Here is a 60,948-nt window from a genome sequence, read left to right on the forward strand (position 1 = left end):
ATAGTAGGCAGTGATATCTAGGAAGTACAGTAATACTTAGGACAAAACTAAAGCATATTAACTATATGTGCACTGGTATGTAATTTAGCACATGTAACATGTTCACTGCTAGAAGTATGGCCCTACAGGTGCAAGCAGAATAACGCGTCTCATGAAAAACTAAATGATGCCCTAAAGAAATTCAAAGGTGCGGTGCTTATGCTAAGAAAGTGAATGTAGGCGCCGGCCGTTGGATAATAGTACCTGATTCTCGGCGGCGTATGGGTATCGTTGGCATACTTGATAGCTAAGGATCATCGATGGTGCTCGTGTTGCGGTTGAGTTTGGGCCGGCTGTCGCCGTTGCTGAAGCGGCTCCGGTGCTACGGTTGCGGTGCCTGTCGACATACAAAAAAGCTCATCTGTGGTAAGTGAACAGTTGCACTATAAAGAGAAAAACCGAAGGAGTACAGATCGAAATAACCTGATGAGGCTGCGGCGTCGGTAAAGCAGGGCCGGTGGAGTTGAATATGGCATCCGTGGAGCAGGTCCACTGCAGTGGACGAAGGCTTCCGCGGGCGCATTGTACAGTGCTTTCGGTGAGGCGAATCTGTTGCGGCGAACGAGGGCTTGTATGAAGGGCCAGCGAAGGGACGGACGAGGGAGTCAGTGAAGGGCCTACACTGTGGTGGACGAGGGCACCGGTTAAGCAGATCCGGTGTGGTGGACCATGATGGCGGTCAAGAAGATCTGGAGCGGCGTACAAGCCAGTCGCTGAAGCGGCTCCGGTGAAGTGGTGAGTTGGCAGTTGGGGGTTCCAAGGTGCGGAAGGTAGATCCGTCGGGGTGTGAGGTCCACCGCTGCGGCGGAGGACTAGATTCGGTGGCTTGCCGTGGTTGGGGGGCGGGGAGGGGAAGGGGAGGGGCTCTGGGGAAGAATGTTGGGGGCAAAGAGGGGAAAACAATGGAGTTACCAAAGCAGCCCTTTTCCGTTCATGTGGCAGGGGTAAAACAGGAATATCGCAGAGCTAAACTTTCGGGCACGTGATATTTCGATGTGAGCGGGAAGTTTGAAAGCTTTTGGCGCCTAAAATTATATTCTGCTCTTGTACGACTGACTATGATATTATGGCCGAGAATTTGTTTGCTTTGCACGCAAAAAAAAGTGCAAGTTTTGAAAATCAATGTCTCCAACTCGAAACTTAGATTGTCCATTCAATTCAAATATGGATCATTGAGCTACTACAAGCAAATACCATCATATGGTCCAATTCAAATGAAATTCCAAATGTGTTTATCCTAAATATGATGACAAAAGCAAAAATGTGTATGTGTATGAATAAAGTGGATGATTATAAAGTTTGAACATGCCTGTATGTGTATATCTCTAGGTTTGATATATGAATTTGAAATCACGAAATCCCGGCTTAAAAATGTACCTCCCTTTAAATGAATTACAAAAGCTAATGATGGAGTCGAATTCCAAAATTCCAATCTTAGGTTTGTACTTCTGGTACATCAAAGTATATCACGCATGTTGTCGGTGTCAAAACCGGCGGATCTCGGGTGGGGGTCCCGAACTGTGCGTCTAAGGCGGATGGTAACAGGAGGCGGGGGACACAATGTTTACCCAGGTTCGGGCCCTCTCGATGGAGGTAATACCCTACTTCCTGCTTGATTGATCTTGATGATATGAGTATTACAAGAGTTGATCTACCACGAGATCGTAGAGGCTAAACCCTAGAATCTAGCCTATGATTATGATTGTTGTTGTCCTACGGACTGAACCCTCCTGTTTATATAGACATCGGAGGGGGCTAGGGTTACACAGAGTCGGTTACAAGGGAGGAGATCTACATATCCGAATTGCCAAGCTTGCCTTCCACGCAAAGGAGAGTCCCATCCGGACACGGGGCAAACTCTTCAATCTTGTATCTTCATAGTCCAACAGTCCGGCTAAAGCATATAGTCCGGCTGTCCGAGGACCCCCTAATCCAGGACTCCCTCAGTAGCCCCTAAACCAGGCTTCAATGACGATGAGTCTGGTGCGCAGATTGTCTTCGGCATTGCAAGGCGGGTTCTTCCTCCGAATACTCCATAGAAGATTTCGAACACAAGGATAGTGTCCGGCTCTGCAAAACAAATTCCACATACCACCATAGAGAGTATAATATTCCCACAAATCTAATCTGCTGACAACTTTTCATAACGTGACATCACGCCATGGTCCGGTCATTATTTGAACCTTTTTTCTCAACCAGCTACTGCACATATTGCGAGGCGGTTTTCTTGGCACGTCTTGTCGAAGTAGAGATCGTGTCCCCTTATCACGGGATTCTCATCAATACGGGTGTGGGTAATCCAACCGCGCCATTAATCACGACGCTTGGGGAATAAACGAGTTTACCAGGCAGGTGAGGAGGCGCACAGTTTCCTCCGCCCTTATAAAGGGACAAGGACTAATCCTTTTTACCCACGCCTTCTTCTTCCCTGCCCATCCATTCTCGCGCACTCGAGCTCCAGCGCCCAAGTTCGCATTTTCTCCGCAAAACCACTCCAAACATGTCCGGAGTGGGAGGCAAGTGGATGGTCTCCTCCGTTACGGAGGAGAACATTACGAAGCTCCGAGAAGCCAGATACCTGGCCGCAGATATCGCACACCGGCTCCCAGACGCGGGGCAGATCATCCCCACCCCCGAACCCCATGAAAGGGCTGTATTTCTACCCATTTCGTCCGCGGGCTGGGATTTCCCCTCCACCCATTCGTCCGCGGGCTCATGTTCTACTACGGACTTCCATGATCTGGCCCCTAATTTCATCCTCGACATCTCGGCGTTTATCGTCGTGTGTGAGGCCTTCCTCTGCATCAAGCCCCACTTCGGCCTATGGCTGAAGACCTTCAAGGTTAAACCAAAGGTGGTGGTCGGCCAGCAAGCGGAGTGTGGAGGCGCCATGGTGGGAAAAATGCCCAACGTCACCTGGCTCAAAGGCTCCTATGTGGGGACCGTAAAGGGGTGGCAATCGGGGTGGTTCTACATCACCGAGCCGCGCGACACCAACTGGGTGGCGGCCCCCGAATTTCGATCCGGCATCCCCATGCGGCTCACCTCCTGGAAAGAGAAGGGCCTATCCTGGGGTTCATCGGTGGAGCTGACCGGACTCCAGAACTGCATCCAAAACATGATAAGAAAGAAAATCAAGCTTGTCAACATGGTCCAAGTCATGTTCTTCCGCCGGATCCTCCCGTGTCAAATACGGGCATTCAATTTGTGGGAGTTCGACTCGGCTAAGCACCAGACGCTGCGAGAGCTCTTCGACACGACTCATCAAGACATCTGGAAGGTGTTGTTCAAGTCTGCCGAGGTACCTCCTCCCCTTACTGAAGATCGCGCACTCAGCGCGAAGCACCATGCCAATCCGGTAAGCTCCTTGCATCTCATGAGATGTTCCTTTCCCCAGTATAATCATATGAGGGATCTAAGCCTCCATGCCATTTAACAGGACTGGGTCGCGACAGCAGAGCAGATCGATTGTCCGGCCCCACTGCCCGGAGATCCAGCAAGGGCTCTCCTAACGGATATGCTGGTTCCGGCACCCTATGAGGCACCGGAGAAGAAGGCCACAGGGACCAGGAAAGGTCTCCGGCGCAAGGTCATATCGGACTCATCGTCCGATAACACTGAGGCGCCCTCCTCCCACGAAAAGGAGGAGGAGGAAGAGGAAAGCCCCCCCCCCAGCTGGGGGAGACAAGAAAAGGAAGGCTGCCCCGTCAGGGGAGGCCGAAGGGTCCAAGAAGGGAAGGACTCATCTTCCGGACTGCTCCACGACGGCCGCTTTTAGCGACGAGGAGTGGTTACCCAGGGACAAGCCCCTGGCGAAGTCGTAAGTATCCGGACACCATAATAGCTCTTGGTATGTTTTATTTTATTGCTTCTTATCATGCCGAACTTGATCTTGCAGTCCATCCAAAGCCCATATCGACGTATCCTCTTCGGAGGAGTCTTTGGGCCCGTTGGAGATGAGCAGCGATTCACTCTCGACCGCCTCCCCCTCGCCCTACGGACGATGCTGAGGTGTTGTCTCAAAGGGCACTGAACCAAGGGGAGACCGTTCCGGAGGCGCCCCAAGGTGACATCCCAGGCGTTGGGCGCACGAGGGGCAAAACTCCCATGGGCCCTAACGCCGGGGGCAGTAAGTCTAGCCCCCAGCCGAATACTGCGCAGGAACCTCCAGTGGTACCGGATTCTATCAGGCGACCCCTCGCCAAGGGGGGCAAGCCGTCTGTGCCGATGGCCTCTGTCCATCCAGAGGCATCGGACAATTTGCTGGAAGCGCTTCGCGGCGCTTTCATTGATGAAGAGCACCGCACTATCATGAGTGCGGTGGTCGAGAAGGTTCGGTCCGCCAAAAGCAGACTGACTGAAGCCTGTGCCAGCCTCCTAACAGGCTTTGAGGTAAGTAATCAAATTATGAGAAAATGTTACATCATAGACAGTAGCCCCTGATGCTCTGCTTGGTGTTCGCGAAGAAAGGCCGAACAGAGGATCAAATAATAATCACACGAGTCTAATCAGAATATGTCTATGTGAATAAGCAGGCTTCGCTGCTGGCAGCTGCCGCTCACACGGCGGAGGTCGCCACACTGAAGCGGGACCTTAAGCGGTCCGAGGAAGAGCTCAGCCTTACCAAGAGGCAACTCGAAGAGAACAAAGGTAAGTAATACCCTGTCTGTTTATTGATAAAGAAGAAGTAAGGTGGTTGTTAGATCACAGGATTGTCATGAATTTTGCTAGGGGCCACGACCGAAGTGGCGGCCCTGAAGAAGGCGCTGTCCGAGGCCGAAGGCAAAGCGGCCAAGGAGCGCCCCGAGCGCGAGAAACAAGAGGCCCGAGTCGGCGAGGTGCAGCAAGAGCTCCAGGACTTTGTCAAGAAGTACGAGTCCTTGGAGCGTGACTCTAAGACGCAAGGGTCCGAGCTAGCGAAGGCCCTCGAGAACGCACAAAATGCCAAGGCCGAAGCCCAAAAGGCCCTCCAGGAAATTGAGGCGGTTAAGAAGATAGCGGCGGGTAAGGCATTCATTATGCAAAGCAAGCATGCGAAGGAAACTTTCCTTTTACTTACCCGAATTCGGAGCTCTCCAGGAGCGTTTGCAGATCTACCCAGCAGTGTGTCGGATGCCGCGGAGTTCTACCGGGCCGAGGAAGGGAGCTCGACGGAGAAGTTGTTCTGGTCTCAGTATACTGGGACCGAACATCTGATGCCCTTGAGCGACCAGTTGAAGCAACTGGTCGAGCTTCACAAGGCGGTCGAACTGGCCATGAAGGGTCTCATAGTCCGGATGTGGCCTGGCGAGCCCCTGCCTGGCACCTATTTCGGCCTGGTAAGGCGGCTTGTGAATGCCTGCCCACGGCTTGAAGTCATAAAGTGGTCCGTCTGCATTGAGGGTGCGCGCAGGGCTTTTGCCCGGGCGAAAGTGCACTGGGCGAAGATGGACGCCGAGAAGCTGGTGAAGGAGGGGCCGCCGGAGGGCAAGGAGCATCGCCACCCCGAAAAGTATTATGACAGTGTTCCTGAAGGGTTCTCGCCTTGTGGCAGAGGAATGTGCTAAGGATGTAATATTTGAATGAATGTACTCATGTGATCCTGTAATATGAAACGAGTTGATGTGCGCTATTTAACGCTTGCTAATTTAAAATATTACCTTCTGTGCGGCCGTTTATAAAATTTGAGAGTTGGCGAGTCGTCGGCTTCTGCCCCCGTGTAGTTAGTACTGAGGTGTTCGGGATAAACCTGATCACTCTTTCTCCCAGTTTTGGGTCCTTCGAAGGAGGTGTTCAGCACAACGAACCAGGCGATCGGACTATAAAGCTTTACCGCTCTCACTTACCCATAGAAGTCTACAATTTTAAATTTTGGCGAAGCCCCTAGTATTCGGAGGGCCGAACTTGGGGCGCTATGTACGCCTAAATCGGACAAGGACGACTCCTCGCTCGAAGCGGAAAAAATCTTTAAGGATTTGAGACCTCTCGAACAGCGACCAGCTCTAGCCGCATCATGGCAGTCAGTTTTCGGCTTTCTCTACTGAGGTGCTCGTCCGGAAGAACCGAGACACAATCGCAGTAGTTCTCCCAGTGCTACCTTAGCCGATATAGCGGAATGTAAGGTACCAAAACATGGGAGCCGGGCAAACCCAACTATTGACCCAAGACATGATTCGGAGTTGATGCATATAATGCTATAAGTTCGGGGTGCCGCACTGTCAAAAGTGTTCGTACTTTTCGTGCCATATTACGGGGTACACTGAAGCCCCTGGCGCACTGGACGTATCAGAATGTACGGGTGCAATTTGTCGTAAATAAGCAGACAGGAAAAAAAGATGAAGGAATGCAATAATGAGCTAATGTTGTACATTGTTATTTAAATGATACGTCAAAGCGTATGTATTGCAATCAGTAAAAAATAGGACTATTTGACATGTCCTATCCAAGGGCAAGCTGCGTGTGGGTATAAAAAACAGGTATATCGATCGTTATCAGAGACCACCTGGGGATTCCCTTGTACGTCAAAGCGTCTTGCTTCCTTGGTGTTTCCATCCTGTGACGGGTCCGATAATCAGACAATCGGGGAGGGCCTTCCGAGAATAGGGGCCTGAAAGGAAGAAAATGTTAAAGGTATATTGGTCCTGAAGCGGTTGAGCCGCATTGTGGGCCATGCCATGGCCATGCCTCCGCCTATGCCCATGGTATCTTGAGTGCGTAATTATGTACGCGCGGCGCAAATTTCGCCGCTTGACTGGGACTAGGACGGAGGCCGAATTGCTAGGCGAGCTCTAAACATGCCTGGTGATCCTCTTGCAGGGTACTCCGGACTTGCTTGAAGGTGTCCGGGGTCTTTTTCACCGAATTGGCGGTTTGCCTCATAAGGCTGCTTTGACCTTCTGCTGCAAGGGCCGCAGTGTGCTCCTCCGTGCAGAGCGAGCGTTCTGTGTTTCCATTAACTGTTATAACCCCGCGAAGTCCTGGCATTTTGAGCTTGAGGTATGCATAATGCGGGACCGCATTGAATCTGGCGAATGCGGTTCGCCCGAGCAGTGCGTGGTAGCCACTGCGGAAGGGGACGATATCGAAGATTAACTCCTCGCTTCGGAAGTTGTCTGGGGATCCGAAGACCACTTCCAATGTGATTGAGCCCGTGCAACAGGCCTCTACACCTGGGATGACACCTCTAAAGGTGGTTTTGGTGGGTTTGATCCTTGAGGGGTCTATACCCATTTTGCGCACTGTATCCTGATAGAGCAGGTTCAGGCTGCTGCCACCGTCCATGAGGACTCGAGTGAGGTGAAATCCGTCGATGATGGGGTCAAGGACCAAAGTGGCAGAACCGCCATGACGGATACTGGTGGGGTGGTCCCTGCGATCGAAAGTGATCGGACAGGAAGACCATGGGTTGAACTTTGGGGCGACTGACTCCATCGCATAGACGTCCCTCAGAGCACGCTTCCTTTCTCGCTTGGGAATATGGGTTGCGTATATCATGTTTACCATTTTCACTTGGGGAGGAAATTTCTTCTGTCCTCCTGTGTTCGGCGGCCAGGGCTCCTCCTCGTCGTCGCTATGCAGCCCCTTTTCCTTGTTCTCGGCATTTAACTTGCCAGCCTGTTTGAACACCCAGCATTCTCTGTTGGTGTGGTTGGCAGGTTTATCAGGGGTGCCGTGAATTTCACACAAGCGATCGAGTATGCGGTCCAAGCTGGACGGGCCCGGATTGCTTCTTTTGAACGGCTTTTTCGCTGACCGGATTTAGAGCCACTGAATCCGGCATTAACTGCCGTGTCTTCGGCGTTATCGCCGTTGTTGCGGCGCTTGTGTCTGTTGCGATGTGGCCTGCCATTGCTATCTTTGGCATCTGAATTGCCAGGGTTTCTTGATGTGCTGTTGCTGCGAGCCAGCCAGCTATCCTCGCCCGCACAAAAGCGGGTCATGAGTGTCGTGAGGGATGCCATGGACTTTGGCTTTTCTTGGCCGAGGTGTCGGACGAGCCACTTGTTGCGGATGTTATGCTTAAATGCCGCTAAGACCTCGGCATCCGGACAGTCGACAATTTGGTTCTTTTTAGTTAGGAACCGAGTCCAGAATTTCCTGGCTGATTCCCCTGGCTGTTGGGTTATGTGACTCAAGTCATCGGCATCCGGTGGTCGCACATAAGTACCCTGGAAGTTGTCAAGGAATGCGTCCTCCAAATTCTCCCAACTGCCAATGGAGTTTGCCGGCAGGCTATTGAGCCAATGCCGAGCAAGTCCTTTGAGTTTTAACGGGAGGTACTTGATGGCATGTAGATCGTCACCGCGGGCCATGTGGATGTGGATGAGGAAATCTTCAATCCATACCGCGGGGTCTGTTGTACCATCATATGATTCAATGTTCACGGGTTTAAAACCTTCCGGGAATTCATGATCCATTACTTCATCAGTGAAGCATAGGGGGGTGCGGCGCCTCTGTGCCGGGCTATATCACGACGCGGTTCATACGAGTCTTGTCTGCTGTGTTCGGCCCGGCCGGATTTGCTTTTAGTATATCCGGCGTGACGGTTGTCGTCACGCGTTGAGGCGCGTCCCCGTGATCCGTAGATCGATCTTGCCTGTCCTGCTTTGTTTTCCAATACGACTAGCAGGTCCTGCGTGTTACCCCAGGCCTTGGTATTTTTGTTTGACTGGTGGCGGGGTGCGGGCTGGACTTCGGCTTGATATGCCACTTTCTCTCGGCCACGAGGTGGCCGGTCAGCCGCATCATACGCTGGAAGCGTAGGCTTTAATGCTTCCTCCTCGAGTTGGGGTAGCAACCTGCGGTTTGGGTAACTTTTGGTTGGGCGCTCGAGTTCGTATTCCTCGGCTGCTAGGACCTCAGTCCATCTATCCGCTAGCAGATCCTGGTCAGCTTTAAGCTGATGTTGCTTTTTCTTCAGGCTTTTTTGCTATGGCTATAAGCCGGCGCTGAAAGCGCTCCTGTTCGACAGGATCCTCAGGCACGATAAATTCTTCATCGCCGAGGCTCACCTCGTCTTCGGAGAGAGGCATGTAATTGTCATCCTCTGATTCTCCGTCTGTTGCCTGTTCCTTAGGGCTAGCTTGCCCATCATCCTGCTCGAGGCCTGGCCGGAGGGGATTGTCTTCGTCTTCAGCACTATCCGCAGCGTTATTGTCTCTGGTGCCGGTATCACTGCTTTTGCTATGGCGGGGCTTAGAGCGGCGCCGATGACACCGGTGCTTAGATTGCTTCTCGAGGGGATTATCCTCTGTTGCCTTATTGCCATCGCTTTCTTTGGGGGTGTCCACCATGTATATATCATATGATGAGGTGGCAGTCCAGCGCCGTGTGGGTGGTGGTTCCTGTTCTTCTCCTGCATCATCGTCCATACCGTCGATGTCTTCGGAGCCGAAATCGAGCATGTCGGTTAAGTCGTCGACAGTGGCTATTAAGTGGGTGGTGGGTGGGGATCGAATTTCTTTGTCGTCCGCTTCCCACTCAAGCCGGACACAGTTCGGCCAAGTGCCTCCTGACAAGGAGAGAGACCTTAATGAATTTAGTACATCGCCCAGGGGCGAGTGCTGAAAGATATCCGCGGAGGAAAACTCCATGATCGGCGCCCAATCAGATTCGATGGGCACGGACGCAGGCGGTTCGGAGCCCATGGCCGGGGACAAATCCAAGGATCCGACAACACAGGTCTCGTGGGAGGTGAAGTCAGTATTCGGCTCTATCACCGCTGAGTGTGCGGCCTCCGTGGCGGGGCCCATCCACCCGTCCTCGGACGGCGCAATCTGCTCCGGATTGAGGGCCGGAGTAGCCACAGGTGTGATCTCCCGGACACCGTCCGACGACAGAGCTGAGTCATGCTCGTCGTGACTGTGCGGCGCACCTGACATAGGCTCGAATCCATCAAAGATCAAGTCTCCGCGGATGTCGGCACTATAGTTTAAGTTTCCAAACCTGAACTGACGGCCAGGGGCATAGCTCTTGATCTACTCTAGATGGCCAAGCAAGTTGGCCCGCAGTACGAAGCCGCCGAATACGAAGATCTGTCCGGGCAGAAAAATCTCACCCTGGACTGCATCGTTGTCGATGATCGAAGGAGCCATCAAGCCTTATGGTGACGGCACAGTGGAGCTCTCAATGAAAGCACCAACGTCGGTGTCAAAACCAGCGAATCTCGGGTAGGGGGTCATGAACTGTGCGTCTAAGGCGGATAGTAACAGGAGGCGGGGGACACAATGTTTACCCAGGTTCGGGCCCTCCCGATGGAGGTAATACCCTACTTCCTGCTTGATTGATCTTGATGATATGAGTATTACAAGAGTTGATCTACCACGAGATCGTAGAGGCTAAACCCTAGAATCTAGCCTATGATTATGATTGTTGTTGTCCTACGGAGTGAACCCTCCGGCTTATATAGATACCGGAGGGGGCTAGGGTTACACAGAGTCGGTTACAAGGGAGGAGATCTACATATCCGAATTGCCAAGCTTGCCTTCCACGCAAAGGAGAGTCCCATCCGGACACGGGGCGAAGTCTTCAATCTTGTATCTTCATAGTCCAACAGTCCGGCTAAAGCATATAGTCCGGCTGTCCGAGGACCCCCTAATCCAGGACTCCCTCACATGTTCAAAAGTATCGTTATCTCATAGTCCAAACCGTGAAACAAATTGATCAACCTTGAGTGCACACACTATTGACCATGTATATCTCAATTACGCTAAAGTCCCTCAAATATAGACACCTCACTCTTTATCTGAAGCAACCCCCCCCCTCGTCGCCCACCCCCCCCCCCACACACACACACAGAAGTCGTTCTCTCCCCCAAACACCAACACACGAGCACATTAACACCCCTCTCTCTTCTAAAGTCCGGACCCCAATATAGGTCTCTATCACTTTATCTCTTGGGCATGCACACATCTCTTCCCCCACTCTCTAGCTAGGTCTCCCGGCATCTCTGTTTCCCAAGCACACGCACTATGTAGAGTGTATCTTTTCCATACACACAAAATGTCACCCCCAAACGTCTATCTCCCTAGTTATGTGGTTCTCACACACTCACCTCACACACCACCCCCACTGCAAAACAAGCACACTTTGTCTCCTTGTGCACCACTCTCCTCTTTCTATCACTCCCACATGCGGACCCGCCCCAGCTCCTCCCTGTATACATATATGTCATGACTCTTTCCATAGCTCCCTAATATATCATCGTTCTCGATCTCGCACATTTTTCTCTACACCATCTATTCTAGATCTCTCATGAAGTCCCTATCACACACACGATGACTCGCTTCCCTTGCGTCTCCATACATAGGCCAATTTCAAACAACATCAACATTGTCTCCCTATCTATACGCCATTTATGGACACAAACACCCCTCTCTCGCCCTCTCTCTTCCTCTCTCTCTCTCTATCTCTCTCTCTCCGTCGCTAGCTCTCTCTCTCTCTCTCGCTCTCGCTCTCACACCCCTCTCCCACACACAATCGATGTCTCTTCCAAATAGTCTACTCCCCCCGCCCGCACCCATGCTATCCCGCTACTACACATGTCACACCATTCCCCCTTCCCTTATACTAGGTTTACATCATTAGTGGTCTCTCTACTCCACATACACACACTCCCTCTCACACACAAACGCGCGCACAAACACACACAGACACGCACAAACACCCATTAATCTAGATCCTAATCTCTCCCCATGTCCGCATGTGTATCTCACACACTCACTCTCTAATTATGTACATGTGTCTCCACGTCAACACAAAGCCCCATGTACATGTCTCTCTCTATCCTCCACACACATAGGCACAAAGAATCTGTTACCATTGCCTCAGTCTCTAGACATATCACACACGCACACTGTCTCTCTCTCTCTCGCAAACACGCTCAACAAGGGTTTCCCCGTGAATAACTTACCGTCTATTCATCAACAGTCGTGGCAGTACGGCGAACATGAGACATGAAAAAGAATAAATCTACACGTGTTTAGACCACCTAGTATGACTACTAGGACTAGAGCAAGCCAAAAAAGCGCCGCCGTCACCCCCTCCTTATCGGCGACGGGAAAGCCTTTGTTTTACACAGTCGAGAAGTCATTGTGCTAAGGCCTCACATGCTGAGGCATTGAATAGAATGTAGATGCTAGTTTACGGAAACAAGTATCGATAATACGTTTGTATCTCCATACTTATATTTCTTCTCTTATGAAAAACCGAGTTGGTGATAATGGTATGCGTGCCATCTTGCAATATAGACCGTCCGATCTATATCTGACTAATGGAAATTAAACTAAAAGATACTCGCACCCCTCTCCACATTTGCAGACAAGGCCTTCCCTCATTCATCCTTATCTCCAACAACCTCATTGTTGAGCAATTAAGAAAGGAAGCTTCTGGAACAAACTGGCCTGGTGGCCACTGCCGGCGTCATCAATCCCCATGCCTCCGCTCAGTCCGACCACCGATCACCACCACGCCCCACTCCTCTTCACCTTATCTCCTATTTCTCTAGATATCATTAGTTTTTACACATGGGATTACTCCCGCATGGGTCAATCACAATGAGTGTTTTTATATAAAAAATGCATCTTGATGTTCCGTGCAATGCACGGATCTTGCTAGTACTCCTACAGAAGACTAAGGATGTGATGATGGTGTGTCTGCCATCCGTCGTTTGTGACCATTAGATCTACATCTAACGACTGTGAGTTAAGTTGTTGCCTTTTCTCACAAACATCCCACTTGTCTACCAATTTGCAGAAAAACCCATAATTAGTATATCAAAACCAACCACATCCCTCCCTGACCTCACCAAAACAACCCAAGGAATATATTCTAATTGAAACATAATATATCTCTAGTGATATATGTATATCAAAATTAGAGTGTTTTGTATCAAGTTTGTGAATAAGTATTATTCTAATTATGATTCGTTGCAACGCAAATGAACATTGCTAGTATTTCCAACCATGCAAAAAAAATTCCTTAGTATTCCATATTTTCGAGTTTTCCATCAAGATATTAGTAACTCATGGTTGATATTTACTTTCAATCATGTACACATATGCACTATGTAACTAGCCTTGCTTATTGGGTTCCAAAGCTTAACTTTCACTCCTACTTACAATATGTAGAGTATTTAACAAAAAACTACCACTTTCAACCAGCCCTAGGAAGAATCTATTGTACAAAAAATAGCAAAAACATACCAAAAATTTCTTAATCCAAGCCAAAAACTACTACCTACCGATTAGGTTAGTTTAAACCCATTTATGACAGGGTTGGCCACACGTCCGTGCTGATGAGGCAACTTCAACCAACACATTTTGTTTGACCGTTGACACGAGGGACCCACATCTGACCTTCTATCCTGTTATTCCCCCTCAAATCATTATTTTTCCTGAACATTACTTCAAACAGTGCTGATGCATGTTCGTCGGTGGTGCCGGTGATGAGCGAGTTGGCCGCCGCTCCGCCGGACGGGCCGGACGCCGCGCTGGCCTCCACACGGGTTGGCAGGCTGGCCTGAGCGTGACTCACGAGCGAGCAAGCCGCCGCGCTGGCCTTCGCTCGAGCCAGATGGCTGGCCTTAGCGCGACGCGCGCGAGCAAGCCGCCGCGCCGCCGTGCCAATCTAGCTAGCAAACCTTGCAAACAAGCAGCTGGAGGGAGCTATCTTGGCGAGCTAGCGGCCGCGAGCGCCGGACGGAGCTGGCATCCGGGCTGCCACAAGATGGGCTCCGCACCGCTGGCGGTTTTGACCTCGCCTTCTGCCGGCGGCGGTAGCTGCGTCCCATGGCCGAGGATGACTAGGTGGACAGGCCGGAGGTAGGAGGTCACTCGGGGATCTTTGTGCAGACTGACATGTAGGTCCCACAAGTCATAACGCCCGGTCGAATAGAAGGCGTTGACTTAATGGGCGACACGGGCCCTGTTTGGATACTCTAAGTCAGAGGTTAGATTCTAACCCTGAACTAACTCTAACCAAAGTGGTGTTTGGATGGCAGGGTTAGATTGACAACAAATGTATCCAAACAGGGCCATGGGTTGAAACGTGCCTATAACGACACTTTGTAGAGTAGTCGTTTCTTGGTAGGGCTGGTTGGTAAGAGCATGTACAATGGTTGACAAGGTAGTATTATCTTAAGTCTGCCACGTATGCAAGTGGTAGTAGTTTCTTGGCATTATTAGTGGTTTCTTGCATTATTAGGGGTTTCTTGTAAGGAACAATGTACTACTAGCGAAAAAAGGCGATTCTAGGTTGCGTTGTACTCCAACGAGTACTACTAGTGGTCGCGGGAGTGTATACCTCGTTTTGTGGGTTTGATCCCGGCCGAACGCACAGCGGCCTTTTTTTAAATAGTAACTTTGCTGCGAGCCAATATTTTAAACGGGTAGTTTGAGTTTTGAAGTCAAACGGACGTGCGGCACCACAATCTCGGTGCACTGGATAGCCTAGCCACGTGAATGGTTTTCCTGCCCAGCATCTCGTGGCTCGCGTGCTCGCCCTAGCCGCACCTCGCTTGCAGCTTCCTCATCAGCTAGTAGCATATTTAAACTAGCGCCTCCCAATTAAGCCCGAGGAGCCGGAAAAGCCTGGCGGGGCATTGGGAACTGTGCAATATGGCTCTGTACGTAAAGTGCTCCACTACTACTCTGTAACTTGTGGCGTTGCACGCATGGACTTCACTCCATTATCGGCTCTACTATAAAAGAAATTCCTCTTGACGTGTTTTTTTTGAAACGGAGGCAAAAGCTTTGCTTCATCTCATTCATAAAGAAGGAACTACTAACAAAGTTCGACGAGATCCATTACACCTCCACAAATGGAAGCGAAAAGCCTAGTCTGGCTGTATCAAATAACTCAAATGTTCTGCCCCCGCAGTAACCGTCGCTGATAAACAGGCTGCTAGTGTGTGCGTGAGAGGAGCGGCTGAGTAGGCCAGCTACATGAGAGGGGCGGCTGAATAGAGCACCGAGAGTACCCACTAGGCCACTACGCAGGTGTACTTTCCCTGCATTGATAGTACAGCGATGGTTCTAGAGAACAGTAGTACCCTCCACTTCCAACTGTAGCTCCTTGGCCCTGAGATTCAAGAGTTCAAAACTGGTGCACTATACTAGAAGTACAGTACATAGCACTAGTAGTACCCTCGCACTACTAGTTGAGAAAGTAGTACTAGTACTGCTACACTACGAGTACGTACTCCTCCGTCACATAATTAAGACGTTTTTTGACACTAGTTGGCGTGTACAAAAAATAGCAAAAACATACCCAAAATTTCTTAATCCACGCCAAAAACTACTAGCTAGTGTGACCCCCGGATAATCAAGCTACAGTAAACCTTTGCTAATGATGCCACGTCACCTCGATTACTGTTGCTAATCTCGTGTTAGTTCGAAACCGATTATAATTCAAAATTCAAATTCAAGCAAACAATAAAAGTTTTCAAATATTAAAACTAAAAAGTTCAATAAATAGTAGATAAATCAGAGGCTATGATAAAATTGTAAACAACATTATTGAAATTTGATAAGTGACTTAAACAACCTCAAACAGTAACGAAAACTATTATTTAAATACTTTTAAATATTAAATAATTACGAAACTAATTTAGATTGGTTAGCAAGTTAGTGTGGCAATGGCATATTTGGTAACATCTAATTAGGTGCCATTTTGGTATTTTGCTAAAACAAAAATTAAAGAGAACTAAAAGAAACAGAAAGTAAAATAAATAAAAGCAGAAAAGGATAAAACAAAAAGAAAAGGAATAAAAAGCCCCCCCCGACCCAACTGGGCCACGGCCCATCTAGGTCGGCCCACCTACTGGCCTACTTAGGCCTCCCCACCACCAAACCCTACCCCACACCCCACTACCCCACGATCCCCACCCGCTCTCCAGTCCTACCACACCGCCGCCACCACGCACACACACACACATGCATCGTGCCTGGGGGGAGCGCCCCTGCTCGATCCCCACTCCCCCTCGCATGAACACCTCTCCCCTCGTCCCCCCACCACTCCCCTCCGACCGGATCTGGGCGAACGCCCGATCCCGCGCCCCCGACTACGCCCCCCCCCCCCCCCCCGCTCGATCTGGACGCCGCCGAGTGCTGCTCGACGCCGTCTGCCTCGCCATCCCCGGCGCCACCACGCCGGCGCCACCTTCCCGACGCTGCCGTCGCGCCGTCGCCTTCCCGACACCGAGTTGGCGCCCCATCCGCAACCGCGCCGTCGCCGGACCTCCCCCTCTGCGTCGCCGTCGTCCCCGTCTTCCTCCCCAACGGCTCCATCAAGCCTCGCCGCCCCCCTTATCACGACGAACGTGAGCACCTCCCCGTGCTCCCTCTCTACCCCCCCTGGTCACCGCACTCTCGCGAGCACTCTGCCACGTCGGGCCTCGCTCACGCGCGCGTGCGTGCCCTGGCTCGCTGCTGCTCGTGGACCTCGCCCGCTAGCCAACGTCGTCCGCCCGCGCCATCGCCCTGCTTGCGCCACGGCGCGCCCGCCTGCACCGCACCTCATGCGCCTCTTCCCCTTGCTCGCTGCTGCTCCGGCGCGGCTCTGGCCGCGCCACCGCGCAGCCGCCCGGTCCAGCCCCGACCGCGCACCCGCGTCCGACCACCCAACCACGGCGACCACCCCGCCTTGCGCCCCACCTCGTCATCTCGCCGCGCCACCACTTCCCGCGGCTGCTACTGTCCTGCAGCCGCGCGCCGTCGCTGTCCTGTCGCCGCTCCGGCCGCCTGGGCGGCGCCGTGGCCACCGGCCTCTTCTGCTCCGGCGCCCTGCCGGGTCCGCCCGCCCCTGGGCGTGCGCCCGCTCGGGCTGCGCCCCGCGCCCGAACCCACTAAGGCCCCTAGGGTCAATGACATGTGGGGCCTAGCCCCAGAACGATATTTAAAAAGAAATAAATAAAAATAAATAAATAAAACTAATTAATTAATCAATTAAGATAATTAATTAACTTAATTAATCCTGTTAATATTAACTAATTAAGATTAATTAGCCTAATAACTAATTAAACTAATTAACTGCTGTTAATTAACTAACAGTCACTGACAGGTGCGACCCACCTGTCAGGTTGACCAGGTCAACGATCAGCGTTGACTGCTGACGTCATGCTGATGCATTAATTAATTTTCGAATTAAATTAATTTATTAAATTCTAAAAATGATTTAAGTCTTTAAAAATTAATATAAAATAATCCGTACCTCGGATGGAAAAACTTTGTACATGAAAGTTGCTTAGAACGACGAGACGAATCCGAATACGCAGTCCGTTCGTCCGCCACGCGTCCCTAGCATAGTGAACCTGCAACATTTCACCTCCGGTTCGTCTGTCCGAAAACGTCAAACACCGGGAATACTTTCCCGGATGTTTTCCCCGTTCGCTGGTATTACCCATCCCTGCGTTAGATCACCTCTAGCACCGCGTAATGCCATGTTACACTTTGTGATGCTTTGATTGCTCTGTTATTTATTGTGTTCCCCCTTCGTTACTTCTTTCCGGTAGACCCTGAGACCGATGCCGGTACCCCTGTGATCGACTACATCGACGACGAACCCTTCTTGCCAGAGCAACCAGGCAAGCCCCCCTTGATCACCAGATATCGCCTATTCTTCTCTATACTGCTTGCATTAGAGTAGTGTAGCATGTTACTGCTTTCCGTTAATCCTATCCTGATGCATAGCCTGTCATTGTTGCTACAGTTGTTACCCTTACCTGCTATCCTACTTCTTAGTATAGGATGCTAGTGTTCCATCAGTGGCCCTACACTCTTGTCCGTCTGCCATGCTATACTACTGGACCGTGATCACTTTGGGAGGTGATCACGGGTATATACTATATACTTTATGTACATGACACATGTGGTGACTAAAGTCGGGTCGGCTCGTTGAGTACCCGCAAGTGATTCTGATGAGGGGGCTGAAAGGACAGGTGGCTCCACCCCGGTAGAGGTGGGCCTGGGTTCCTGACGGCCCCCGACTGTTAATTTATGGCGGAGCGACAGGGCGGGTTGAGACCACCTAGGAGAGAGGTGGGCCTGGCCCTGGTCGGCGTTCGCGGATACTTAACACGCTTAACGAGATCTTGGTATTTGATCCGAGTCTGGCCATTTGGTCTATACGCACTAACCAACTATGCGGGAACAGTTATGGGCACTCGACGTCGTGGTATCAGCCGAAGCCTTCGTGACGTCAGCGACTGAGTGGCGCGCGCCAGATTGGACTGGAACGCCACTAGGCTAGGTCTGCTTCCGGCCGCGTTCGCAACGTGCAGGTGTGCAATGGGCGATGGGCCCAGACCCCTGTGCCATATGATTTAGACCGGCGTGCTAACCTCTCTGTTGTGCCTAGGTGGGGCTGCGACGTGTTGATCTTCCGCGGCCAGGCATGACCCAGAAAAGTGTGTCCGGCCAAATGGGATCGAGCGTGTTGGGTTATGTGGTGTACCCCTGCAGGGAAGTTTATCTATTCGAATAGCCGTGTCCCTCGGTAAAAGGACGACCCGGAGTTGTACCTTGACCTTATGACAACTAGAACCGGATACTTAATAAAACACACCCTTCCAAGTACCAGATACAACCCAGTGATCGCTCTCTAACAGGGCGACGAGGAGGGGATCGCCGGGTAGGATTATGCCATGCGATGCTACTTGGTGAACTTACCATCTACTCTCTTCTACATGCTGCAAGATGGAGGTGGCCAGAAGCGTAGTCTTCGACAGGATTAGCTATCCCCCTCTTATTCTGGCATTCTGCAGTTCAGTCCACTGATATGACCCTTTACACATATACCCATGCTTGCGAGTACTTTGGATGAGTACTCACGGTTGCTTTTCTCCCTCTTTTCCCCTTTCTATACCTGGTTGTCGCAACCAGATGCTAGAGTCCAGGAGCTAGAGATCCCGAGGATGATTCTACATGGAGTTCAGCTTCGAGGAGTAGTTAGGAGGTCCCAGGCAGGAGGCCTTGCCTTTTCGATCGTTGCTACTTTTGTGCTAGCCTTCTTAAGGCAAACTTGTTTAACTTATGTCTGTACTCAGATATTGTTGCTTCCGCTGACTCGTCTATGATCAAGCACTTGTATTCGAGCCCTCGAGGCCCCTGGCTTGTATTATGATGCTTGTATGACTTATTTATGTTTTAGAGTTGTGTTGTGATATCTTCCCGTGAGTCCCTGATCTTGATCGTACACATTTGCGTGCATGATTAGTGTACGGTCAAATCGGGGGCATCACAGCTAGTGCCAAAAATTTCTTACTAGTGCTATTATTTACAGTATAATGCAATCCCATAATGTCCCATAATGCTAGTACTAGTAGTAAATAATAGCCTCACCCCTTCGCTACAGTTGGAAGGAACGATCTATAGTTGGAAGGGACGAGGCCCTGCGGTTACTACGCTCTTATCTCCTCCTCGCCAGTTCCCCTGCCCCCGAAGAGAAGGCAGTTCGTCGCTGCTCCCATGGATTCGCCAGGCGGTTCTCCTCCTCGTCGGGGCTGGGAGACCTTGGACGACGATCCTCTGGGAGAAATCACACGCCGCTCCGACGTCCTCACCGCCGCAAGACTCGGTGCTTCCTGCACCAACTATTTCAAGACGGTGCTTAAAATGGCTTGGGAAAAGGCCATGCTTGTTGGTCTTCCATGCGTCCTCGAGGAGAAGGTTCTTCTATGGGACAATCCTTCGAACAGTCCACCGCTCCCTGGCCATGGTTGCACGTTGACTCCGCTAGAGTTCCCGACGTTGAGAGGTAGTCGGATTTTGTCCGATGAGCAGGTCAGCAATGGAGTTTGATCAGGTAGTACTTAGTTATTCCATTTCCATCCCGTAATTTCTCCGCTGCCCACCGTCTTATATATAGGTCTGGGTCGGTGCCAACGAAGATTGGCTTGCATACCTCCGGCCGGATACCACCATCCTTTTTGCACAACATCCACAGCAGTGCGGCCGTTCCGGTAGACCCCTTCTCCACCATTGGGATCAGCCTTCCGGACTGGCTGGGCTTGAATACGTATGATGATGCCTACATGAGATTGAAGAAGATAGCAATTGCGGACCCACCGACAAAGCGATGCGGCTACGATGATTACTATCTCATCGCGGTGTTCGACATAAGGATTGCCATCAATGAAAGAGGCAGTAACGGCAGAGGCTGGCGCATGTTGGCGGCGGCAGATTTGTACCCCTACACGTTCGAAGACGTCATGCGCCATCTAGGCCGCATCTTCGCGGTGACAAGCCAGGGGACTTGTTTCATCTGGTTGCCATCCTATGGTACGGGAGATTACAAACGGAATACACAAACCATCATTTGCATCCCTAACGGTACTCCATTATTTTGCAGGGACCAGTCATCCCACGATCAAAATAAGATCGCCGATCCTGAATGTGCATTTGCATCCGCGATTCGGTCTAACCTGGAACCTTGTAGCTGACTTTGGCATATTGGGATCAACTATCTTAGCAGTCGTTACCCATGGTACCACTGGTGTGCAACATGGTCACACAATCTACCACGATCGGACCGTCACCATCTACCCAGGTATTCCATTTTTTAACCCTCTCGCCTTCTCTTTCATTGTTGTACTAGTACTCTACTTACGTACTACTCCCTTCTTTCCGGTTTATAGGGCTTATCTCAAAATTTTAGTTTTTCCATTTTATAAGGCTCAATTTGGTTGTTTCCCATAACATGTTCAGATTCCAAGGTGCATTAAATCATTGCATGCAAGTATTTAGAGAAAATTGACCTATGCATGCATGCATTGCAATTAATACATTGGTAAACATGCTTTTTTGAGGAAAACAAGAGCATTAGTTGGGTGCTTTTGCAAACTACAAAAAGTATTCCACCACTCACCATCTACCTTGGTTGGTGAGATTTTTCAATTGAGCCTTATAAACCGGAAAGGAGGGAGTAGTAGGAGTACTTTTTACCTTGGAGGATGCGTATAGCTAGCTAGGCCCTTGAAGACTTGAACCCACTAGCTGCCACCATTTTTGTTTTTCCATGTCTTACTATCTCATCCATGTAGCCAACAGTGGCTATATATAATAAGCCGGTTATTTTACTTCCTCTATACCGGAGTAGTACTATTTGCTACACAGTATTACTGACCGCCATATTTGAGCACAACATTATTATGCATGGACCTTGACTATGTATGTCACCATGTGTCCAGATATGAGATGCCGCGTGTACCAGATGAACGGCGCCGAGTTCGACCCCCGTGATGCTACGTGGGTGCCGAGGAACACTCTTGGAGAGTACTCGCTTTTCATTGGGGACATCTACCCCATTGTGAAGTGGATGCCACCTTCCGTGCACGACACGGAAGGCCTGCCGTTCATGAAGCATGGTTGTGTCTTCCGTGCGCACCGCCGGATGAACGACATGCTGGGACACGCTATCCCTGATTTATGCCGCTTCAGCTTGGATGAGTCTCCATCGAGTGGAACCGGACTAGAAAGCTGCGACAATGATTCCCGTTGCCCACCGTTATGGATCGTGCCATCCATGAAGAACACCTGGGACTGGAACCTGGAGGAGGACATGTAGCCCATCTATAACGTGTAAGTGGAGTACGGTAAATTGTGAACGGTAGCGCTGTGAATATATTTAGACTAGTCGTCCACAAATTTATCACATGAATTGGAGATGAACTTGTGTGGCATACTGGCATCTGTCCTTTAGAATTTATTACTAGTAAATGTGTTATGTGTACGTGCAACTTGTGTGGTTGTTGCACGGGCTCCAACACGCTCTTTGAGAAAAAAAGGTGGCACAGCTTTGGATATACGTGACGTGGCGGGATCATACAGTAGCATCGTTCGCTATAGTTGTAGTACGCTCCTACTAGGACGACAACTCCTATAAAACCTTGCGCTTGGCTCTTTGCCTCTTCGGGAGGTTCAACGGTTCGTACTCGTGTGAACCTTGCACTTGGCTCTTCACCTCTTCGGAAGGTCCAACAATGATGATACTACAGTACACATTATGCTTCTGGCAATCTGACACCGATTGATTTGCTGCACGTCCACCGCAAGGGCGAGGGAGAGGGAGAGGGCACGCTGTAGTCAAAACCCTCTCCTCGTCCTGCGAACCACCGCGCGCGTGGGCGAGGGAGAGGCGTAGTAGCAAGCTTCTCCTCGTTCGGCGAGTTGACGGGACACATCAAAGCAGTACTAGTACTAGTCCATACTGCGTCCTTCCGGTTAATATGGCTTAATTTGAAACGAGAAAAATACACTGGCGGTCAACGTATGTAACAATACGCTCTTTACGGTCACTATATATAGTTTTGCGGTGATTATATGATCACTAGCTCATAGTAGAGCACCGCATTGCACCCTACTGACCGGCCACATAGTCGACGTGGCACTTTGTTGACTGGTTAAATTGTCACCTTGTTTCTGGGTCCCACCTGTCAGTTGGCAGAGCAAAGAAATCAGCTAAAAAACAAATAGTGTAGTACATCTACACTTCCAATGCATTTAGCCTTTAATCTAAGTCGATATTGATTGACTAATGCACCAACTTGTGCTCTAGGTATAGGCTACATGTCTATCCTTAATTACAGCATGCAACAACCTTCATTTAATCTTCTTCTCTCAATGGTCGCATGCACACATAACTTTTGGGCGTTAATTATGCCCTGGTCAATGTGTAAATCTCTAAATGTACAGTCTTTCACGGACGTAGGGAGTTGGTTGAGCACTTGAGCGTGAGCGTGTGTGTTGCGCCGTGTGCTGTGTGCCGCATAGGTGCGTGAGTGTTGCGTGCGTCCATGTGTACGTGTGAGTGTTGCATGTTGCATGAATGCATGGGGCTTACTCCCTCCCATTGACATGTTCATATTTCAAGCTTCCTCTGTTCCCTCCATATGGTGATACTCCCTCTGTTCCCAAATATGGAGTAAAATCCTCCCTCTGTTCCCAAATACGGAGTAAAATCCTCCCTCTATTCCCAAATACGGAGTATTTGTCTTTCTAGAGATTTCAACAAGTGACTACGTACGGAGAGGCATAGGGATAATGTAGAAAGGAAGTCTTCGCGGTCCATTATTCCCCATCTCGGTCAGAGAGAACTATTCAACTAGTCTTCGCAGTGAAGTGACAATACACGCTGCAGCAGATGGGACACTTAATTAATAAGCCAAACCAGCGTGTTGGTGTTACTAAATCAGCCATACCCAGTACTGCCATCATGTTTGCCAGTAGAGCACGCTTCTGTCCTCCATTAACTAACATATGGTCCCTCTTGTGGTAGACCCACATGTCATCGGTGTAACTATTTACAATCCGAAGGACGGTATATCCTGGTAGTAGTAGTAGAATTGAGATTTAATGCACTTTCTTCCCCATCTTCCACTCTTCTTCCTCCTCTCTTCTTCTTCCTCCTCTGTTCCCCATCGTCGGCCGCACACCATTTCCCCCCGCTCATTGCTCGCCTGCCCACGCTATCTTCCTTGGTAGCTCACGCGTACCATATCCCCCCGCTCACTGCTTGGCCACACGAGGAGAAGCTTCTTCGCTCGCCCGCCCGAATCCACTTCCCCGCTGGCTCGCAGGCACCGAAAACCCCAATGGCAGAACCGACTGGCACGCAGAGCCGCGATTGGAATTCCCTCCCCGATGTTCTCCTGGAGGAGATCTGTAATCGTATGAACCTACTCAGCACCGTCCGTCTGGCCGCATGCTCGGTGTCTTTGTACCATCTACTCGTCTGCAACCGGCCGGCTCTTTTCAAGACACCCTGCTTGCTGATGCCCGATCCTCGCAGGTGGCCCAGACACCGACTTGACGATCCTACGGAGGTTGCCGTGGTGCCCCTCGACATGCTACCACTACCCGTCCACCTGCCCTTCATGCGCGGCCACTACTGGGTGGGCATGAAGGCCAACTGGATCGTCCTCATCCACCAATCCGGTAGTCCGTGGCGTCTCGTGGATATCTACACCCACCGAGAGATCACCCTTCCATCTTTGGATACCACCGCCATCGAGCCTCGCGGCCCGCCGGACACTCCTGCCTATTGCGCATGAGACACGTCGAGCTTTTGGCTCGACCCCTGTTTGCTGAAGGTTGTAATCTGCGAAGTGCCCACACCATCAGAAGACTACATGGATTACAAGCTCATTGCCGTGTTCAACATGGGATTAGTCTATCTGGAATCCGGTCGCCATACATGGTTATGGCTCATCGTCGATCCTCTTCACCCAACACTTTTGTCTGATGCTATAGTGCACGATGTCATCGTTTATGTGGTCGACGCACAGATTGGCTGCCTATACTGTTGGAATCTATCGTCGTGTAATTGTTCTATCTCATCTCATCTTTACCTTAAGAATACGACTGCATGTTCATTGTTACAAATTTAGAATATATAGTATGTCTATAACCACATCATTGCTATATGTTCCTCTCATTTCCTAGATTTTTATGACCACACATGTTATTGTTAGAGTTGATATGAGAACAATTGGTATCTAATGATTGTTAGAATAGATATTATGAGTATAACCTCATGATTGCTATATGTTACTCTCATTTCCAGGATTTTTATAACAACACATGTTATTGCTTAGAGTTGATATGATAACTGTAGTAAGTGTTATGGTAGAATATGAGTAGGCCCTGTCATATCTGTTTTCCTCTCATTGTTACATGATGTTTGAACCATGATATATTGCTAGAATATAAAAGCCATTGGCTTATTTTTTTAACTTGGGGTATGATTATGACCACGGCATTGCAATTCTCTGTCTGTGATATGTGTCACTGTTATAATAATCTTAATTCCACACATACTCTGAACATAATTGTTTATTTTTGTCCTTTTGGTCTCCAATTTGAATTGTTGCAGCAGACGCAAATGCGCTGGCCTTCATGATTCCAGGACCTAGAATCATACCAGCCGATGGGTGGTGGTTTATCGCTCGTTCAGCTGACGGTGGTTTTGATATAGCCACTATGCGGTTATGCCTCTCAGTCGTGCCCCGACACGTGGTTGAAGCACTTGTTAGCATAGTGACCTTTCTGCTGACATTTGTTGCAAGTCACCTCTGAGAGTGGACGATGATAAGGAGCATTGGACTTTGGAGCTTGATTCTGAGACTTGTTCTGATAGCCAGAGTTGGAAGAGTTGGAAGAACCATGGCCACCTTTGTTCTTCTGCTGATAAGGCTGACGAAACGGAGGAGGAGGAGGCAACCAGAACTTCTGTTGCTTAGCTGTCACAAGTGAGGAAGAAGAAGACTGAACTGCGTCCCTGACTCTCTTCGTAGAAGCCTCACACTTGAGCTAAGCAGCCTCTTGCTTCAGTGCCATATTGTAGAATTGATCAAACTGAGTAGGCTCAACAAGAACGAGAGCTAACTACATATCCTCTTTAAGGCCACCTCTGAAGTGATAGATCATACTCTTTTCATCAGGAACGTCTTGTTTAGCGAAGCGAGCAAGTTTCTGAAACTGGATGTTGTATTGATACACAGACATGTGCCGTGCTTGAGATTGCGGAACTCCTCACGCTTGCTCTCAACAACACTTTGTGGAATGTTGTGTGCTTTGAAATCCCGACAGAAGTCAGTCCAAGTGATCACACGACCTCCTCTGGAATCTTTATATTGCTGAAACCAATCAGCAGCTTGGTCCTTGAGCTGAAAAGAAACGAACTTGACATAGTCCTCAGGCCTGACATTGCTACATTCAAAATGCTTGTTGATGTCCACGAGCCAATCATCGGCATCCGTGGTCTCGACACAGTAGCTGAAAGACTTGGGCTGATTTGCGAGAAATTGGTTGAGTGTAGCGAAGTTAGGCTGATTGTTGCCTTGACCTTGATTGCCTTGATTGCCTTGCCCTTAGGTGTGTTCTTGCAAGAGTTGCAGAATCATCTAAGCATTGGCGTTGGTGGCTGCCATGATAGCTTGCCATGCCTCCGGAGGCGGAGGTGGTGGCGGAGGGTTCGCTTGACTCCCTTCATTGCGATCCGGATTCTGACGCGTTGGCGGAGCCATCTTGAAGAGGGTGACATCCGTTAGCATCTTTATAGATAAATAGACAAGTAGAATGAACGGATAGAAATTGCAACATATAGTCTTCACAATAAACATTCGAACGAAGATGAACGAAAGAATTCCGTAGTAAATCATCACACTTCCATAAGTTGAGAGGCCACTTAGAAAAAGATATGGAATCAACATATGATTTCGAAGCAGCTCGAATACCACAATTCAAAACAAAACAAAGTATGGGCTTGCAGAATAAGCCGAAACAAACATATGATAGATGTTTCATCCGAAGTTTTCGTGGTGGGGCCCACACGGGCTCAATTGTACAGCACCATCATGTACAAGGTTGTGCACATGACATACGAAGCGTCCCCGAGTCGGCATAGCCAAGGACTCTTTCAGACACTACAAGACCACTGTAAAACCAACCGTGGAAAGGCGGACCACTAGACGTCGAACCCCAATCTCATATCATGCGTCTGTCGGAAAGATATCCTAAGGCTACTAGTATTCCCACTTATAAACTCCCGAAACTTTCTGGTTATGCAATCTGGTGTTGGGGATACAGGGGACACAAAATATATCACCCAAACTAGCAATCCCTAGATCCAGCTGTATCCATCCGTCAACACATAACCAAGAAACCTTCGGAAATTGTTTACCTCAACCTTCGAAAAACATCCGTTATACAAGTTATGGCAATACTCCCGAACTCCCGCCCCAGTACTGGGTGGCGTCGAGGTGATCTCACCAACAACTGCATAAAAGAGATTTCGATGTCGGCGAAACTCAGGTATACCAGAACTGCAACGATAAAATTGTGACGACAACACCTCGGAGCTCAACTCCCCGGGACACTGCCACAACCCCTAAATGTCAGGAGGCACCAAGAACAATGTTCTCGTCACAAAACCATCGGAACGATTCCAAGATACCCGCGTGATCCTAAATTTTTTTTTAGTGAAATTTGAGGAGAGAAGAGTCAAAACTTCTACGTCAGGAGACCTCACCAGAGCGACGAAGGGACTGAGGAGTAAAAAGAATCCTACTCTCCGATATATATAATCCTAAGACTCAAAACATTTTTGTTCTAGAATCAACAACGCCAGCGATTCGATCAAGCAGGGGGCTCATAAGTCGGGGATGGCTCTGATTACCAACTTGTAACGCCCACGATGCGGCTATATCTCCCACGTGTCGGGGCACGACTTAGAGGCATAACCGCATAGTGGTTTTGTCGCAAGAAGGGTCATCTTCACACAATCCCATGTAATGAACAAGAATGGGATAAAGAGTTGGCTTACAATCGCCACTTCACACAATACATAAATAGAATTCATACATCATCCAGAATACAAACATATAGACCGACTACGGTCAAAATCCAGATGAAAATAAGACAACCCCAAATGCTAGATCCCCGATCGTCCCAACTGGGCTCCACTACTGATCATCAGGAAAAGACACATAGTAACGACCACGTTCCTCGTCGAACTCCCACTTGAGATCGACCCCATCATCTGCACTGGCATCGTCGGCAGCTGCAACTGTTTTGGTAGAATATGCGAGTCACGAGGACTCAGCAATCTCACACCCGCGAGATCAAGACTATTTAAGCTTATAGGAAAGGATGGTGTAAGGAGGTGGAGCTGCAGCGGCAATAAGCATATATGGTGGCTAACTTGCGCAAATGAGAGCGAGAAGAGAAGCAACGGAACGGTCGTCATCTAGCAATGACCAAGAAGTGATCCTGAACTCCTACTTACGTCATACATAACTCAGACCGTGTTCACTTCCCGGACTCCGCCGAGAAGAGACCATCACGGCTACACACGCAGTTGATGTATTTTAATTGGGTCAAGTGACAAGTTCTCTACAACCGGACATTAACAAATTCCCATCTGCCTCATAACCGCGGGCACGGCTTTCGAAAGATAATACCCTGCAGGGGTGTCCCAACTTAGCCCATCATAAGCTCTCACGGTCAACGAAGGATAAACCTTCTCCCGAAAAGACCCGATCAGTCTCGGAATCCCGATTTACAAGACATTTCGACAATGGTAAAACAAGACCAGCAAAGCCGCCCGAATGTGCCGCCAAATCCCGATAGGAGCTGCACATATCTCATTCTCAGGGCACACCAGATGAGCAGTCCGTACAACTAAAACCAATCCTCGAGTTTCCTCAAGGTGGCGCTGCAAAGGGCTCTATTTTGGACCAGCACTCAGAGGAACACTGGCCCGGGGGTTTAAAATAAAGATGACCCTCAGGCTCTAGAAAACCTGGGGGAAAAAGGCTTAGGTGGCAAATGGTAAAACCAAGGTTGGGCCTTGCTGGAGGAGTTTTATTCAAGGCGAACTGTCAAGGGGGTCCCATAAATCACCCGACCGTGTAAGGAACGCAAACTCAAGGAACATAATCCCGGTATATCAGTAACTAGGGCGGCAAGAGTGGAACAAAACACCAGGCATAAGGCCGAGCCTTCCACCCTTTACCAAAATATATAGATGCATTAATTAAATAAGAAATATTGTGATATCCCAACATATCCATGTTCCAACATGGAACAAACTTCAACTTCACCTGCAACTAGCAACGCTATACGAAGGGCTGAGCAAAAGCGGTAACTTAGCCAAACAACGGTTTGCTAGGAAAGGATGGTTAGAGGCTGACATGGCAAAATGGGAGACATGATATAGCAAGTGATAGGTAGCGCAGCATGGCAATAGAGCGAACAACTAGCAAAGCAAAGATAGAAGTGATTTCGAGGGGTGGTCATCTTGCCTGCAAGGTTCTCAGAGTTGTCGAAAGCTTGATCCTCGTAAGCGTACTCAACAGGTTCCTCGTTCACGAACTCGTCTCCTAGCTCTACCCAAGACAAGAACACAAACAAACGGAACCACAATCAACCACGAGAAATGCACAAGCAAAATGATGCAAAACATGTATGATTATGCAAGATATGATATGCGATGCATATGCGTGCTCCGGAAGGAAAAAGATGAACAAGGCAGTAACTTGGCAAACCAATCATGCCACTGGAAAGATGAGATGATTTCGGTCGAAATCGATATAAAGATCACCAGAAACGGATGCACGGTTTGCAAATAGCAAGCAAAACAAGAATGACACGAATCTGCGATTAACAGCATGATAGCACTTAAAATACAACAAACAACAATTCTACAGCACTCCAACATAGCAACAAAGTATATGGGAGTAATTTACAGGTGATGCTTGATAAAAGATGAACACTGAGCTACGGCTAGATCATAACATATCGAGCTCAAACAAGCATGGCAAAAGTGCAAAAGATAACAGGTTCACAGACTTGGTGAAATACTGGACATGGCAGAAAACGGCATCAGGTAGCAATATACAGAGCACGAAATCAACATGCTAAAGGAAATTAACATAGAAAAACAAGGCATGGAAGTTTTCTACTAAATGCATATGACAAAAGTCCCTTACTGACCATAAGCCAAAAAGGATCAGAAGATATGATGGCAAGCACGTAAACATAGCAAGTTTCGTTATCAGGTTTCAGACGGCAGAAAACAGATCATGGCAGAAACAATAATATGTAGGCCTCTTTGTGAGCTTGATGCACTCACTAGAGAGCAACGCATGATAAAGCAAGCATATCTACAGCAAGATGGCATGTTTATGAAGCTACTCATGGCAAGAACAAAAGCATAGCATGTATGGATCAACTACAATAAGCTTGGCAAAATTGAATAACACGTAAACAATCTGCCAGAAATATTTTATAGCAAAGGTAGAGCAAGATTTGGTCATGCTATGGTACTCCATAATTGCAAACAAGGGACGGAATGGATGAATTACAACTATAGCTACAAAACATCCTTACTGAACATCTCCAAAATATGCACGGATCTCTCTGTAGCATCAAGTTTACATGGCAACAAAATAACAGCACACAAGGACTTAGAGAAATCACCAAGTCCCTGAAATCAGAAACATTACGGAGCCTACTTTGCATGCTTGTGCTAGTCATCACAGAGATCACAAAAACACATGGAATACACCACTGGAAATATGGCATGGCATGCAACAAAACACATGTAGAGCTCATGCCCATAAGATGCACAGATTTAAAGATACAAAAATGACAAATCTCCAAGTTCTGATAAGAATCAGCAGATAACAGCAACTAGCCCTATTGCAATAGAGATTTGGGCATCAAGATGACCTCTAATGAACATGGTGCAATTGAACAAAATGAAGATCATCACGAGACGAACAATTTGACATATTACATGCGCAAATCGGAGCTACATGCAAGAAGTTACGCACTGAGGAACATGAGCACTTGCTGTAAGAAATCAATGACTTGGAAAAAACGGAGGACGGGGGAAAGTCAACTTCGTTCTCTTCCTCACCAGATCCGATCGAGGGCTTGGCCGAGCTTCGACGGGGCGGTGGCCGGAGACGAGGAGGAGGGGCGACGAGGAGGCGGCCGAAGAAGGAGAGGACGGCGGGCCCGGCAGGCGCGGTGGGGAGGCGCCGGCGGCGAGGGCCAGGCCGGGCGGCGCGGGCGCCGGCGAGCTCGGGCTCGCCGGAGCGGCGAGGAGGCGGCGGACGCCGGCCAGCGGGAGGCGCGCGCGGTGGAGGGAGGAGCGGGCCCAGGCGCGGGCGGCGGGGGCCGCGGATGGGCCTGCGGGCCGCGGCGGTGCGGGGCGCGGCGGCGTGCCATGTGGCGTCGGCGGTGGAGATGGACGCGTCCGGCTCCGCCCGGACGTGTCCGGCGGCGGAGAGGGACGAGGGTTAGGGTTTGTCTGCGTGCGTTTTTCGGGACGTTCACATATAAATAGGTAGAGGGAGCTAGGAGACTCCAAATGAGGTGCGGTTTTCGCCCACACGATCGTGATCGAACGACCTAGAGCATGGAAAAGAGTTTGGTGGGTTTTGGGCTGGTTTTGAGGGGGGGTTTTGCTGGACACTCAAATGGACTTTGCGGATGCCCGGTTAACCGTTGGAGTACCAAACGACCTCCAAATGGAACGAAACTTGACCGGTGGTCTCCGGGTGGTATAATAAGGCCACTTGACAAGCCTCGGTCCATTCCGAGAATGTTTGACACTCGCACACGAAAGAAAACAAGAGGGGTGCACCGGAGGAGATAGGAACGCTGGATTGCAAAACGGACAACGGGGAAAATGCTCGGATGCATGAGACGAACACGTATGCAAATGCAATGCACATGATGACATGATATGGTATGCATGACATGAACAAAAGCAAAACGAAAAACAAAACCCGACCACGGAGGGAATATCATAACGCATAGCCGAAAATGGCAAGAGTCGGAGTTACAAATATGGAAAGTTACATCCGGGGTGTTACATAGAATAAACCCATGCAAGTCGAAGAAGGATTGGCCGGTGCTGCCGGTTGGCGTCAAGTTCGATCCCACGGATCAGGAGCTGATCGAGCACTGTGAGGCCAAAGTGAGTGCTGACAGCGCAAGATCTCACCCTCTCATCGATTTGTTCATACCAACCATCGACAGCGAGCACGGCATATGCTACACCCATCCTGAGAAATTTCCAGGTAAGACAGCGATCGGCCGTCTACTTGCACAAACATATTCCTTTGTTTATAGCTCTATTTTTCTTTTTAGACGCGGACCTGGTGAAGCAATTACAATTTGACAGTTAATAAAAAGTGAAACAAGTGACTGCAACATGCCAAAGATGTTATGAAAATGCCAACTACGTACACTAAAACCTGTATTCGACAATACTACAGGTATCACACTGAGTGGCCTAAGCAAGCAGTTCTTCCAGCGCAATTCCAGGGCGTTCAAAAGGGGCACGTGGACGCGTCACAAGATACAGTCGGAGTGCGGCATGCACGCGATGTGGCACAACACCGGCAATACCTTGCCGGTGATGGTCAACGGCCGGTAGATGAGCAGCAAAAAGGTTCTGGTGCTGCACACCAACAAGAACTTTGACCAGCAGAGGACCAACTGGGTGATGCAACAGTACCACCTCGGGGACCTGGAGCAAGAGAAGGAGCAGGAGCTAGTCCTCTGCAAGATTTTCTACCAGACGAGCACTAGGGCCAGGAGTAAAAAGATTATAAATTAGTTTGGTATTGTTACTTGTACTACCTTGTCGTCCGCAAGTTGGTATTGTTGTTAACGATCTTTTGGTATGAACTTGGCATTTGCTTACAACCATCATGCCGAGGGTCGACGTGGATATAAAGCTGATTCATTTGTTTCAAAACGAATTTTCAGGCACCTGATTTTTATTTGATGGGTAGCATAAGCACCTGCCGTTCGAATTCCCGGTTCTCCAAATTTTTTGAAACAAGTGCATGCTCTTATTATCACGATGAAAAAACAATATCCCTGTTGCATCCCAGTTATCAGTCTGTACTTGCAGAATTCTCTCGTTTATTGAGCACGTATATTGTTTTTTCAGGTCGAGCAAGTTTCAACTGGGCTGTAGACTGTCCAGGCTTGGTTTTGTTTTTAACAGGCCCAGCCCATGACGACAACAGGGCACAAAGATCCAGCAGGTATCTACTGGCCTCTGGCCCGCCAGCGTTAGTTATATTTTGTCTTACAACATCCGTAGGAACTTTTTTTTACTGAATCAAACACACAACCCATTTCTATTTTCCTCTTGAAACGCATGTCCTACATCGGTTTTCTAATCTCTACCTATAGTTTTACTAGTTCCTATACACGTATCATTATATTTAAAATACATAAAATTCACTTTTCATATTTACATCCTTATTTTTGTTGTTGTTTTCCCTCCCAGCGCTGATTTTTTTTACCACTGGTTTTCCCTTATAAACCAACTCAATTGTCCCACGTCTTATTTGCTTACAAAAACAAAACGATTTTTTTTGGCAAATCAATAAGTTCTTAAAAAATGTTTATCATTTCGGGATTACAAAAGTTCGGACTCCACCGAAATACGCAAAATAAGGTTGAACTTTTTGACCGTGGTCCTGGACAGAAAATGGGCTGTCATAAATTACTTAAGAATTAGCAAATGGGCTGTGAATTATTAAAAAATAGCAAATGGGCTCTATGTTGTCTGCCACAGATTTGGAGGCTGACTTATGGACCTACTAAGTTCATGCGTACACAAGGTTTATCAAAAAAGAAACTTAGTCAACAATCGACTCTACCAGCGTCAGACCGTTAGATGTCAATCTAACGGCAATCGTGCTTCTTCAGTCTCTGATCTTCCTGCCCCAGCTGCCCAAACCAGCGCCGTCAGAACCGCCTGCTCCCGCCTCCCGTGGCCGGCTGTGCTGCCGGGCAGGCCTCACGGCCCCATCATATACTCGCATCCCTGGCATGTCTATCCCTCGTACTCTCCACCCCGTGGGTAGCCACTGCCGTGTCTTCCCAGGCTCTGTGTCATTCCCTTCCTAGGCCTCGCCGTCGTCCACCGCCCTGGTGCTCTCGGCGCGGCATGGTCAACATGGTCAACGAACGACATCCATCGGAAGTGGACTGTACGTGGAGGGGCTGACAGCTGGGTCCACGGCCGCACACAAGGAAATGCCTCCTTATTACGCGCAAAATAATGATTCCTCCACCTGACATCTGGGACCCGCCAGAAGGGCCTCTGTACTTCACGAAAAAAACGTTCCCTCCGCTGACAGGTCGGACCCACCAACTATATCTTCACACGCAAGGAAGTGCCTCCTTATTGCGCACAAAAAAATGAATACCCCTACCAGCTGGGTCCCACCACAGTGGGAGGCTGACTTGTGGGCCTACTAAGTTGACGGGGACGGTGGGCTTTGTCAACTTAGTCAATATGAACGATTCTAGCTCCAGTGACCGTACGATGTCCATCCAACGGCCTTAGTGCTTCTTCAACCTCTGGTCTTCTTGCTCCAGCCGCCCAAAGCAGCGTCGGTCGTGCCGCATGCTCCTGCCTCCCGTAGCCGGCTGTGCTGCCGCGGAGGCCTCACCACCCCCTACTATTCCCACCGCTAGCCAGGCCCTGCGGCGATGGCAGCCTCACACCGCAGCCGAACCAGTGAACCCTTGTACTCCTCTCCGCGTGGGCTTCCACTGCCGCGTCTTCCCCGGCTCTGCGTCGTCCCCTTCCTAGGCCTCGCCGTCGTCCACCGCCCTGGTGCTCTCGGCGCGGCGTGGTCAACGTTGTCAAGGAACGGCTTCCATCGGACGTGGACTGTACGTGGAGAGGCTGACAGCTGGGTCCACGGCCGCAGCAAGGAAGTGCCTCCTTATTACGCGCAAAATAATTATTCCTCCACCTGACAGCGGGGACCCACCGGACGGGCCACCGTATTTCATGAAAAAAACATTTCCCCCTGACTGCTGGGACCCACCAGCTACATCTTCGCACGCTAGGAAGTGCGTTCGGGCAAAAACAAAAAAGAACGATTCACCCCCCTAACTGCTGGGACCCACCAGCTACATCTTCGCACGCAAGGAAGTGCCTGACAGTCGGGACCCACCTGGTCGAAGCATACGTAGCGTTGTCATTCTGGTCGCGAACGTGTACGTACATACTGGTCGATGTAGAGGAGCGCACGTGTCGTAGTAGAGGCGCGCACGTAGCATGTACACGTACGTACAGCGGCCAGTGTGCAAGAAAGAAAATACGGCCACGTACGTACATACGGGCAGGATCTCGAACGCCTACTTGCGCATACGTACGGCCAGGGCTCATGTACATGGCTGGGTCGGAACGGAGAAACAACGTCGTCGTCTTGTTCATGGGGAGCCAACCGGCTGGGTCGGAACGAAATGCGTCGTCGTGTTCATCAGGAGGCCTTGGACGGAACAGCCGATGGAAACGAGGCCTGGCGTACCGCAGAACGGAGGAAACGGCCTTGTGTTCGATCGGCCATGTTCGAAACGGGATCCTGTTCATCGGGAGGGGTCTGGCGTACCGCAAAACGGAGGAAACGCTCACTGTTCATCCAGAGGCAGCATCGATCGGCTTTAGTTAGCACCAGTAGCGAAGGAATCGCTCAGTCGGGTTCAGTTAACAGCCATCGATCGATCGCTCGGGTTCAGTAACACGTAGCCTGCAGTGCAATCGCTCGGGTTCAGTTAGAGCCCAACGCCTCGCTCGGGTTCAGTTAGAGCCCAACGCCTCGCACACACGTGCGTACGTACGAGAGAAACGCGCATCGCTCGGCCCCCGACCACCCACCGTAACCGGGGACTCCCCGATATTTTCCGCGCCCTCGCTTCTACCATGGTTTTTTCCGTCATGGACGGCCCAAAGAATGTCATGCAGCTGCATCTCCGGCCCACCCAGGACGAAAAGCCCATTTTCTGTCATGATTTTTTGTCATAGAAGTAGGACCCCACCACATCTATGATGATACCGGGTTTTGTCACAATTATCGTCATAGAAGTGTCATAAGTATGACAGAAAAGATTTTCGTTCGGCCCAAAATGTCACGGATGTGTCTTTTTTTTGTAGTGATAGTAACCACTTTTAAGATCAATTTTGGAAAAAATAGTGGCACCGCTAAGCTCATCAAGCATATCATCAAGATGTTGAATCAGGTACCTATAGCGAACGGTGATAGCATTGATAGGTCTACAATCGGAACACATGCGAAAGCTACCGTCTCTTTTTGGCACAAGAATGACCGGTACAGCACAAGGACTCAAACTTTCACGCACATGTCCATGATCTATGAGATGCTTTACTTGCCTTTGTATTTCTTTGGTTTCTTCGGGGTTGACGCGGTATGGGGCCTTGTTTGGAAGAGGTGCTCCGGGGATGAGGTCAATGCGGTGCTCGATGCCTCGTAGTGGAGGTAGACCCGGAGGTAGCTCATCGGGGAAAACATCTTGGAATTCCTGCAATATAGAAGATAACACCAAAGGTAGATTGTGAGGGGTGTTAGTTTTTGGTGCCTCGTCCTTGCACAATAGGACATAGTGTAGGACACTTGATGGGTTCGCACACACTTCTCTCATCTCACGTTTGTTGGCAAATAGAACTAAGTTTTTCTTGTCGCTCATCGTGGAGGCACTCAATTTTGGCTTGTGGCTCTCACTCTCTTTTTGGTGGTTCGCTCTCTCACTATTCTCTCCATGATGGGTGGCTTGCTTGTCGGCGAGCACTTGGCTTAGAGACATAGGTCGTAGCACAAACTCCCTTCCTTTCATCTTGAAGCTATAGTGGCTTGTGCGTCCGTTGTGGATGACACCTCGATCAAATTGCCATGGCCGTCCAAGAAGGAGGTGGCAAACGGTCATCGGAAGGACATCACACTCCAAAGTGTCTTCGTAAGCTCCGATCTTGAAAGAGACTTGTACCCTATGGTTGACTTGGATGGTACCATTGTCGCTTAGCCATTGAACTTTGTAAGGGTGCGGGTGCTTCATCTTAACCAAGTTGAGCTTGGAGCATAGTTCTTCACTTGCTAAGTTATGGCAACTCCCTCCACCGATGATGACCTTGACGGACCTTCCATTGATGCTGGCTTTTGTGTGGAAGATATGGCATCTTTGGTCTTCTTCTTGTTGATGTTGAAGAGTCAAGACCTTGGAGACAACGAGAGCGGGGCTCGAATCTTCGTCGCAAAAGACTTGATCATCTTCATCTTCATTCACGCGCCGGTGCATGGCCACTTGCTCAAGGGCTTCCATCTCCTCTTCACTCATGGATTCGTAGGTTCCGTCGTCGTTGAGGATCATGGTGCGCTTGTTTGTACACTCAAAGGACTTGTGGCCTCGGCCTCCGCATGTGAAGCATTTGAAGGAACTCGTCTTGATGGTCTCATCGGTTGGGGTAGATGATGATGAAGCTTTTGGCTTGAAGTTGCTTGTAGTAGGAAGACGACTTGAGTTTGTCGAAGTTTTCTTGTAACTTGACTTGTTGCCGTTGCTCGTAGATGGCTTGGTGGAGGTTGAAGGTGTTGGAGTCGTTGAAGCTTGATTGTTGGAGAAGCCATAGGACTTGGATGAGTACTTGGCGTACTTGAAGTCATCTTGCACTTGTCGTTCCGCTTTGGTAGCTTGGTGCACTAGCTCGATGAGGTTCGAGTATGGGTGGAAGTCGGAAATCTTCTTGATAGGATGATTGAGTCCATTCAATAAACGTGCCATGGTTTAATCATCATCTTTCGTGACATTGGCTCGTATCATGGCAATCTCCATTTCCTTGTAGTACTCTTCAACGCTCTTGGTTCCTTGCTTGAGTAGTTGGAGTTTCTTGAAGAGGTCGCGGTTGTAGTAGGTAGTCACGAATCATGCTCTCATGACATCCTTCATTTGCGCCCAAGTAGTGATGGGTGGTTCACCTTTGGCCTCTCGGCACTCAATGACTTGTTCCCACCAAATGAGTACGTAGTCTTGGACCTCAAGGGATGCCATCGCGATCTTCTTCTCTTAGTCATAGTTGTGCAAGCGGAAGATTTTGTCAACCTTCAATGCCCATGAGATGTACTCTTCGGGGTCATTGCTTCCGGTGAACTTGGGCATGGTGAACTTTAGCTTGCCGTATCGTTGCTCTTCATTGTGTTGGGGTCGGGGATGATGACGCCCTTGATGTGGAGGGTTGTCAACCTCATTTTGCTCTTGGCGTGGAGACTCTCCATAGTCATCATGTTCTTGTTGAACTTGGGGTACTTGTCGAGCTTGTGGAGGAACTTGTCGAGCTTGATGAGGAGCTTGAGGAGCTTGATGATGTCCAGGTGCTTCATAAATTCGTTCTTGAACTTCATCACGAAGTGCTTCTTCTTGTTCACGAGCTTGCCAGTTGCGCGTGGCAACGTCTCTACTTGAATCTCGGGGGGCTTGTTGCGCCTCAAGTGCTTGAGCTTCACGTAGTTGTTGTTCTTGACGTTGTGCCTCGGCATCTTGTGCATCTTGGTGTTGTCGCGCTTGCTCCTCTTCTTGTTGGCGTTGGCGTTGCTGTTCTTGTGCTTGCGCGGAAGTTGCTTGGTTTTGACGGTGTTGATGTTCTTGTGCTCGAACTTTCTCTTGAGAGTTGTTGTCGTGTAGAGGATTGCGGTTTGCTTGACGCGCGGCACGACGAAGAGTGTTCGATGTCGGGGTACTTGAGCCGGAGATAGTGTCGTCGGAGTGTCGACTTGAGCGGCTCCGTCTTGAGTAGGATGACGAGGTAGAAGAGCGGTTGACCAACAAGGCACGAATCTCGTCCATTCTTGCATTGCTCTCTTGCTTTTGTTCATCGATCTTGTGGTCGAAGTAGTCTCTTGTACGTTGCTCGGAGAGTCGCAAGTCGGTGGCAAGATGGTCGATGCGGTCGCTCATTGCTTGTTGCTCTTGATGCAAAGCTCGTTGTGCACCAAAGAGTGGCTCTTCGTGACATATGATGACATGTCGTCGTCTTGCTCCAAGAAGAGTGGGTTGGTAGAGTTACTTGGCCTATCCATCATTCCAAACAAATATATGTGAGTGGGAGAAAGAGAAGAACCAATACCAAATGTACCTTGACCGATGTTGAAGATGGATCAAAGATCACTCCAATGTGTAACAAGGAAATAGCACAATTGGTACCAATTCTTGTCGGTTTCTCACACCTACACAGTAAAACCTTATGGTGGAGCTTGGTTAGGATGGTAGCACAAAATTTGATGCAATTGTTAGTGAGCTTCAATAATGTTGGAAAAGATTCACAAATTTGCAAATGCAACAAGTAGACCAATAGCAAGATAAGGTACACGGAAACGCACACGCAAATAGATAAGTGGGGTCGTGCAACCAAGGGTGAGCCAAAATGTGGAATCCACAAAGATGCTCGTGTTGCACAACACTAGAGAGACGCTAGCACGACTGCACAATAGGCGGATACGAACTTGTGCACAACCTACTAAGCAAAATGCAACGACTTCTATCCCAAGTATGCTATATGTATGGTATTTCGGTGATATGATCCAAGATGATCGAGTATGACAATCTTAATGTTGTATGATGCTATGATTCTTGCTTATAAGCTCTTTGCTTATCTTTCCCGTTTGCTTAAAAGCTTGTTTGGCTCTTTGTGTGTGAGCTCTTTTCTCATGCAATGTTTCACGAACCAAGATAGCAATTGTGTATGCGATGACAACTTTGTGACACAAGAGATGATACCAAGATATGCACCACGATGATATGGTATGTATGCTATGGGTATATGATCACTAATGTGCACAAGTCACGTTGCCGGCAATACTCAAAGGCTAGTCTCGATGGGTAAGCTACGCGAAAAGGAAGGCTATGCGGTTATCAATGCAATTGAGAGAATGTATGATGATATCACGATACCCAGATAAGGTTACCGATGATGACGAGTCCGTGGCGAAGATGAGCGGCGGTGATGTCGATGTCGAACCGTACCTAGATAGCCGAAACAAAAAAGGACACGGTTACCACAACTCAAATTCTCCAGGACCAAAACGTGTCAAAATCGTCAGAGTTGGGTAGCAGAAAAGCTATGGTGGTGTTATGCGGAAGTTGTGGTGGTATAGGAAGTTGTATGCAGAAGTGGTGGATGTGGCTAAAAAAACTTTTGGGAAAATTCAGTTTCGTCAGGGTATTACGGACGTCCGGGGTTTTACGGTCTTCCGGTCGTCGGACGTCCGGAGGATGTCGGACGTCCGGTGCCTGGGCGATTTCGGGCACGGGATGAACTGCTAGGGTTCGTGGTGGAAGTGGCGAAACTGGTCAAATCCGGGCGATTTTGTGGATGAAAAAGGTGGAGATGATGGGGGAAAGCTAGATCCACTCAAGGCAAAGCAAATCCATGGATCAAATCCAACAAAACTTCATCACACCAACAAATCATAAAGAAATTTGGGGCTATTTTTGTGGGGAATTTTCGAATTAGGGAAGAACACAACAAAATCAAGCTAGAAAACGAAGAGGGGAGGCTCCGAAATCGTGATCAACGTGGCTCATGATACCGAGATGATGTAGGGTGGAACCCTATACGGCCGATCTTCCACAAAAGGAGCGGATCCCAACTAAGAACACGAAGAACACACGGGGAATCACAAGGGAAAACACAAGAGGAACTCTCAAACCAACAAGATATAGTCACACATGTGCTAGATCCTCGGAACACAAGAGGAGATAAAAGATCCAAAGTCAACAAAGGACGATACAAAGGTAACCGGTTCTTCTTCGTGAGGAGGTCTTGAATCCGCGAGGGGATCTTCCCGTGAGGGGTCTTGAATCCAACGTGGATCTTCTCCGAAGAGGGGCCGCGGTCTCTCTCGAGGAGTAGATCCATACGCGATGAGCAAAGCTCTATCTCAAGTATGAGCTAAACCAATGCTAACCTAACTAGGAGGGGGAGAGTTCTATTTATAGTCTTAGTGCAAAAGAGGGGCGAAGTGGAGGGGTACATGGGCTTCGGCCCAAAACTGGACGCAGCCAGGGTCCGGTCGTCCGTGAGGCGCCGGTCGTCCGGAGGCTCGCGGGGGTCCGGACGTCCGTAGTTCTTCGGATATCCGTAGTTTAGGTTCTGTTGCCATGGCTTCGGACGTCCGTAGGTGTCCGGTCGTCCGGTCGCCGGTCGTCCGGTCTTCCTCGGATTTCCGCTAATTTCCTTCTGTTGGCGTACCGTCGGTCGTCCGGAGGGGATCGGTCGTCCGGAGCCTGGTAGTTGTTGGACGTCCGGTCCTGGTCGGACGTCCGGCCGCTGTAGCGTTTGCAGGCCTGAGTTCCTTGGGCTGTTGTGGCCTCCAGGGGTCGGACATCCGGGATGGACCGGTCGTCCAGAGCCTGTAGCTTCCGTGGCAGCTCTTCTTCTTGTCCTTCGCGCTTGGTGTCCTCGCCGTCTTGTCCATTGGATGTAGATGTTCCTTGGCTTTCCTCCAAGTACCTGATCACACGTAGTGTTTCCGCTTGAGGTAGCAGCCATGTCTCATGCATAGAAAGTGGTAGTTCGGAAAGGAGCGAGTTCACCTTATCTTTGATAGCCTTCGCTCGGGCTCTTGTCATTGGTCCAAGTGGTGTCGTTGGAGGTGTAGATGCATCCATGGGGATGATTGTGGGATGCTCTGCATCAAAGTCACCTGCTCATATTACTATTCTGGGTTAACATGATTCTTCTAAAGCATTAAATTAATTTCCAACCATAAAATGCGTATAATTCTTTTGAATATTGAAAATATGCAAATGAGGTCTGAAAAGAATGGAACTTGGTATGGTGTCATTATTTGACCCATATAGGGTGGGATAAAAATTTATGAGTGTTACTGGAAAAAGTTGATGCACTTCGTATAGAAACTGAACAGTCTCTCGCGAAGTATGAGGGTTTCGAAGGAAAAACATCCAGTTTGAAGGAAAAATCTCTTTTTTCTTCTTAATTTCCCTTTAGTACTTTTCTATATTGAATATACGCTCTCCTTCCCAAAATATAAGGCGTGCTTAACTTTGCACGTTCTTTAATGCACAATTTTGACTACTAACATATACACAATTATATGGATTTATCATGTATAAATGGTATATATCATCATATTTGTCTTGCAAAATAGTTTTATACTCCCTCCATCCTAAAGTTAGTGTCTCAACTTTGTACTAACTCTAGTATAAAGTTGTACTAAGATTGAGACACTTATTTTCAGACGGAGGGAGTAGTACATATCTTTATACTAACTCAGTAGACATACTAGGTGAAAATCATAGTCAAAGTTTTGCGTCGAAGAGCATAAAAAGTCAATTGCGCCGTATATTTTGGGAACAAGGGAGTACTATTTTGGTGTTTTAAATGCCAAATGTACACTATTGCTAGGCGCAAATCAAACGTTGTTTTTTTAGGGAAGGCCATTATCGCTAGCTTTATTAAAACTTAAATAATGTTTACATCGTCTACGAGCTTACTGACAATAAAGTCAGGGGGCTTATCCAACCAACTAAATGAAGTCTTATTACAGTAACTAATATGAGCTAGCATATGAGCCACTTGATTACAAGATCTATAACAATGCTTATGAACGACCTTCCCTATTGAAGTACTAGTGTCCAAACATTCTGCGAATATTGCCGCCACCGAGTCCCACCATATGGTTTGTTAACTTTTAAGTTCAACTACATTGTTAACTTTTAAGTTCAAGTATTCAACTACCCATTTGCAACACCTACGAATAATAGTTAGGAAGAGTTACATACGGGATTAGCTGGCAAATTTTGATTAGAGGGAAGGGAGGCCCACCCTGAAATTCAGGGGGAGAGATTGGTGAGAGTTGGACACATGATCACATTGGTCAATTTTCGTAGGTTCCTTTCTTAGATATAGGATTTTCGTATACTTCTGGTCAGAACCTTCGTCCACCACTTTTTGTATGAGGGAAACCTTCGTCCAGCATTGACCAAAGCCAATTTGGCAAATCACCAAACAGTATTACAGCTCCCACCGGAAGCACGTAGTAAGGAAAAACTTTATTCATCATGCAGATCGTACAAAACGAATACAAGCCATAAGCCATGAAAGAACTCGCCAAGAAAGAAAGAAAGAGATTAACAATAAAAAGAACATTAAAAATGATTAAACAGTCTACATACGTACTCTCCGTAGCATGCATGCATATGCAGACTTGTGGCTAGCACGTCAAGTAGCAAAACCAAACAAACAACGTAACCGGCTGAAACAAAACGACTGATCGAGCAGAATAATGAGATAATGCCCCTCTCGCACCACTAATCCGCATGGCCGCATGCAGCCAACGCATGCGTGGGCTGCATGGCACGCCTTGCTAGATCGCTTAGCACATGAACCCGGTGGGCGCTTTCTTGCCGCAGTGGTTGAGGATGAGGCTGAGGTTGATGGGGAGGTTGAGCTTGACGATGTTGAGGACGTTGGCGTTGATCACTGTGCAGAGGCACAGGGCCGCCTCCAGGTCGACGAGCCCATCCAGCAGCGGGCAGCACGGCAACGCGGTCGGCCTGCCCACCTGGACCTTGACCAGGTTCAGCGCGTTGACACACGCGCCCACCTTCAGCGCGTCGCGTGGGCACCTGCCGAGCGAGCCCGGGGTCGGGGTGGGCGTCGATGGGGTGGGCGTGGACGGGGTCGGGCAGTTTCCCCCGCACGCGCTGGCCACGGAGAACACGACCAGGTTCACGGCGAGGAACAGCGCGATGGATGCCTTGCCTGCCATTGCTGCCGAGTGATCACTAAGCACAGATCAAATGATCAAGTAGCTGCTTGATCTGGAGCTCTGGACTGCTAAGTGCTTGTGATGCCCTAAGGGTGGTGCTTGAGTCTGGTATTTATAGGGGGGAGATCGGTGCCATGCTGGCGAATTATTAGCGTGCTTGCGTTCTCTTGCTCGTGAACTTGCATGTGATCGACGGCAATTGGGAGTCTGATCTGGATCGGTAGCTGAAATGGCACTAATGACAAGATCGCTGCATTAGTGGGTGCATGTTGGCGTTTGTTCCTGCTTGCTGATTGATGTTATCCTTGAATATTACTCCCTCCGTTCCAAAACAGATGACCCAACTTTGTACTAAAGTTAGCACAAAATTGAGTCATCTTTTTGGAACGGAGGGAGTACGATCTACACGTATTGGATTGTTGCTAAATTGTGAAGCTGGCTTTAATTTGAATATTGCATCTGTCGGTCACGGACGGGAGTACAACTTTGCACAAAAATCAAACCAAATGATTAATAAGAGGCAAGGACCAACTTGTTTGAAGGCTTCCAAAGGGCCAACCATAATCTAATCTGCACTAAACGGGTTATTGCTTTAGAGCAGCACTAGCCGAACCCTTAAAAAGTATTACAGTTTTGCTAAGTCTCAGTTGACTGAGACTTCATTATGTCTCAGTCGATACTATCTTCCTTTGATTTTGCATGTAGATTCGTATAAAAAAATTATTTTTAATTTTTCTTTTTTCTTATATACTATATCACTTAACTGAGACTTTTCAGTCGACTAAGACCTAGCCACACCCAAAGCTTTAACTATTCAAAATTCTCTTTGAGGAGTTACACCTGTTGGGGAACGTAGTAATTTCAAAAAAATTCCTAGGCACACACAGGATCATGGTGATGCATAGCAACGAGAGGGGAGAGTGTTGTCCACGTACCCTCGTAAACCGAAAGCAGAAGCGTTAGCACAACGCGGTTGATGTAGTCGTACGTCTTCACGATCCGACCGATCAAGTACCGAACGCACGGCACCTCCGAGTTCAGCACACGTTCAGCTCGATGACGTCCCTCGAACTCCGATCCAGCCGAGCTTTGAGGGAGAGTTTCGTCAACACGACGGCGTGGTGACAATGATGATATTCTACCGACGCAGGGCTTCCCCTAAGCACCGCTACGATATTATCGAGGTGGATTCTAGTGGAGGGGGGCACCGCACACGGCTAAGAGATCAATGATCAATTGTTGTGTCTCCAAGGGGTGCGCCCCTCCCCGTATATAAAGGAGTGGAGGAGGGGGAGGGCCGGCCCTCTCTAGGGCGCGCCCTAGGAGGAGTCCTACTCCCATTGGGAGTAGGATTCCCCCCCCCCCCCCCCCCCGCCTTCCAAGTAGTAGGAGTAGGAGTCAAGGAAAGGGAAGAGAGAAGAGAAGGAAGGAGGGGGTGCAGCCCCTCCCCCTAGTCCAATTCGGACTAGGCCTTGGGGGGGCGCAGCCACTCCTCTCTCTTTCCCCTAAAGCCCAATAAGGCCCATATACTCCCGGGAGAATTCCCGTAACTCTCCGGTACTCCGAAAAATACCCGAATCACTCGGAACCTTTCCGATGTCCGAATATAGTCGTCAAATATATCGATGTTTACGTCTCGACCATTTCGAGACTCCTCGTCATGTCCCCGATCTCATCCGGGACTCCGAACTACCTTCGGTTCATCAAAACACATAAACTCATAATATAACCGTCATCGAACTTTAAGCGTGCGGACCCTACGGGTTCGAGAACAATGTAGACATGACCGAGACACGTCTCCGGTCAATAACCAATAGCGGAACCTGGATGCTCATATTGGCTCCCACATATTCTACGGAGATCTTTATCGGTCAAATCGCATAACAACATATGTTGTTCCCTTTGTCATCGGTATGTTACTTGCCCGAGATTCGATCGTCGGTATCTCAATACCTAATTCAATCTCGTTACCGGCAAGTCTCTTTACTCCTTCCGTAATACATCATCCCGCAACTAACTCATTAGTTACAATGCTTGCAAGGCTTATAGTGATGTGCATTACCGAGTGGGCCTAGAGATACCTCTCCGACAATCGGAGTGACAAATCTTAATCTCGAAATACGCCAACCCAACAAGTACCTTCGGAGACACCTATAGAGCACCTTTATAATCACATAGTTACGTTGTGACGTTTGGTAGCACACAAAGTGTTCCTCCGGTAAACGGGAGTTGCATAATCTCATAGTCATAGGAACATGTATAAGTCATGAAGAAAGCAATAGCAGAATACTAAACGATCGTGTGCTAAGCTAACGGAATGGGTCAAGTCAATCACATCATTCTCCTAATGATGTGATCCCATTAATCAAATGACAACTCTTTGTCTATGGCTAGGAAACATAACCATCTTTGATCAACGAGCTAGTCAAGTAGAGGCATACTAGTGACACTCTGTTTGTCTATGTATTCACACATGTATCATGTTTCGGTTAATACAATTTTAGCATGAATAATAAACATTTATCATGATATAAGGAAATAAATAATAACTTTATTATTGCCTCTAGGGAATATTTCCTTCAGTCTCCCACTTGCACTAGAGTCAATAATCTAGATCACGTCGCCATGTGATTTAACATCAATAGTTCACATCACCATGTGATTAACACCCATAGTTCACATCGTCATGTGACCAACACCCGAAGGGTTTATTAGAGTCAATAATCTAGTTCACATCGCTATGTGATTAACACCCAAAGAGTACTAAGGTGTGATCATGTTTTGCTTGTGAGAGAAGTTTAGTCAACGGGTCTGCCATATTCAGATCCGTATGTATTTTGCAAATTTCTATGTCTACAATGCTCTGCATGGAGCTACGCTAGCTAATAGCTCCCACTTTCAATATGTATCCAGATTGAGACTTAGAGTCATCTGGATCAGTGTCAAAAACTTGCATCGACGTAACCCTTTACGACGAACCTTTTGTCACCTCCATAATCGAGAAACATATCCTTATTCCACTAAGGATAATTTTGACCGTTGTCCAGTGATCTAATCCTAGATCACTATTGTACTCCCTTGCCAAACTCAGTGGTAGGGTATACAATAGATCTGGTACACAGCATGGCATACTTTATAGAACCTATGGCTGAGGCATAGGGAATGACTTTCATTCTCTTTCTATCTTCTGCCGTGGTCGGGCTTTGAGTCTTACTCAATTTCACACCTTGTAACACAGGCAAGAACTCTTTCTTTGACTGTTCTATTTTGAACTATTTCAAAATCTTGTCAAGGTATGTACTCATTGAAAAAACTTATCAAGCGTCTTGATCTATCTCTATAGAAATGCTCAATATGTAAGCAGCTTCACCGAGGTCTTTCTTTGAAAAACTCCTTTCAAATACTTCTTTATGCTTTCCAGAAAATTCTACATTATTTCCGATCAACAATATGTCATTCACATATATTTATCAGAAAATGCTGTAGTGCTCCAACTCACTTTCTTGTAAATACAGGCTTCACCGCAAGTCTGTATAAAACTATATGCTTTAATAAACTCATCAAGGCGTATATTCCAACTCTGAGATGCTTGCACCAGTCCACAGATGGATCGCTGGAGCTTGCACATTTTGTTAGCACCTTTAGGATTGACAAAACCTTCTGGTTGCATCATATACAACTCTTCTTTAATAAATCCATTAAGGATTGCAGTTTTGTTATCCATTTGCCAGATTTCATAAAGTGCGACAATTGCTAACATGATTCGGACAGACTTTAAGCATCGATACGAGTGAGAAAATCTCATCGTAGTCAACACCTTCAACTTTGTCAAAAAACTTTTTCGACAAGTCTAGCTTTGTAGATAGTAACACTACTATCAGCGTCCGTCTTCCTCTTGAAGATCCATTTATTTTCTATGGCTTGCCGATCATCGGGCAAGTCAACCAAAGTCCACACTTTGTTCTCATACATGGATCCCATCTCAGATTTCATGGCCTCAAGCCATTTCGCGGAATCTGGGCTCATCATCGCTTCCTCATAGTTCGTAGGTTCGTCATGGTCAAGTAACATGACCTCCAGAACAGGATTACCGTACCACTCTGGTGCGGATCTCACTCTGGTTGACCTACGAGGTTCGGTAGTAACTTGATCTGAAGTTACATGATCATCATCATTAGCTTCCTCACTAATTGGTGTAGGAGTCACAGGAACAAATTTCTGTGAGGAACTACTTTCCAATAAGGGAGCAGGTACAGTTACCTCATCAAGTTCTACTTTCCTCCCACTCACTTCTTTCGCGAGAAACTCCTTCTCTAGAAAGGATCCATTATAAGCAATGAATATCTTGCCTTAGGATCTGTGATAGAAGGTGTACCCAACTGTCTCCTTTGGGTATCCTATGAAGATACATTTCTCCGATTTGGGTTTGAGCTTATCAGGATGAAACTTTTTCACATAAGCATCGCAACCCCAAATTTTAAGAAACGACAACTTTGGTTTCTTGCCAAACCATAGTTCATAAGGCGTCGTCTCAACGGATTTAGATGGTGCCTTATTTAACGTGAATGCAGCTATCTCTAGAGCATAACCCCAAAACGATAGTGGTAAATCGGTAAGAGACATCATAGATTGCACCATATCTAATAAAGTACGGTTACGATGTTCGGACACACCATTACGCTGTGGTGTTCCAGGTGGCGTGAGTTGCGAAACTATTCCGCATTGTTTCAAATGAAGACCAAACTCGTAACTCAAATATTATCCTCCATGATCAGATCATAGAAACTTTATTTTCTTGTTACGATGATTTTCCACTTCACTCTGAAATTATATGAACTTTTCAAATGTTTCAGACTTATGTTTCATCAAGTAGATATACCCATATCTGCTCAAATCATCTGTGAAGGTCAGAAAATAACGATACCCACCGTGAGCCTCAACAATCATCAGATCGCATACATCTGTATGTATGATTTCCAACAAATCTGTTGCTCGCTCCATAGTTCCGAAGAACGGAGTCTTAGTCATCTTGCCCATGAGGCATGGTTCGCAAGCATCAAGTGATTCCAAAAGCCCATCAGCATGGAGTTTCTTCATGCGCTTTACACCAATATGACCTAAACGGCAGTGCCACAAATAAGTTGCACTATCATTATTAACTTTGCATCTTTTGGCTTCAATATTATGAATATGTGTATCACTACGATCGAGATCTAACAAACCATTTTCATTGGGTGTATGACCATAGAAGGTTTTATTCATGTAAATAGAATAACAATTATTCTCTAACTTCAATGAATAACCGTATTGCAATAAACATGATCAAATCATATTCTTGCTCAACACAAACACCAAATAACATTTATTTAGGTTCAACACTAATCCCGAAAGTATAGGGAGTGTGCGATGATGATCATATCATTCTTGGAACCACTTCCAATACATATCGTCACTTCATCCTTAACTAGTCTCTGTTCACTCTGCAACTCCCGTATCGAGTTACTACTCTTAGCAACTGAACCAGTATCAAATACCGAGGGGTTGCTATAAACACTAGTAAAGTACACATCAATAACATGTATATCAAATATAGCTTTGTTCACTTTGCCATCCTTCTTATCCACCAAATACTTGGGGCAGTTCCGCTTCCAGTGACCAGTCCCTTTGCAGTAGAAGTACTCAGGCTTAGGTCCAGACTTGGGCTTCTTCACTTGAGCAGCAACTTTCTTGCCGTTCTTCTTGAAGTTCCCCTTCTTCCCTTTGCCCTTTTCTTGAAACTAGTGGTCTTGTCAACCATCAACACTTGATGCTTTTCTTGATTTCTACCTTCGTCGATTTCAGCATCAGGAAGAGCTTGGGAATTACTTTCGTCATCCCTTGCATATTATAGTTCATCACTAAGTTCTAGTAACTTGGTGATAGTGACTAGAGAACTTTGTCAATTACTATCTTATCTGGAAGATTAACTCTCACTTGATTCAAGCAATTGTATTACTCAGACAATCTGAGCACATGCTCACTGGTTGAGCTATTCTCCTCCATCTTGTAGGCAAAGTACTGTCAGAGGTCTCATACCTCTAGACATGGGCATGAGTTTGAAATACCAATTTCAACTCTTGAAACATCTCATATTCTCTATGGCGTTCAAAACATTTTTGAAGTCCCGGGTCTAAGCCATAAAGTATGGTGCACTAAACTATCAAGTAGTCATCATACCGAGCTTTTGCCAAACGTTCATAACGTCTGCATATGCTCCTGCAATAGGTCCGTCACCTAGCGGTGCATCAAGGACTTAATTCTTCTCTGCAGCAATGAGGATAATCATCAGATCACGAATCCAATCCGCATCATTGCTACTAACATCTTTCAACTTAGTTTTCTCTAGGAACATATCAAAAATAAAACAGGGGAGCAAAACGCGAGCTATTGATCTACAACATAGATATGCTAATACTACCAGGACTAAGTTCGTGATAAATTAAAGTTCAATTAATCATATTACTTAAAAACTCCCACTTAGATAGACATCTCTTTAATCATCTAAGTGATCACGTGATCCAAATCAACTAAACCATGTCCGATCATCACGCGAGATGGAGTAGTTTCAATGGTGAACATCACTATGTTGATCATATCTACTATATGATTCACGCTCGACTTTTCGGTCTCAGTGTTCCGAGGCCATATGTGTTATATGCTAGGCTCGTCAAGTTTAACCTGAGTATTCCGCGTGTGCAACTGTTTTGCACCCGTTGTATTTGAACGTAGAGCCTATCACACCCAATCATCACGTGGTGTCTCAGCACGAAGAACTTACGCAACGGTGCATACTCAGGGAGAACACTTATACCTTGATAATTTAGTGAGAGATCATCTTATAATGCTACCGTCAATCAAAGCAAGATAAGATGCATAAAAGATAAACATCACATGCAATCAATATAAGTGAGATGATATGGCCATCATCATCTTGTGCTTGTGATCTCCATCTCCGAAGCACCGTCATGATCACCATCGTCACCGGCGCGACACCTTGATCTCCATCGTAGCATCGTTGTCGTCTCGCCAACTTATGCTTCTACGACTATCGCTACTGCTTAGTGATAAAATAAAGCATTACAGGGCGTTTGCATTGCATACAATAAAGCGACAGCCATATGGCTCCTGCCAGTTGCCGATAACTCGGTTACAAAACATGATCATCTCATACAGTAAAATATAGCATCATGCCTTGACCATATCACATCACAACATGCCCTGCAAAAACAAGTTAGACGTCCTCTACTTTGTTGTTGCAAGTTTTACGTGGCTGCTACGGGCTGAGCAAGAACCATTCTTACCTACGCATCAAAACCACAACGATAGTTTGTCAAGTTGGTGCTGTTTTAACCTTCGCAAGGACCAGGCGTAGCCACACTCGGTTCAACTAAAGTTGGAGAAACTGACACCCGCTAGTCACCTGTGTGCATAGCACGGCAGTAAAACCAGTCTCGCGTAAGCGTACGCGTAATGTCGGTCCGGGCCGCTTCATCCAACAATACCGCCGAACCAAAGTGTGACATGCTGGTAAGCAGTATGACTTATATCGCCCACAACTCACTTGTGTTCTACTCGTGCATATAACATCTACGCATAAAACCAGGCTCGGATGCCACTGTTGGGGAACGTAGTAATTTCAAAAAAAATCCTACGCACACACAGGATCATGGTGATGCATAGCAACGAGAGGGGAGAGTGTTGTCCACGTAACCTCGTAGACCGAAAGCGGAAGCGTTAGCACAACGCGGTTGATGTAGTCGTACGTCTTCACGATCCGACCGATCAAGTACCAAACGCACGGCACCTCCGAGTTCAGCACATGTTCAGCTCGATGACGTCCCTCGAACTCCGATCCAGCCGAGCTTTGAGGGAGAGTTTCGTTAGCACGACGGCGTGGTGACAATGATGATGTTCTACCGACGCAGGGCTTCGCCTAAGCACCGCTACGATATTATCGAGGTGGATTCTAGTGGAGGGGGCACCGCAGACGGCTAAGAGATAAATGATCAATTGTTGTGTCTCCAAGGGGTGCGCCCCTCCCCGTATATAAAGGAGTGGAGGAGGGGGAGGGCCGGCCCTCTCTATGGCGCGCCCTAGGAGGATTCCTACTCCCACCGGGAGTAGGATTCCCCCCCCCCCCCTTCCAAGTAGTAGGAGTAGGAGTCAAGGAAAGGGGATAAAGGAGAGAAGGAAGGAGGGGGCGCAGCCCCTCCCCCTAGTCCAATTCGGACTAGGCCTTGGGGGGGCGCAGCCTCTCCTCTCTCTTTCCCCTAAAGCCCAATAAGGTCCATATACTCCCCGGCGAATTCCCGTAACTCTCCCGTACTCCAAAAAATATCCGAATCACTCGGAACCTTTCCGATGTCCGAATATAGTCGTCCAATATATCGATCTTTACGTCTCGACCATTTCGAGACTCCTCGTCATGTCCCCGATCTCATCCGGGACTCTGAACTACCTTCGGTTCATCAAAACACATAAACTCATAATATAACCGTCATCGAACTTGAAGCGTGCGGACCCTACGGGTTCGAGAACAATGTAGACATGACCGAGACACGTCTCCGGTCAATAACCAATAGCGGAACCTGGATGCTCATATTGGCTCCCACATATTCTACGAAGATCTTTATCGGTCAAACCGCATAACAACATATGTTGTTCCCTTTGTCATCGGTATGTTACTTGCCCGAGATTCGATCGTCGGTATCTCAATACCTAATTCAATCTCGTTACCGGCAAGTCTCTTTACTCGTTCCGTAATACATCATCCCGCAACTAACTCATTAGTTACAATGCTTGCAAGGCTTATAGTGATGTGCATTACCGAGTGGGCCCAGAGATACCTCTCCGACAATCGGAGTGACAAATCCTAATCTCGAAATACGCCAACCCAACAAGTACCTTTGGAGACACCTGTAGAGCACCTTTATAATCACTCAGTTACGTTGTGACGTTTGGTAGCACACAAAGTGTTCCTCCGGTAAACGGGAGTTGCATAATCTCATAGTCATAGGAACATGTATAAGTCATGAAGAAAGCAATAGCAGAATACTAAACGATCGTGTGCTAAGCTAACAGAATGGGTCAAGTCAATCACATCATTCTCCTAATGATGTGATCCCATTAATCAAATGACAACTCTTTGTCTATGGCTAGGAAACATAACCATCTTTGATCAACGAGCTAGTCAAGTAGAGGCATACTAGTGACACTTTGTTTGTCTATGTATTCACACATGTATCATGTTTCCGGTTAATACAATTCTAGGGCATGATATAAGGAAATAAATAATAACTTTATTATTGCCTCTAGGGCATATTTCCTTCAACACCGGACTAGCCAACCCTTTATCTGGTTTAACTCCTCAAAAATTATAAGCGGCATGTCGGTTGGACCTCAAATTTGAGGAGCAGCAGGCACTTTAAGGAAAAGTTTGGTCATATCCTTGCAATGGCCCCTCTCCACCTCTCGCCCACGTCGTCGCCGGTGTTGCCTCCGAGTTCCACCCGTAGCCCCTGCCGACACCCCATAGCCTCTATTGCCCTCCTACCCCATAGCGGTTCGCTAGCCGGTTGCCGTCGTTGTCGGAATAGACTCAAATGCCGCCCCCACCGCCTTGATCCAGTGGATGAAAAAAACCGCCCTTGAGCTTGGTTTGGTCCAGAAAACGGAGTCGGGGGACGACCGGGATGCCATAGAGCACCGCCAAGCAGCACACCGGCAAAATCAAGATCACCACAATTTGGCTGCGGCGAGCTTGTTTAGCGACTGGCGAGCACGGCTTGAGGAGAATCTTCTTCCTCTTCTATCTCCTACTCTATAAGGATCATCTAGAAAGCGGAGAGCTTTGGTTCCATTCAAATAGAAAAGCTCACATAGATGTTAAGTGGTGAGAATATCCATAAAGGAGCCTAATGAAATCAAAATTTCATGTTCGATTTTGAATTAGAGACGTTAAAAATAATTCAGAATGCTGCAAGCTGTCACACGGCCCCACCATGGACCTGTAGCCTCAGCATCACCTTAACGCCGTTGGTCGAGGCACTCACCTCCTCCGCCTGCAAAGTGTTCGACGAATTGACTAGGTTTGTTTTTTTCTTTTTCATTGTGTTTTACTAGTAAGCATGCACGTGCAACGCACGTCTCGACTAAAATATATTCCATTATAAAACATATTATTCTATTATAACGTAAACCTATTTTCTGTGAAGCTGAAATCTTATGCAAAGAGCATATAATTTCTCAGTCCTTAAAATGACTGAAAAAATATCATGCTTTATGAATACATGCCCAAGTCCATTGTGTAACAACTACAAAATATCGTTAACTAATTGATACAAATTCAGTCCATGAAGAAAATTAAATTGTGGCCAAGTATATTTGCATTATGCACCCCCACCCCCCTCGGGTACTGCATCTTGGCAACCAACGCCATCACCAACACCTCGCGGTCAACCATGGTACTATATAGATGTTCATCATGTAATGCAGATATAACTGTTTGTCATATATCGCAGCCATGATCTCTTAAACTGCATAACTGACATCATTCACGTGTTATTCATAGATTAGAGTAATCATTTGATCTAAACTGAACTAAATTTGAGGCATAATATTCCTAACCAAACAAAAATAATTTTTCAATCTTATTTTCTTCTAGTTGGTACCTACAAATGTGCCACTGCCAATAGGCACTGGGAGAAAAGACATGTAAGTGTGTATATAGAGGCAACGGAAATTAGTAGTTTCCATGGAAGCTGATCAAATGACATAATTCATCAAAGTTCTGAGATACAAGTTTGCACATCTAAGAAACAAAGCATTGCTAGTTCATACAGAAACAAACCATCAAGTTGTATCAATAAGACATCCTCGCCCCTGCAGTTGTACCAAGCAATGTCAGGAACACGTGAAACCAGTCACAAAACTCGCTAACGGACAAATCAGATGCACAAACCACTAAAGGTGGAACCACGCTTACTCATAATCTGAAGGTCCTGGCCAATGTAATTCATTTATGGTTATTTAGTGTTAATCCTTCCAATGACAAGGTCCAGAAGGTATTTGCAACCTGTTGTTTCAAATAGTAAGCTTCTCTTGTGAACATTCACAATAAAGCACATACCCAATTTTTAATAGTTTGGAAAATAACAACAAAACATTGGGATTATAAGTCAAATAGCTCTTAGTGAGAAACAACAAAATCCAATAGTAGTATGAAACCGAAAAGAAAAACAATAAAAATATCTAAACTATGATGACCTCCTAATTTCAATAATCTCCTCGTTCCCCTAGAATTCCCGTTCTCCCTCTCAAATTTAAAAATCCAGTTCTACGTCGTGGTAGAATGAGATCTCGGCACGTCCTCGCCGTCGCCAAAGGAGCAATGGAGGTAGAGCAACAAGTGAAGCCGGAGCCGGAGTGGTCAGCGGCGGCCGGGAAACGAAGCAACACGTGTAGAGGGAGCCTTCGCTGTCCGCGGTGGCCGGGATACAAAGCAACACATCGCGAGAGCCCCACTGGTCGGAGGCGGCCGGGAAACACGTGCAGCCGGAGCCCCCGTGGTCGACGGCATCCAGGATACAGGGCAACCAGAGCAACGCGTGCTACATGGCCTCCCCCCGCCATGCCGGTCCAAGGCGTCCTGTTCGTCGGCCTCCTCGAGTCGTCGCTCGTGATGAACACCTCGGCATACGCGCTGCACGCATCTCCGTGGTGGTGGTAGGCTGCCCCACGCCATCGTTGTCGCACCGCTGCAGGAGGATTAGCTGATAACCGAATTTGGTTTTCAGACTTGTTAACTGAATTAGCCCATGTAGCGATCAGATTACTTGTACATTTTCAGACTTGATAACTGAATTTACTTTGGGAAAAGAGATTAAGCATTCCATTTCCTTGCACAAACAAAACGACATGACGTTGCCTTGCCATCTGCGGACCTTTTGTTCGTATACCTTTTTCGGACCTCAAAGCCCTTTTGACCACCACAGCTAAGCCAAAATGCCCAAGCTTCATCCGAATTTTTAAATTTCATGCCAACATGAGGTACCAAGCTGGACAATATAGCTCTGCAATTGAAAAGTAATCATGAGCACAAAAAACTTGTGCAAGTGCCATATTTCAGGATGAGAGAAAAGTAAATGTGAAAGGGAAAGCTTGGTAGCTCATGTTGGCATGGTATGATGGTACGATGTGTTAGCCTCTTCTTCCATCTCAATAGACAAAATAGAACCCCGGCTGATTCTTCCTTTTATAAAAGGGAAAGCTTGATCAAGTTGAAAGCAGTCTTATGATCAAAATTCTGTCAGTTCTAGTGAGCTATTCATAGGAACATGGCATGAGAAAGGGAAACTTCAGACTTACGCACCAGATTGAAAAGGAGAGCAGGTTGTCCTCACCGGCTGTTTCTTCCACGGAAAAAAGGGCAGAGGTTGATCAAATTGAAAGCAATCTGATGTTCCTAATTCTGGTTAGCGATTCATGGGGAAGATAGCAGGAGAAAAGCAAACAGAATTACTACGTACAAGATTGAGCACATCGTTCACCGGCGATCGACTCCTTCACCAGAACGCGATTGAAGAACAGAGTTCTCCAGCGATCCAATCCTTCACCAGAGTGGGCTCACCCTGCGGCTCGACTCCAGGGCCTTCCTCCGGGAGCAGCAGGGCCGGCACCAGAGCTACAGGTCCCACGTGCTCGCCCGCCTACGCCGCGACTCCCCGGGCCGCCGACGCGATCTCCCGCGCCGACCTGAAGCCGGCCAACACCACGATGGTCTTTGAGGCGTCGGCAACAGAGATACAGGGGCCGTGGTGTCCGGCGTCGGGCAGGGCAGTGGCGAGTACTTCTCGCGCGTCGCCGTGGGCCAACTCGTGCGGCAGCTATGCATGGTGCTCGATGGCGGTAGCGACGTCACCTGGCCGCAGTGCCAGCCCTGCGCCAACACCTTATGTAGATCCACTGGCACGTACAGGCCCGCCATCGCCTGCTGCTGATGCGCCGCAAAATCAGTCGTAGGTCTTGGCCCTTTTGCCCCGCCATCCATGATCCAGCGGCAGCGCCGGTGAGGGCGGCGTGCGCCTCGAAGCAGAGAAGATAGGGGATTGGTGGCGGGGGGCGGACTTGCAGTCGCGTGCGCGCTCGCCGCACCGATGTGCCCTTCGGCATGTTGGGGCTGCTTTTCTCTTCGGCAGCGAAGCCTAGGACCTGCGGGTTTCAACCTATCCTCTCCACCACCGATTCCTTTTCTGCGGAGGCGCAACCGACTATGGTTGGGAGGCTATGGAATCGGGAAGGATGTGAGGGACAGAGCAGGCGGAGTACGAAAAAAAAAACGCCTTATTTTTTTAAGGAAAGGCCATTATGGCTAGCTTTATTAAGATCAAATAATCAGTACATCGTCCACTAGTTTAGCTATGAGGCAACCTGGGAGCTTCTCAGACCAGCTACTCGAGATCTTATTACAAAAGCAATACTGAGCTAGCTCATGAGCCGCTTGATTAGCAGACCGAAAACAATGTTTAAACTTAACCTTTTCAATAGAAACACTAATATCCACACATTCCGCGAAGATTGCTGAAGCAGCATCCCACCAACGTGACTCACCGGTGCAAAAATCTACAACGATGAGGGAATCTGACTCCGCTTCTACACGGTAAAGTCCCAAGTTGTTTGCAAGAATTAATCCATCGCGCATAGCCATTGCCTCCATAGTTACCACATTTGCAGCATAGGGGACATAGACACATTGAGCCGCCAACAGATTACCATGTCCATCCGTTAGAACTGCAGAAGTAGCACCAGCACCCTCATCTTCATGATATGCTGCGTCAACATTAAGTTTGATGAATTTTGGCTCGGGTCTGACCCATTTATGTTCTCCTCCTTCAGGCTTCCGCACACACGAACGTTGGTAATTACTCGCAATTGCTAAAACAGAAACGGGCCATCTTGTAGGGGGTGGAGTAGCTTCATCGTGAGTAATTTGCCTTCTGATCCACCATAAGTAGCAACACCCTACAGCAAGAATCTGCTTCATATCCAATTGTGGTTTTATATGTGACGACATTGCCGGTAGTAGCAATAGATATTCCATAATGGCCGAGCCTGAATGGTCAACGATGATAGCTTCATTAATAGTATCGAGCATTCCCAGCTTGCTCCACAACTCCTGGGCATGCGTACATTCGAACAAGAGGTGCCGAACATCCTCAGCAGCTTGATGGCAGATTGGACAAGCTCCATTAGATCCAATATGTCTATTAGTAAGTATAGCTTTTAAAGGGATAATTCCATGCAGGACCCGCCAACAAAATATTTGGACTTTACGTGGGATTTGTAATTTCCATAGAGAACTCCATATAGCCGGGATTTGGGACCCTCCTGGCTGCGCCATAGTGTTTGCATGGGCCCTGTATTTTTGTATCCACTGAACATGATACGCTGACCGAACTATGAATAGTCCCTTTCGGTCTGGATGCCACGCAATGAAGTCTTCAAAGGCTTGAAGATTAACAGGAATTTGCATGATTCTGCGAACATCTACCGGTATGAATATAGACCTGATTAACTCCTCATCCCACGTACCTATTATAGGGTCTATCAATTCACTAACCCGTGTCACAATCGTTTGTCCTCTGACAGTGATAATTCTTCTATTCAGACTAGCTGGGACCCATGGGTCATTCCAAATATTGACCATCTCGGCGGTTCCGATCCTCCAGATATAGCCAAGCTTAAAAGTTTCAAGTCACTTCAGTATACTCTGCCAGGTGAAAGAAGAACCATTCTTTGGAGTAGCCTGCAGAAGGGTTCCATTAGGGAAATACTTGGCCTTAAGAACTCTCGCACAAAGGGAGTCTGGATTAGTAATAAGTCTCCAACTTTGTTTTGCGAGCATCGCAAGATTAAAGGATTGGAGGTCCCTGAATCCCATACCCCCCTCATTTTTTGGATAGCACAATTTCCACCAAGAGAACCAATGCATCTTCCTATGTTCCTCATCATCACCCCACCAGAACTGAGCAATTAAATCTGTGATCTCCTTACAAATACCCAAAGGTAAGCTAAATACTGACATAGTAAAAACTGGGATAGCCTGAGCCACAGACTTTAATAGAATTTCCTTACCGCCAACGGACAACTGCTTCTCCATCCATCCCCTGAGTCTTTCCTTTATCCTTTCACAAAAGTGTCTGAAACAATCGCTCCTATCCGCCCCCACCATGGCAGGCAGGCCAAGATATTTATCAGATAGAGCCTCCGTATCAATATGAAGCAACTGGCAAATTTCAGTCCTAGATACCACAGGTGTATTAGGACTAAAAAATATACTTGATTTTGATAGACTCACCATTTGACCTGAACTTTGGCAGTAGGAATCTAGCACATGCTGTAAGGAAGCTGCATTTAGAACATCTGCGCTCATGAGAATTAGAGAGTCATCAGCAAATAAAAGGTGTGATACCGATGGTGCATTTCTGCACACTCTAATTCCCTCAATGCCACCAGCCTCTTCTTCAAAATGCAATAGACTAGAAAGCCCTTCCGCACAAAGGAGAAAGAGGTAAGGGGAGAAGGGATCCCCCTGCCTAATCCCCCTAGTAGGAGTAAAAATACCTGTTTCCTGAGAATTGAATCTCACTTTATACCTCACTGAGTTGACGCACGCCATCATCATATCAATCCAATGCTCATGAAAGCCGAGTTTGTGCATCATATCCCTCAGAAAATTCCATTCAACTCGGTCATATGCTTTGTGCATGTCAAGCTTAACCGCACATAATCCCATTTTGCCCGACCTCTTGTTTTTGATCTTATGAATACATTCATATGCTATCAAGATGTTATCTGTAATCATTCTACCCGGGACAAAAGCACTTTGCGTTGGGGATATAATTACCGGTAGAATGTTTTTCAAGCGTAGTGCTAACATCTTTGAAACAATTTTATAAAGGACATTGCATAAGCTAATAGGACGAAACTGAGTAACTAGTTCAGGGGATTCAACCTTGGGGATCATGACAATTGTTGTATCATTCCACTCATCCGGAATTTTCCTAGAATTTATTGCAACCAGTACCTCCTCAGTTATTTCCTCTCCAAGAATATGCCAATACTTTTTGAAAAATATAGCATGCAATCCATCAGGCCCGGGTGCCTTCAGATCTTCAATACTATAAACAGCCTTGCGAACATCTCCTGCGGTGAAAGGTGCCATCAACATATCATTCATTTGATTTGTGACTTTCGGTTGCAGTTTAGCTAGCACTTCCGGACTTGTTTGTTGCACTTCTTGTGTGAAAAGGTTAGAAAAATAATTTTGGACATGGGGATTAAGGGTTGCGTTACCTTCTAACCAATTTCCACCTTCACTTTTAAGTTTCTTGATGAAATTTCTTTTCCTTCTAGCAGATGCGAACGCCTGAAAGAACCCGGTATTCCGGTCACCGCTAGTTAGCCAGGTCGCCCGTGAAATCTGCCTTGCTTGGATCTCCTCTAATTCCAATAAGTATTCTATTAGTTCTTCCAGCTCTTTCTTTTTATCCTCATTTTCCGCATTCATCGGCCCGGACATTACTTTTTCCATGTCTCGCTGAGCTTTACGCAAACGCTTTTTTGGTTTTTTAAGACCCGCTGGTCCCAATCATGAAACTGGGTGTGCATCATATTAAGCTTTTTATAAATATTTGTTGCCACTGGATCAGAGCCAACCTTCGCCCAAGCCTCTAGTACCGTCTCATTAAACTTCTCTTCCCGTAACTAGCGAGCTTCAAACTTTTTCTGTTGGCCACTTCCACCTGCAACCGGCTGGGAATAATACTCCGTGTTAACTAACAATGGCCGGTGGTCTGAATGGTTAAATTCCAAGTTCTCTAATTCCACCTGTGGGAACAATCTTGACCAAGCCTCATTTACTAATCCTCTATCGAGTCTTCCTCTGATCCTTCCTCTTCGCCAGGTAAATGGGTCTCCCACAAAAGCCATGTCACACAAATTACAGTCATCAATAACTTGTTGGAAGGCCTGCATGTACTGCTGGGGTCTCGGATTACCCCCCCTCTTTCTCATGCAAAAATTGTATCTCATTAAGATCACCAATTAGAAGCCACGGCAGATCATAACTATGCTGAAGCTGTCTTATGCGGTCCCAAGTTTTATGTTTGTTCTCCCATCTAAACTCTCCATACATGCCAGTGAGACGCCATTCTCTAGCATCCGCATCCATTATTCTTACATCAATGAACATAGGATCCAAAGCGAGACGATGAATAGACACTTCCTTTTTCCACATCAACAGTAAACCACCTTTCCTCCCATCACTTATGCACACAAATTTCTGGTCCATCTTCGTCCTCCTCCTCAAGCATTCAGCCGGATAGCTATCTAAGTGAGTCTCCGACAAAAACATCACATCAGGATTGGTTCTTCGCTGGACATCTAGCAAAGCTCGAATTGCCTGGGCGTTTCCGAGCCCGTGACAGTTCCATGCTAATATCTTCATGGCAGTGAAGCGATGAAAAAACTCTCGGTCGGCGGCGCCGCCGGAGGACAGAAAACCGTAGCTTTTATTTGCTAGGGGACGGCAAATTGGAGACGGAGCCCCCTCCAGGGAGGGTTATGAGCATAGTCTTAGAACCTCAAAAAATCCATGAGCAAGCTGCAGATCCGATCTAGATAGACAGGGAAGAAAAGCTACACCAGCCCATCCTCATCAGCCATGCAACTCGTGTTAGAGAAGGAGACCAGTGACGACGCTCCAA

At 47.7% G+C, this 60,948-nt stretch overlaps 1 protein-coding gene across 1 annotated transcript; it reads right to left on the bottom strand.

Annotated features, from left to right (window-relative positions):
- Nucleotides 1-42,410: 42,410 nt before the first annotated feature.
- On the bottom strand, nt 42,411-43,221 carry LOC123049767 (14 kDa proline-rich protein DC2.15). Its single transcript, XM_044472643.1, has one exon. It carries the CDS (start codon nt 43,142-43,144, stop codon nt 42,749-42,751), a length of 396 nt encoding a protein of 131 aa, XP_044328578.1. The 5' UTR covers nt 43,145-43,221; the 3' UTR covers nt 42,411-42,748.
- Between the last annotated feature and the right edge of the window lie 17,727 nt (nt 43,222-60,948).

The sequence above is a fragment of the Triticum aestivum genome, chromosome 2D (genome assembly GCF_018294505.1).
Source record: "Triticum aestivum cultivar Chinese Spring chromosome 2D, IWGSC CS RefSeq v2.1, whole genome shotgun sequence".
NCBI classification, from domain to species: domain Eukaryota; kingdom Viridiplantae; phylum Streptophyta; class Magnoliopsida; order Poales; family Poaceae; genus Triticum; species Triticum aestivum.

Coding starts and splice junctions, on each gene's coding strand:
- LOC123049767 (XM_044472643.1), bottom strand. CDS start 43,144: ATGGCAGGCAAGGCATCCATCGCGCTGTTCCTCGCCGTGAACCTGGTC.